General features: G+C 37.3%; 3 protein-coding genes and 1 non-coding gene across 4 annotated transcripts; 2 read left to right on the top strand and 2 right to left on the bottom strand.

Moving 5' to 3' along the window:
* The first annotated feature begins 15,862 nt into the window (after positions 1-15,862).
* LOC120264213 lies at positions 15,863-15,969 on the top strand. Its single transcript, XR_005537382.1, has one exon. It is a non-coding gene; the product is annotated as a small nucleolar RNA R71 (small nucleolar RNA).
* A 19,074-nt stretch (positions 15,970-35,043) lies between these two features.
* LOC120263139 lies at positions 35,044-35,985 on the top strand. Its single transcript, XM_039271038.1, has one exon. The coding sequence runs from the start codon at positions 35,044-35,046 to the stop codon at positions 35,983-35,985; it is 942 nt and encodes a 313-aa protein (XP_039126972.1).
* A 2,970-nt stretch (positions 35,986-38,955) lies between these two features.
* On the bottom strand, positions 38,956-43,508 carry LOC120263140 (protein MAIN-LIKE 2-like). Its single transcript, XM_039271039.1, has 4 exons — positions 43,419-43,508; positions 39,433-39,805; positions 39,162-39,342; positions 38,956-39,019 (listed from the first exon to the last, which is right to left on the bottom strand). The coding sequence occupies exons 1-4, from the start codon at positions 43,506-43,508 to the stop codon at positions 38,956-38,958; spliced, it is 708 nt and encodes a 235-aa protein (XP_039126973.1).
* An 8,833-nt stretch (positions 43,509-52,341) lies between these two features.
* On the bottom strand, positions 52,342-55,147 carry LOC120263945 (junctophilin-1-like). Its single transcript, XM_039271927.1, has 3 exons — positions 54,166-55,147; positions 52,817-53,045; positions 52,342-52,730 (listed from the first exon to the last, which is right to left on the bottom strand). Exons 1-3 carry the CDS (start codon positions 54,945-54,947, stop codon positions 52,566-52,568), a joined length of 1,176 nt encoding a protein of 391 aa, XP_039127861.1. The 5' UTR covers positions 54,948-55,147; the 3' UTR covers positions 52,342-52,565.
* Between the last annotated feature and the right edge of the window lie 13,026 nt (positions 55,148-68,173).

Raw genomic sequence — 68,173 nt, forward strand, 5'->3', positions numbered from 1 at the left:
AGAGATTGGGGAGCTCGACTCCAGCTCTAAGGGATTGCATGAATTGAGGGATTACCCATCTCTGCTAGTTGCTCAGGCACATCTTGAAGGTGACAATTAAATCTCCAATCTTCAAACTCAGAACCTCTCTAAATGACTTAAACAAGCTCTTTGGGGGTTAACAGGATGGTCTTGACCTTGATGTTTGGACTCCAATTTAGCATGACCTACGAAGCAAACCTGAAAGCTTTGGCAGCTGCGTCCAGAGAAGATACAACCGGGCAACCATAGCTTCCTGAACAAAAAATACTTGAGGTTGAATTTGTAAGAATAAAACTAAGGCCAGCTTTGGATAAATCTGCATTGAATATAGATGCAACTGTTAAGATAGGATAATCAGCCATGTTAAAATTACTCATAATGAAATTATTCTTCAAATGACACGAGGAAGAGAAGCAAAACTCCCTGACATGCCCAATGGCTCTGTGCACTACATTATAACAATTTAACTCTTCAAGTTTGAAAATTTTGTTGCACCTGGCTTTCCAAAGAAACCATGTTGTAGCAGCTATCACAGATTGTATAAAATTATCATTACCTGACGATTCATGATCCAACCAACTTCCAGAATACAGCCCATCAGACAAATTAATAGCCTTACCAACAGTCAAGCAAGTGATGTTCCATACCTGTTGAGCCTTAAGACAGTTGAGAAACAAATGTTCCACATTTTCAAGAAATAGATTGCAGAAAGTACATAGAGTATTAGGCCCCAAATTTAACCGATATAAATACTCATTAGTTTTCACACCATTGTGAAACAACAACCACATAAAATGCTTGACTCTAGGAGCTACTTTGAGACGCCATATTTTACCCCAACCCTTCCCAATTATCACTTGAGCAATCTCTTTGATTAAAGAAAGAATAGATCATAGTGGAAATTTTAGTGCATGAGGACTTCGGATACCAGATCCAGTGGTTAGAATGCTCATAATCTATTTTGATCTGCCCAAGTATGTTATCATTAACATGATTACCAAAAATATCATGAAGTCTAGACATATCCCAGTGAATATCAACAAGAAGATCTGCAATCTGTAAATTTTCATAATCAATATTCATGTTTAGATAGGTAGGTTTAAGAGCAATTGGAATTTCAGAGTACCAAGGGTCATTCATAAAAGAAGTTATACCAGGATTGAATGAATGGACCCAAAGGAAAGGTCTAATAATATAAGCATTGCGGTTCAAACCTCTATAGAACCAAGAACATTTCCCAGGAATAGAACATTTCCAAACATTAAAAACACCATATTTGTCTTCCAAAATTGAAGTCCAGAAGACATTATCCTTGTTAAGCATTCTAAAAACATTTTTGGCCATATGAGAGATTTTCGATATACCCAAGTTTCGAATTGATAAACCCCCCTCAGATCGGTTAAGAGTAATTTCATCCCAGCCAACTGAGTTGATGTCCTTTCGATTGCTATCCTTAGCCAAAAATAGGGCCCTAGCAGCTTTAGAGATAGTATCAAGAATGGACTTAGGAACTGGGTAAACAGATAAATAATATAGTGGGACAGTCATAACAGAGGAATTAATAAGAATGGTTTTCCCTGCATGGGATATTCTAGATTTCTTCCAAAAGGCTATTGACTTCTCAATCTTGTCAATCATAGATGAAAAATAAGAGAGTGCCAAACACTTAGGAGAACTCAGAATACCCAAATACTTGATAGGAAAAGAACCAACTCTAAACTCTAAAATTTTAGAGATTCTGCTAGAGAGGTGTATATTAAATCAGTTAGGGAAAATGATTTCAGATTTAGAATTATTAACCCTTTGTCCAGTGAAAAGAACCAACTCTTGCCTCTTTCTATACTCTGCTCCAATGTGAAAGAGAAACATTTGTTCTTTTTTTTATTAATTTAATAAATCACAGGTCACTGCCATCCTGACATAGGGTTTGTCCCTCATTAGTTCATCTTCTTCCCCATTCCTCCATGCCGGTCACCTTTCTTAGAACTATGGAAGAAATCATTTCCTTAGACCCCACCTTCTAAATTTACTAATGGAGACGTATCTCAAGATGTAAATATATATATATATATAGAACTCAACTCTCCTCCCATTTACTATTCCTCTAGTTTAGTAATGAAGAGATATTTTGAGATGCATGGAACTCTAGAACTCATTCATCCCACTGAACAATGGGACTGCACACCGACGAGCTTTAAGGCGAGGCAAAACGCCGAAGTCAACATTTCAGACTCAAACAAACAACAAAATTATTATTACTATCATATCTGAATGTTGATGTAAGTTTCTTGGCACACAGAAAGCTAGAAGGAAAAGGACTGCTTCATGGTTAAGAGAACAAGTGTTACAACTTGGACCATGTCTTATTAAATTTGGGCAGTTTTTGGGCAGTTATCTTCAACAAGATCTGATTTATTCTGAAGAGAATTTGTGGATAAGCTTGCCAAGTTGCAGGTACTTGTCTTATGGTTCTGTTTAATCAAACTTGGGTGTCTATCTTCTATGGTGATATCTCCCCACAAAGCATAACTTTTTATGAGAAGAAACCAATCTTTTCTTTTCTTAATTCAAGGTGTGAACACTTCAATTTTCCCACATGCTTAACTAGGCAAGTGGACCAAATGAGATGGACAGTAGATAGTTTTTTTTTTTAATGCATGCGATATATGATTGTTACAACTTATGATTATGTGGAATTGCCTAATATATTTTCATTAATTAGAATGTGTTTGTCAATTTGATTCTATTCAAAGAATTTTAATCTCTCCTTGACGTTCTTTACTATACCAAAGATTTTTTGTGCTTCATTCAATTTTCATTATTGATGCTTTCCAAAGATTCAATTTCATAGGATTAATTTTCTCAAAACTTGTTGGGCTCATTGAGTTTTGGTTATTTTATGCAGGATAAGGTGCATGCCTTTTCATCTAATAGGCTAAGCATTCATACAATGTGAGCTGGGTTCACTTGTTAATATATTGTTCAAAGAATTAGAAGAACGACCATAGCTGCTGCTAGTCTTGGTCAAGTGTTTGTTATATTAATGTACTGATTATTCATCCTAGCCTCTACATGCATTTCCTTTTTATTATTAATCTTCCATGCTACTTCTGAAGAATTGACTCCACTTTTTTCATACTTAAGAGTTAAGTTGCTTACTTTCTTTTATTCTTGCCGAAGCTAATCTCTTGAAAATGTTGCATTTGTAAGTTTATCTCTTGTCACATGTTGTAACTAAGTCTTGTTTCCTGTCAATTCAAAGTTGTTTCTTTTTTTTGTGGATATGTGTACTCATGGCTGATTTACTATTATGGAAGTATGCTATGAAAAACAAAGAAGGGTTATATAGTTTACATAAAATTTTTTTTCTTTAAATTATTTTGGTCGAGTATAAAACTACCACGTAACACCTTGAACAAAGATGGAGTGTATTGTGCTGCCCTATTGGTATCACATATTCTCATTGAAGAGTATAAGCCTGTGTATATGAGTTTGTTGGTTGTATTTGTGAGCTAGTATCATAGTATTTGGGATTTTGGATCTCCGGATACTTAACTTGTAAATTTTTTTAGTAATAATATCAAATATGATAAAGCTAAGAGGCCGTTTGGTTCGCGGTAATGTAGAAAGATTATCATGTGTTACGTGGTAATCTGAAAATATTACCACGTTTGGCATTGCACCGGTGGTAATCTGGATGGTAATATCACATTACCAACTTATAAATATTACCAAGACAATGGTAATCCTATTACCACCAAATTTGGTGTCTATCTTGGATTACCGTGGTAATCTTATAACTTTTTATATTTTAATAAATTGATTACCATAATAACCAAACACGATAATGAACTATTTTTGGTAATAAGAGTTCTCAACCAAACATTGTTATATTAAATTACCGCAATATTCCCAACCATATAACATTCCTACTCATATTACCATGGTAATCTCATTGCATGGTAATATGGCATTACCATGAACCAAACAACCCTTAGAGATCCTTTTGTTATCTTATTCTCATTAGTTTAGTTTAAATTAATGTTTATCCTTAAAAGTTTGTTTCTAGTTATGAAGTCCAGCATATAAAAAGACCTAATCACTCAATGTAATTCTTGACGATTTTTTAATAAAGAGATGCACTTTTGTTTTAAATCCATCAGATATGGTATCAGAGCTATGGCGAGTAACAATAGAGGTACAATTTATCCCAGTCTTCCTACTTTAGATGGGAAAAACTACAATTGCTGGAGTGTGCAGATGAAGGTGCTGTTTAATTTTCAAGAAGTTTTTGCTGTTATTGAAAATGGAGTTCCTCCTTTGCAAAACAACCCAACTGAAGCTCAAAGATAGTCCTACTGAGAAGCCAGAAAGAAAGATCAGAAGGCTCTCTATTACATCCATCAAAGAGTTAATGATGAGATTTTTGAGAAGATAGCTATTGCGGATACCAGGAAAGGAAAGAGTCGTGAGATATTCTTTCAAAATCCTACAAAGGTATCAAAAAAGTTTAGAAGATGAGACTTCAAACTCTTAGAAGGCAGTTTGAGTTGCTACAAATGGAGAACACAAACACTCTTGTAGAATACACATCTCGAGTGCAGGCCTTGGAAAATAAGTTATGACTCAATGGAGACAAAGTCGAAGAGCAAACATTGGTGGAGAATTGGGGACAGTCACAACCAGATTTGATCCCATTGTTTTTGTTATTGAGGAGTTAAAAGACATTTTTGACATGACTGTTGATGAGCTGGGGGTCTTTAGAAGCATATGGACAATGCATCAATGCAAAGTTCTCAGAAAAACCTCTTGAAAAAGCTTTTCAAGCTCAACTTTCTATCAAATCTGAACAGGAAAATGAAGCCAAAGGAAACAACAGATATCAAGCTGTGCATAAGAAATATGAACATGGAACAAGAAGTAATTTTGGTGCAAGAGGAAGAGGTAGATATTCCCAATGAAGGCATGGACGAGGAAGAGGAAGGTATGATAGAAAAAACATTAAGTGTTTTGTATGTAATCGTTATGGACATTATGCAAATAAGTGCAGATATAACAAAGAGAAAAGCTTTGTTGAAGTATCTCAAGACAAGAGATCTATAGAAGTAGTTTAGTTTGCACAAGAAGTGGACTTTGAAGACCATTCACTACTAATGGTTTCAATTGACAAAGAAGATTATAACTTTCAACACTTGGTATCTTCACACAGGATGCACCAATCATATGAGTGATAAAAAAGAGCTTTTTGTGGATTTAGATGAATCAATACAAAAGATTGTTAAACTTGCAGATAATAGTATCATTCCAGATATGGGTAAAGGCAGAATCTTGATATAACTGAAGAATGGAGATCATCAATTTATCTCTTATGTGTTTTATGTGTAAGGGATGAAAAGCAACCTGCTGAGTATGGGACAACTCCTTAAAAAGGGATATCGCATGGAGATGAAGAATGGTCATTTAACCATTCTTGACAAAAGCGGCAATGTCATCCTTTATTTAGTTATGTCAAAAACAGAATGTTTCGTATTGACATAAGAACTGATATATATATATATATATATATCACTGCTTTAGTGCCACTATTAAGGATGCATCATGGTTATGGCATCTCAGGTTTGGGCATCTGAATTGTAGAAGTTTGAAATTACTTGCTCAAAAGAGCATGGTGAATGAATTGCCTTTACTGGATCATCCTGAACAATTCTGTGAAGGATGTATTCTTGGAAAGCGGCATAGAAGTTTCTTTTCAACTAAGAATAACTGGCATGCTTCTCACCCTATTGAAGTTGTGCATTCAAATGTGTGCAGACCCATGAGTACACCATCCATTGGTGGGAATTGATATTTTCTTACTTTTGTTGATGATTACAACAGAAAAATCTGGGTGTATTTTGTGCAGGAAAATTTTGAAGTGTTTGGAGTTTTTAAGAAATTTCAAGCACTGGTTGAAAAGCAAAGTGGCACTCAATTCAGATTTTAAGAGCTGATGGTGGTGGTGAATATATATCTAATGATTTTGCTGAGTATTGTATAGGACATGGAATTGAACGTGAAGTCACTACCCATTATACTCCTCAACACAATGGAATTGCTGCAAGGAGAAATAGGACAATCATGGACATGGCTAGGAGCATGCTTAAGGCTAAAGATATGCCTAATTACCTTTGGGTTGATGCTGTTTCATGCTCTGTTTATTTATTGAACAAATCACCAACCAAAAAATTAGATGATGTTACCCCTGAAGAAGCTTGGAGTGGATTCAAACCAACTATCAAACATCTCAAGGTGTTTGGTTCAATTGCATATGCCCATTGACACGTCCAAATATTTGTGTAAACCACAAGTGCACGGGTGTCGAAGTAATAATTACCCCGGTGAGTGGGTAGTCGAATCCACAGGGAACAGGGCTACTAGTACTAACTTCTTCTCTGCTTTCTAGCCTAATGATAAATGGAAAGGTGTGGTGATCTAATGTGCGAGGAAATGAATACCGGAGACGAATATGCAAGGGTGAAATGGAGGGAGATCTCAATCAGTAAAAGTGGGGTATTCGGGCAATGCTCCCCCTAGGATTCAGGTATTAGGTACCGGATAAGCAAAGTGTTTCTATGATGAGTAAGTTAAGTCGTGGAAATCCAAATATAATCGGATACGGCCTCCCGATCACCGATAATAGTCCTCTACGAGGTCCCGGTGGAGAAATCACTCAATCTCAACACCTCACACCACATATGACCGCAAAGCACTCTAGGGAATCCAAGAGGTGTGTCCGATTCCTAAAGATTTGATCCAACCCTAATTCCCGGCGAAAGATCCTAACCCCCTACAAGTCCCTGCGGGGAAATCTCTCAATCTCACGCTTCACACCAAATATGGTTGCATAGAGCTTAGGGAACAGAGATAGAACAAACCAATCGGAGGGGAAAGGGGATGCTCTCTATCTCATGATTCACCCTCTCAACCCTCTTCAATCTTTAGGTTCTAACCCTAATGGAGACCTCTCTCTCACCAAGGTAACAAATCATGCAAACCAAATAACCAAAAGATCAATAAGGCAAGCAAGCATTAGACAATCAAGATTAAAACTTAATCAAACTCGGATTAAATAGAAACACTAAGCAAATCCACAAAAGATGAGAATCCTAGGGTTCACAAGCCCAAATACCCTCTAGGGTTTTAGCTCTTCATGGAGCAATATACAAAACACACCATCAATCAATGAAAGTACATTAAAACCATAGAAATAAACCCCTTATATATGAACCGATGGCCTTGATGGAGAGCTTCGACGTCTTGAAGGACCCACTCAAGCTAGGTTCACCGGTGGCTTCCTTGATGCTACGATGAGGAGGAATCGATCAAAAGTTGGTGACGAAGCGCCTCCAAAGCCGCAAAGACCTCCTCTCCAAACCCCTAGCCGTCTCACCCCTCAAGAGCCGCACAAAAGATCAGAAAGAATAGGGCAAAACGGCTATTTATAGGCCTTAGATCGCGTCTGTCATGTGCCCCCACGCGCACATGTGGATTTTCCACGCGCCCACGTGGGCTGTAGGAATTTCCACGCGGGCGCGTGAACAGTTCTGCTACAGTACTTTTTACAAACCGTGGTCCAAACACTCTTCTCTTGAGGCCACATATCCGGGTACACGTCCATATGGTAGGCTACAAAACTTTTCTTCATCGACGTATCTTTGAGAGGTCTTGCAATCTTCACAAAGAGAAGGAACATGAAGATGTGGCTGCCTTTGTGCCCTTCCAACTAGTGAATTGACTTGAATTTTCTTGGAAGTTGGCACACATCTGCACGTTTATGAACTCCTCTCGTGTCTTGGTCCTTGAATTGAACAAGAACTCCCAACATTGTGTCTTTATAGCCTATCTTTGTTTCCTTTTTACTCTTCAAGACATTCACAACCTATATGCATAAAAGAACACCAAATACACAATATGAGACATAAACCATGGTAAAAATGATGCTCAATGCATGTAAAACATATATAAAAATATGTCTACTCAAGCACTTATCACCCATGTACCAGCAGAAACAAGAACAAAGCTAGATGACATAGGAGAGAAGGCTATTTTTGTTAGATACAAGCCTGACCATCTTGGTGGATATAGATTATTTAACCAATCACAGAAATTTCTTATTAGTAGAGATGTGATCTTTGATGAAGCTGGATCATGGAATTAAAGTGATCATACTAAAGCTAATTCACAAAATGATTTCTATTCTTGAAGAAGAAACTACCTCAGTTGAAGATGTAGAAGTTGTTACAAATGAAGATCAAATTGGATTTGTAGCTCAAAGATCAAGGAGGGATGTACAACCATCTTCTTGGCTAAGGAACTTTGAAGTAATTCCTGATAATGCCATTGACAATGATGGAGAATTAGTTCACTATACATTGTTTGCAAATTGTGATTGACACACTCCTTGCGTGTGTCTGCAAGTGAGGTTGCTCGAGTAATAAAGTGTACCCACTGAGTAAGTTAGTCAAATTCACAGAGAATGGAAGTATTACTTATGACTACTTCTAAGTTATCTAGTCAGAATCAAGAATATGATAAAACAAATTAAGTTACAGAAAGATGAATGTCACAAGCAAGTAAAAGTAAAGATGAAAGAAAGTCGCAATAATTGAAAATGAGGTATCCGGGCGATGATCCCCTTAGGATTTAATGTTTAGCACAAGATTCACAAAGTGTTCTTAACTTAAGCTAGTTAAGTCGAAGAAATCCAAAACTAATCGGATCCTACTTCCAGATCTCCGATATTAGTCTCCTACGAGGTCCCAGTGGAGAAATTTTTCAGTCTCAACACCTCATACCACATATGACCATTAAGTACTCTAGGGATTCCAAAAGGTATACCCGATTCCTAAAATTAGACCTACCCCTACCTCTAGGTCAAAGGTCCCTAACCCCCTATGAGGTCCCGACGGAGAATTCTTTCAACACCTCACACCACATATGGTTGCATAAAACTTAGGGAATACGGAGATAGAGTACACCAATTGGAGGGGGATGGGGACACTCCACTATCTCATGACTCACCCTCTCAACCCTCTTTAATCTTAAGATTCTAACCATAATGGAGATCTCTCTCTCACCAAGGTGAACAAATTATTTAAACCAAGCAATCATAAGATTATTAAGGCAAACAAGCATTAAGAACACAAGATTAACTCAACTTAACTCTGATTAAGATGAAAACACAATGTAAATCAATATAAAGAATGAAATCCTAGGGTTCACATACCCAAATACCTACTAGGATTTAGCCCTCCATAGGGTAAATTACAAAACAAATAATAAGAGAAATAAAATCTGTGAATGCCATGGAAATAAACCCCTTTGAATTCAAGATGATGGCCTTGATAGGTAGCTTCAACATCTTGATGGATTTCTGGCAACGCCCCTTGCGTATGTCCCGCAATGGCACGGGTTTGTCGAGTAATAAAATCCCAGGTGAGTGGGTATCGTATCCACAGGAAACAGGGAGTAAAAATACTTACGTTGTTTCTTAACTAAAAGAAATATAAATAGTAATTTGTGTCGTAAGATGTAATGAAAACAGAAGTAAAAGAGACAAGAGAGAGCACAAGTAAAAGGGAGGTAATGCAATCGATATAAATGGAGTACTCGGATATTGATCCATCTAGGACAATCGTTTCAAGTACAAAAACCCTTTATTATGATTCCTAACTAATACATTAATGAGTCATGGAGATCTTTTAATACATGGTCCCAAATCTAAGGTCAACCATGCCTAACCCTATACATGTTCCGGAGGAGAAATTGAACAATCTCTCAACCTCGCACTTGTATAGAATTGCAATGAATTCTAGGGATTCCAAGTGATAAATCCTCTTCCTATATGTAGACCTAACCCTTTGGTCTAGGCGGAAGGTCCTTAGCCATAATTAAGCCCTAGATGCTAAAATCACTTCAACGCTTCACTTCATTGCACTCGCAACTAAGCCTTAGAGGAAGGTCATCCCTTAGCCCATTCACTCTATTATGACCGCAAAGAACTCGAGGAATTGGAGGTAAAATAAATCACACCGGAGGGGAAAGGGGACGCTTCGCTACCTCTAGACTCACCATCTCAATCCTCTCCAATCTAGCTTTGTCTAACTCTCGTGGTGTGTCACTCACTCACAAGGGTTACCAATAAGAACTCTCAACCCTAGTGTCACTCTAAGGAGTATTCATACAATCAATGCATTCAAGATTGGAACTCAATAAAAACATCAATTAATGAAAGCATAATAACAAGGTTCAATGAAACGAATACTTCCTAGGGTTCACAATCCAAGTACCCACTAGAGGGTTTAGCTCTCCATGGAGCTAAGTACAATCAATGAAATCGAATGTAAAAGTAATGAATCTATAGAAAACCCACTTGATAGTCATGACGATGGTCTTGTGGAGAGTCCTCTACTCATCCAAAGTTCCCTTTGTCCGGCCTAGGATACACCTCACCGGATTGGTGCCGACGAAAGCTCTCCCACTAACCTTCTTCCAAACGAAGCGCGATGTCAGAGCCGTAGAACCTCTCCCAATCCCTAGCCAATATCTCTCAAAACACTCCTGAAACCATTCTTTCATCAAGTTAACATAAACGGGCACACGTTTACGTTGTAGATCGCTTTGCTTCAATGAACGGCCGCATTGGTGGAGATCTTGTTACACATGCACAAGCCAGAATACTTAGAATGTGACTGCCTCTGTGCCTCTCCAAATAATTGTGCTAGCATCAATACAAGGAGTTTGGCACACATTCCAGCATCTTGAACCCGACTTATGTCTTCGCGTTTGAACCTTCTCAAGGTTTCCTCCAAATGGTGCACTCACGATCTACATTGGCTTCTTTCTCTAAGATTCAGCTTCACAACCCTATATGCATGAAAGTAACATAAACACACACATATTAGTGTTAAAATCCGATAAAAGTAATGCTCATCATAAGGAAAAAACACTTCGTATTCTTATCACATAAGCACTTATCAAACTCCCCCACACTTAAGCTTTTATTTGTCCTCAAGCAAAAATTAAAACATTATATGCATAGTTGAAGGAAATATTGGAAGTGCTTGGCCTTAGCTTCACCAAAGCATGCAAAGAGAGCATTCTACAAGTAAGGGAGATTTCAACACTAAATACGAAAAATCAATGCTCTAGCTAAAAACTTGAATAAAAAATGACAAAAAACCCGAAATCTTGTAAGTGTGTGAACTCACTCAATTCAACCCAAAGTATACTCCTCAAAGTTCTATATATAAGGGACTTATTTATCTACAAAAATTAACAACACAATTTCAAAAAGGGTAGTAGCTTCACACATCCTCTAAGGTAGCCCTTTCCAAAAGCGGCCGCTAAGGTGGCTTTCACACTTTCGAGGTGGTAGCTCTTTCTACAGGGGTGGTAGCTTTCACACATCCCATTAGATAGCTCTTTCTCTCATTAGGGGGGCATAACTAGTATCTGACTTATGAGAGTAGCTTCATACATCATAGGTGGTAGCTCTTTCCACCCTATAAGCACAACTAAACAACAAAACTATTTTGTTCTTTCTTTTCATTTTTCCAATTTTTTTTTCACAAATAACAAAAGGAACAACAATAATTAGTCCCTTTAACATCGAACATAAGTTTCCAAAAGAGTTTAAAGAGTGAGTAGTGCAACAAGTATCAATCGGGCAAAAAATCCTACAAATTCAAGCAGAAACTAGAGCATGAAGACATTCAATGTTAAAAATTCTCCTAACTCCAGAATACAATCAGTGCAACTAAGGTGAATCGTCATTGGCTATGTGAGCATGTATGACAATCAAGACTAATATAAAAGAGATGTGTGCACTATGAAACTCCTCAAGCTCCCCCCTCCACACACACACTTAAGTTGTACATTGTCCCCAATGTACACATGCAAGCTCACTCATGATTTATATAAATCAAGAATAAATGCGGGAGAAGCAATCAAAACAATATTCCCTTGACTCCTAGTGTTGCATTTGATGGAGCTAATTCGTTGGGAATGGTGTTCCAACGGGTTGTGAAGCACACACGTCCAAGTACCGAAACACCTTGGCCGTGTCTATGACAAGTTCTCAATTCCCACGATGATAAGACCATCTGCATGCATACATGAAGGGGTTCAGTCAAGCTCAATAAAACAAAAACAGCTCTAGTATATAAAAGATAGAGAAATGAATACAACTCGAGACAACAAAACGAACATAAACTCAGAAGAAAAGTCATTTCTGAGTATACAAGTCCAAAATGAAATGTAAAAAGTGATAAAAATGGAAGAAAATAAATCAAGTGTCGGTGCCGCGCTCTAGCTCCTCTGCTGTTGATGCTGGTGCTAGGTCAAAGGGTGCCGGTGGAGGTTGTGATGGTGATGTCGAAGGGGCCAGAGATTTGCTAATCAATAACTGATATAACACGTCAAAACGGGCCACCATCTCAGTATGTTCTGCGGTCTGTATAGCCCGAAGCTCTGCGATCTCGGTCAGAAGCTCACCCATAGCACTCTCGAGCCTCCCAATACGATCATGATCTCGAGGAGGAGTAAAAATGGGTACTGATCGCCAACATGTCTCCTGTGCTGCAAGGGGTGCTCCGGTCCCCATCCGTGCCAACTAAGGCCCGGGAATCTATTGGGGACACTCCGTTGCATCCCTCCCACTCCCAGTGGTCTCTGGGGTGGATGCAACTATAATATATGTCCCGGGCCCACATCTGTGTACCAACCCCATCAGCCCGATCGTCTCAAATCCCAGAGGAGCAGGCACGACTATCTTCTCAGCACCAAGTAAAGCGTCCATCAAGCCCAACCCCAAGATGAGTCTGGTGATGTAAAGGCCAGCAAATAATAATCCTACTCTCGCAAACTTGCCCTGGTGCCTCAAAACATCTACCACTATGTGCCCCAAACGAATTGACACATTGCGAACCATGGAGTATAGATAAAGTAAGTCCTACCTGCTTAACACTGTTGTATTGTTGCCTCGACCTGACACAGACATACTGAGGACCAAATGCAAATACCTATAGCTCGACCGGGATAGGCTGGTGGCCTTAGACACTCCCGGCTCATACTGTCGATGCCCACACAAAACCCTGTACGCTTGATGCAGAGTCACTGTACCTGGGAAATCCGTCGACAGACTTCTATACTCCTCTGTACTTGTATACGTGCCATCATACAGGCCCGTATGGACCAAGAACTCGGTGACACTCATGTAGAAAGGATGTCCGAATGCTCAGAACTATATAGAATACATGGTGTCAACTCTCCCATGTGGATGATCAAACTCGAAAGACGTCAATACCTCTAGTGTCACTGTACAGAAAACTAGTTCACAGATCGTCAATAACCTCCTCAAGCTCCCCACTGCTAGCATCTCATCAATCTCATCGGCTAGCTCGTCACCTCGCTGAATATCTCTAAGCACCTGTAAATCTACAAAGCGAGTCTGACCAAAACTGAGCGCTTATAATCTCTCAAATCGAGCCTGATGCTCGGGACTCAAGAATTCCATGTGTATTGGCTCAGGTGGGGTATCTCAGAGACGCTTAACTGTATACATCCTCGCTCGAGGTGCCATATCTGCAATAAATGAAGAAGAAATTATCAAATAAGTTCGAAAACAAGATACTGCAGAATTCCACACGGGCCTGTGGAAATTGCCCACGCCCGTGTGGATCTGCGGGGTGTGAAAACCGCACAGCTCTACGTCAGTTCTCCAAAAATATAACATCTAACCATGTTTAAACACTTTCTAAACATGCACAAACCATTATAAAGTGAAAATTAGTGCAACTTAGGACTTTGAATCCACTAAAAACAAGAAATGGCAAATGGAAGAGAAATTAAGAGGTTTAGCGATGAAATAGGTATGGACACTTTGAATTTGGCGTGAAAATTTTCTGAAAACCCCTCTAAAACAGCGGTGAGAACAAAGTCTCTTGAAGGTAGAGGGAGAGTTATTGGGCTTGGGACCACCTAGTATTGGTTCATCCAACTTGTTCGGTTCACGCACATCTCCAACAGCCTTGGAGCGTTTCCGGTGGTGTCTCCTCGCCCTCTTTATCTTCCAAAGCACCTTCTTCAGGATCCCCGTAGTAGACAGTACTTCTTCCGTCGAGCCAAGCATCATTACTTCTTCATTTTTCTCCTCTTGGTCGAACAAACCTTTGTACGGGTCCGGATTGAACATTTCCTGTATATATTCATCAACAATCTCATCAGTAGTGTCTATAAAATACAAAGTATCATCGAAATCAAAAGAATGCCACATGGCTTCCGCAAGGCGGTATGTGAGCTTGTCATCTCCAACTCTCAAAGTTAGCTCCCCGCCATCCATGTCAATCAATGCCCTGGAAGTCGGCAAGAACGGCCTCCCAAGTATCAAGGGTACATCCACATCCTCATCGATGTCTAACACCATAAAATCAACAGGAAATATGTACTTGTCTACCTTGACAAGCACATCTTCCATGGCACCCCTCGGATGTCTCACCGTTCGGTCCGCCAATTACAAAGTCATCCGAGTGAGCCTAGGCTCGCCTAAGCCTAGCTTCTGAAAGAAGGTGTATAGCATGATGTTGATACTGGCCCCTGAGTCCGCCAATGACATTTCTTCACCTAAATTGCCAATGTTACATGGAATGATGAAGCTTCCCATGTCTTTCCTCTTGTTCGGCATGTTCTTTTGCAAAACCACCGAGCAAGAAGCATCTAAGATCACTGAAGCACTCTCCTCTAACTTTCTCTTGTTAGTCAACAAGTCCTTCAAGAATTTTGCATACTTAGGCATTTGAGACAATGCCTCAAGAAAAGGAATATTAATGTGGAGTTCCTTGAACAAGCTCAGGAACTTCTTGTACTGTTCATCTGCTTGGTCATTCTTCAACCTAGAGGGATAAGGGATTCTTGGCTTAAAAGGTGAGGGTGCCACCTCCTTCTCTTTGCTTGTTCTCTCTTCAACCTCTATGACCTCGGATGCATGTTCATTGGGCTTCTCACTTGGAAACCTGCCTTCAACCTCACGACCACTTCTCAAAGTGATCGCCTTCACATGCTCTCTAGGATTGGTCTCGGTATTACTTGGTAAGCTTCCTTGTGATCTCTCCGATAGAGACTTCACAATCTGCCCCACTTGATTCTCAAGGTTGTGCAAAGAAGTGTGTGGTTGTAAAGTGTAGCCTCAACTGATTGAAACCTTGTATCTAATGATTGTACAAATCTAGTCAAGGCCTTCTCCAAATCGGTCATTCGGGTTTCTAAACCGTATACTCGGTTCTCCATGTTTGGGGCTTGTTGTTGTTGGAAACCCGGTGGCCCCATGGCCTTTTAAGGACCTTGGTTACTCCATGAGAAATTGGGATGATTCTTCCAATCCGGATTGTAGGTGTTGCTATATGGATTCCCTTGATTTCTCATCGCATTACCAACAAAATCAACATTCTCAACCGCAGATGCATCACCAATGGAGATCGGGCAATCAGAGGGAGCATGTCCCTCCACCACACCTGGTGAAAGTAGTCACAGCCGCCACTCTATTCGAAGTTAGAACATCTAACTTCTTACTCAATTATTCCACTTGAGCCGCCAATGAAGTTGCTGCATCTATCTCATGAAGCCCGGCCACCTTTTTCTTCTCCCTAGCATTCCATTACTAGCTATTTAACCCCATTTCTTCAATTAGTTGACGGGCCTCACCGGGTTCTTGCTACCTAAGGTACCTCCTACTGCCGCATCTAAGAGTTGCCCTGTGCCCGGATTTAACCCGTTGTAAAAGATCTGAACAATCATCCACTCTAGGAATCCGTGTTACGGGCATTTTTTCAGGAGCTCCTTGAACCTTTCCCACGTCTCAAATAGAGACTCCAATTCCGACTATACAAAGGACGAGATCTCATTCCTAAGTTTTACAGATTTTTCGGGAGGGAAATAACGGGCTAGAAAAGCTTCTACCATCTCCTCCCATGTGGTAATTGATGCTCTAGGTAATGAGTGTGGCCACTGCTTCACTCTCCCCTTTAGGGAAAATGGGAAGGCTCTCAACTTGATGGCATCATCTGTCACATCGTTTATCTTGAGCATATCACACACCTCAAGAAAGTTCTCTATATGACTGTTTGGATCCTTATCGGCCAAACCACTGAATTGTGCCGATTGCTGCAACATGTGCATGAATGTCGGCTTTAACTCGAAGTTCTGATCTATAATCAGGGGATGCACAATACTCGATTGTGTCCCCAATAATGACGGTCTGGCAAAATCTGACAATATCCTCTGTTACTCATTTTGTTTTGCCATATTATCCGATCCTTCAACTTCCAAATCAGCTAGATTAGACTGTTCTTACACAGGTTCTTTCCTTTTTCTTCTAAGTGTACATTTAAACTCGGGATCTCCTTCAATCAATGTTGAGGGGTTCTCTCGGCTCATGAACCAGGAGCTGCAGAAAAAGAAAGAAAACAAGGGGACGCTTTGGAATGAATTCTAGGGATTCCAAGTGATAAATCCTCTTCCTATATGTAGACCTAACCCTTTGGTCTAGGCGGAAGGTCCTTAGCCATAATTAAGCCCTAGATGCTAAAATCACTTCAACGCTTCACTTCATTGCACTCGCAACTAAGCCCCAGTGGAAGGTCATCCCTTAGCCCATTCACTCTATTATGACCGCAAAGAACTCGAGGAATTGGAGGTAGAATAAATCACACCGGAGTGGAAAGGGGACGCTTCGCTACCTCTAGACTCACCCTCTCAACCCTCTCCAATCTAGCTTTGTCTAACTCTCGTGGTGTGTCACTCACTCACAAGGGTTACCAATAAGAACTCTCAACCCTAGTGTCACTCTAAGGAGTATTCATACAATCAATGCATTCAAGATTGGAACTCAATAAAAACATCAATTAATGAAAGCATAATAACAAGGTTCAATGAAACGAATACTTCCTAGGGTTCATAATCCAAGTACCCACTAGAGGGTTTAGCTCTCCATGGAGCTAAGTACAATCAATGAAATCCAATGTAAAAGCAATGAATCTATAGAAAACCCCCTTGATAGTCGTGACGATGATCTTGTGGAGAGTCCTTTACTCGTCCAAAGTTCCCTTTGTCCGGCCTAGAATACACCTCACCAGATCGGTGCCGACGAAAGCTCTCCTACTAACCTTCTTCCAAACGGAGCACGATGTCAGAGCCGTAGAACCTCTCCCAATCCCTAGCCAATACCTCTCAAAACCCTAGCTACAACCCTCTCTCAAGTTGGGGAAAAGATAGATAAAAAGATCCTGAAATCGGGGCTGAAATCGGCCCTTAAATAGGGCTGGAATCGGGAATCCACATGCCCATGTGAATATTTCACATGGCCCGCGTGGAATTAACGCACGGGCGTGTGGCTTCTCTGGATAACTCCTTCTTCAGCCGGCCATGACTAGTATCTACTACAGTATTTTGCTATAGTGTTCTGTTACAGTACCGGTCCGAAACGCTCCCGAAACCATGCTTTCATCAAGATAACGTAAACGGGCACACGTTTATATCATAGATCGCTTTGCTTTTTCAATGAACGGCCGCGTTGGTGGAGATCTTGTTACACATGCACAAGCCGGAATACTTAGAATGTGACTGCCTCTGTGCCTATCCAAATCATTGTGCTAGCTTCAATACAAGGAGGTTGGAACACATTCTAGCATCTTGAACCCGACTTATGTCTTCGCGTTTGAACCTTCTCAAGGTTTCCTCTAAATGGTGCACTCACGATCTACATTGGCTTCTTTCTCTAAGATTCAGCTTCACAACCCTATATGCATGAAAGTAACATAAACACACACATATTAGCGTTAAAATCCTATAAAAGTAATGCTTATAATAAGGAAAGAACACTTCATATTCTTATCACACAAGCACTTATCAATTCTGATGTGAACACCTGCAAGTGTACGGGGTCGGTAAGTAATACCTTGTGAGGGACAAAGGGGTCATATTCCATGGGATCAACGAGCTACCCTTACTTCCCCTTTACTTATTTAGCCTACAAATCAAAGTGCGAGTGTCCTAAACTATCAAAAGAGAATAAAAACTAAAGGAGGATGCAAGTATGGCAGGATGAAAGAGTGGGAAATCTAGAGGAAAGGATGGTCACAGATGCGGATTCCCTCGGTGCTACTAATGCTCGAAGAATGCTAAGGTTACAAAGCAGTGGTGACTTTGGATCAAGAGATTCCTAAAGTAGGTGATGAACTCTCCACAAGTGTACGGATTATTATCAATAATAAAGTCTTACCCCATAAGAGATAGGGTTGTTGAAGCTCAAGAACTAGACTTCTACTACTAGTTGATCATCTAATGTTTAGTCAACCAAAAGGGTTATGAAGGTATTAACCACTACAAGACTAAAAACAAAAGGGTGAAAGAACTAAGTAGACTAGTGTTGAGTTTTGATAACAGGAGAGGAATGCTCGGGGATGATTCCTAAGTGCCTGAGATATTGACTTAAGCCTAATGCCTACCAGGGTACATTTTAAGATCCTTGTGAGTGCTCACAAGTAATTTTGCATCTATGGCTATCAAATACACCAACTTCTACAAGTATAACTACGGGCTTCATACACGCCATGTTTTGCAACTACACTAGGTAATCGGAACTATGGTAATCCATACACGCTAAGTTTTACACAAGAATCTACGTAAATCAAGCATGCTAAGTTATGCAAACTCATGAATAAATACAAGAAAACAATAGAACTCTATAGGCATTAAAATTCAAGTAGCAAATATCAAAAACAACATAGTTCATAATCCCAGGGCATCGTGGAACTGTTAGCCCCTCATGAATTCATACAAACGAGAGAGAATGATAAACATAAGAAAGAGAGACATCTAGACTTCCCCTTTCTTTTACAAAATCTCCTCAAATGTACTTCAAGAGCTCTATGGAATGGGTAACTCCACTTCTCTGGTGGTTTTAACTCACCCTTGGCCTCCTTAGCTCGAGTGGTGGCATTTGATTATTGTTTCCTTAAAGGTTCCTCCGCTGGAGAAGAAAGCTGCCGAACAAAGATGTTAAAAAAACCCTAAATCTGGGCATTAAAAAGAACTTTTCAGGCTCGACATAATCTAGTACAGTCGTGCTCAGACCGTGCCCTTCTTGAAGCTTCTAAGTGAAAAGGGCTAAGTGTCATCCAGAGAGAACCACGGGGAGACCACGATCATGCTCCACCTGTGCTTAGCTTGAGCACGCCCATGAAAGGGGCACACAGACTGTACTTCCCCTGAAAGTATAGGACATTCTTTTCTCGAAGTAATTACGGGGAGAAAGCACCCCCATTCTTTGCCCATGCTCTCGTTAACAATCAGGGGGTCCCAGACAGAGAAACCATGGGGAAGATAGCATGCCCGTGCTCTGCTTGTGCTTACATTGGACACTTAGAGGAATTATCTTCTTTAGTTGGTTTGCCCTTGATTTCACTCCATATGTGTTATGAGCTCTAAAAACCTGCAACAGAGATAAACATACCCAGAATAACATCATTTATAGACAAAATGTGCTAAAAGACAAGTGAAATAGTGCATTGAAGGTATTAAAAATATGATATAAAATGCACTCATCAATAGGTAATCCCGAATCCCTTGGTGATTACGCCTAATCTAGTACGAGTATTGGTCCAGAATTTCTTCCAACTAAATCCTCCTACGATTTCAATGTGGATAGGTAATTCTCAAATTAGGGTCAAACATACATCTAGGTCCATTCCTAATGGTTGGAGGGGTACAAAATGCCCGAATCCCTCTATGTATTTGTACATGGATCACTTTCAAGCTAAGTGAGTCTAGTACGAGGGCACATCACGCGCATCCAAGTACAACATAGGAGTTAAAACACAAGTTCTTTTGCAATTTCAACACATCGAGGAGCACAAAGATTAAATCACAAAATAAAATCACATGAATTCAAAGCAAACTAAGCATTTATACAAACAAGTTCACCCCAAGGTTCACCGGCATCCGGTGACCATGGGGTTTAGCTGTCCATACAAGAAAATACAAAAGTTCATCATGATGAAAACAACTAAAAAAATCATGAGCAAAACTCCCTCAAAGATTAGAAGTCGAATGACGCTTTAGATTGCATGAAAAGCTTCCACACAAGCCGCAATGGGGGTGGCTTCCCTCGTCGTCTTCAAGCTTCTATAAGTAGGATCAAGGGTGGATCTTGGTAGATTATGCTTCTCCTATTGATTTCCTCTTCAAAAATGTCTTCAATCACTTTCTTTTACCTCAGATTTGAATTGTGGGGTTGAGAGCTTCAAGGAGAGGGATGATGAATAACTCAAAAAGCCTTAAAACTTCTTTTAAAACCTCTCAATTTTGCTTCATGGTCTGGTTCATGGGCATGAAGGACCCGTAAGAGCCTTGGATCTGAATTGTGAGGTTGAGAGCTTCAAGGAGAGGGATAATGAATAACTCAAAAAGCCCTAAAACTTCTTTTAAAACCTCTCTCAAGTTAGATTCTTGGTCTAGTTCACGGGCATGAAGGAACTCGTAAGAGCCTCAAGATTTCTGCCAAAATTTCTGTGAAGTGCTACAGTGAAATGCTACTATAAATTGCACATTTTTCAGCTGATTTGCGGGTATCTTCATGGCCATCAGAAAGCCCATCAACAAAACCCAATAATCCATCGTTTCTTAACTCCTTCGTGCTATAGTGCTTGCTATAGTATCCCAGGCTTTAAAACGTCATTTTCAGTGTTGATTTCTTCCTCAATTGCATTGTTAAGCTCACCTAGGCATTCTTGAGGATTGTAATATGAATAAGACTAATTAAACAACAAAATCAGGATTTATTCATTAATTAATACATAAATAATACAACAAATATATGTCTAGAATACATACACTTAAGCGTTTATTGGATTCCTCTCCAAAACAAGGTAGCCGATGGCTTCCTTAATGCTATGATGAAGGGTAATTAATCAAAGTTGGTGAAGAAGTATTCCCCAAGCTGCAAAGACCTCCTCTCAAAATCTTAGCCACTTTGTCTTTCAAAAGATGTCAAAAGTTATCAAAAGAATAGGTTAAAACGGCTATTTATAATATGAAATCGGGGTCGTCATGTGCTTTCAGCGACCGTACGAACTGTCACCCGCTTGGGTGGGATGCAGATTTTTCCACGCAACCGGGCGGAATTTTCACCCGATCACATAAACAGTAACTGATACATTGTTTTGCTACAGTGATTGTTTGCAGTGCCACTACATCATTCCTTGAATAGTGCTCACAAAATTCTCCATTTCTTGAGGTCACACAGACGGGCACACTCTCTTATTGTAGGTCAGAAGGCTTCTTGTCGATTAAACATCATTGGGAATGCTGTTGAAGTTTTCACATAAGTCGGGACATGGGAATGTGATTGCCTTTATGCCCTTCCAACTTACAATCTAACTTGAATTCTTCTGGAAATTGGCACACATCCCTATATGTAAGAACTCCGCTTGTGTCATGATCCTTGTGGTGCACAAAAGACTCCCAAAATGTGCCTTCATAACCTATCTTTGCTTCCTTTTCTTCTTTAAAATTTGCATAAAGGAATACCAAATACAACTTATGAGACATAAAATATGATAAAAATGATGCTCAATGCATGTAAAACATATAAAGAACTATGTTCACTCAAGCATTTATTAGTGATCCTATCAAATTGGAAGAAGCTATTAGAAATGAGAAATGAATTAGTGCCATGAAAGAAGAAATAAAAGCAATAGAAAATAATAAAACCTTGGGAGCTAACCGATCTACTATATGGAAAGAAAGCAATTGATGTGAAATGCATGTTCAAGACAAAAATCAAGCCAACTGGTTAGATAGAAAAGATATAATGCAAGATTTGTGTGCAAAAGGCTATGAACAACGTGCTGAAGTTCATTATGAAAAGGTATTTCCCCTGTTGTTAGAATTGAAATAGTTAAATTAATTATTGCTCTACTGCTCAAAATAGGTGGAATGTCCACCAAATGGATGTCAAGTCAGCTTTTCTTAATGGCCCTCTTGAGGAAGAAGTTTATATCAAGCAACTAGCAGGGTTTATAAAAGAAGGAAATGCAGAAAAAGTATATAAACTTGAGAAGGCATTATATGGGCTTAAACAAGCTCCGAGAGCATGGAATAAATGGATTGATGATTTCTTTCAAGCTAACAGCCTTCAAAGGTGTCCAAGTGAGCATGCTTTATATATGAAAATCACTAATTCAAGTAACATATCACTTGTTTGTCTTTATGTTGATGATATTATCTTCATGGGGAACAATCAAAATATGATTAAAGAATTCAAGAAGGCTATGATTTCAGAATTTGAGATGACTGATCTTGGTCATATGTTATATTTTTTTTGGGCTTGGAAGTAATCCAAAGTAAAAATGGAATTTTCATTCATCAACAAAAATATTCAATAGACATCGTAAATAAATTTCAGATGCTTGATTGTAATCCTGCACGTACTCCTATAGAGTTTGGCACCAAATTATTCAAGGAAGGAGAAGACTTAGCAATTGATCCAACATACTTTAAGAGTATTGTTGGTAGTCTTCATTTTTTATCATATACTAAACCTGATATTTCTTATGGTGTTGGATTAATTAGCAAGTACATGGAGAGACCTAGACAATGTCATTTTCATGTGGCTAAAATAATTTTATGCTATATCAAAGGCACATTGGATCATGGCTTATTCTATAGATCTTCTAACAAGAATGAGCTTGTGGGATACTCTGATAGCGATTGTGCAGGTGATCAGGATGATAGGAAAAACACTACTAGGTATGTGTTCAACTTTGGTTCTATACCAATATCTTGGTCATCTACAAAACAATCCATTGCAGTTTTATCTACTTGTGAAGCAAAATATGTTAGAGCAGCTTTTTGTGCATGTAAAGCAATTTGGTTGAGGAATGTGATGAATCAAATTCAGTTTCCAATTAATAGTTCTACAAAAATCTTTGTGGACAACATTTCTGTAATAAATTTAGCCAAACATCCAGGTATAATGGGAAAAACAAGCACATTGACATAAGATTTCATTTTCTTAGAGATCAAGTCAACAAGAAAGAGATTGAAGTTCTTTATTGCAAATTAGAGGACTAGGTTGCTTGTCACGCCGCGACCCGATAGGCTGCCATGTGATAACTGCCACGACAACCCGAGGAGGGATACCCACCACTCAACCCTCAAGTCCTCGCAAGGCTCACAAACTCTTGCTAAATAACAAGACCATAATGAAGATACAAGGAAGTAAAACTTTCACTCAGAAAATCAACCGAGTTGCAAAAGGCATACATGTCACAAGCACAGAGTTAAGGACACTAGTGGATCCTCTGTAATTACTGATAAGTACTTGTGTGATAAGAATACGAAGTGTTCTTTCCTTGTGTTGAGCATTACTTTTCTCGGGTTTTAACGCTAATATGTGTGTATTTATGTTACTTTCATGCAAGTAGGGCTGTGAGACCGATTATGAGAGGAAAAAGCCAATGTGGGTCATAATGCATCAATTTGGAGGAAATCTTGCTAAGGTTCAAACAAGAAGACATAGGTTGGGTTCGAGATGCATGAATGTGTGCTAACCTCCTCGTATTTGAGTTAGCACAACTATTTAGAGGGACACAAGGGCAGTCACATTCAAGCATTTCAACTTGTGCATATAGAACAAGATCTCCACCAACATGTCCGTTATTGAAGAAGCAAAGTGATCCACGACGTAAACATGTGTCCGTTTCCGTTACCTCGATGAAAGCATGGATTCGGGAGTATTTCGGCCCGGTTCTGTAGTAAAAACCGTAGCAAAAATATTGTAGCAGCACTGTTCATAGCTGGCCGAGAAAACACAAAAAATAGAGAATCCACAAGGGCGTATGGAAAGTCTACACGCCCATGTGAAAAATCCACAGGAGCACTCACACGGGCATGTGGATTCCCGATTCCAGCCCTTTAAAAGCCGATTTTAGCCCCGATTTCATTATTCTTTTCTCCATCTTTTCCCTAACTTGAGAGAGAGCGGCGGCTAGGGTTTTAAGAGGTATTGGCTAGGGCTTTGGAGAGGTTCTACGGCTCCAATATCGCTCACCATTTGGAAAAAGGTTAGTGGGAGAGCTTTCGTCGGCACCAATCCTACGAGGTGTATCCTAGGCCGGACAAAGGGATCCTTGCAACGAGTAGAGGACTCTCCACAAGACCATCGCCACGACTAACGAGGGGGTTTTCTATGGATGCTTTGTTTTTACATTCAATTTCATTGATTGTGTCTAGCTCCATGGAGAGCTAAACCCCTAGTGGGTACTTGGGTATTTGTGAACCCTAGGATGTATTCGTTTCATTGAATCTCTTTATTATGCTTTCAATTAATTGATGTTTATTGTGAGTTCCAATCTTGGAGACTTGATTGTATGAATACTCCCCTAGAGTGACACGAGGGTTGAGAGTTCTTGTTGGTAACTCTTGTGAGTGAGTGACACACCATGAGAGTTAGACAAAGCTAGATTGGAGAGGGTTGAGAGGGTGAGTCGAGAGGTAGCTGAGCGTCCCCTTTCTCCTCCGGTGTGATCTATCCTACCTCCACATTCCAAGAGTTCTTTTGTGGCCATAGTAGAGTAAATGGGCTAAGGGATGACCTTCCGCTGGGGCTTAGTTGCGAGTGCAATGGGGTGAACCGTTGAGGTGATTTTAGCACCTAGGGCTTAATTGTGGCTAGGGATCTTCCACCTGGACCAAAGGGTTAGATCTATACATAGGAATAGGGTTTATCGCTTGGAAATCCCTAGAGCTCATTGTAATTCTATGCGACTGCGAGGTTGAGAGGTTATTTAATCTCTCCTCCGGGACATGTATAGAGTTAGGCATGGTTGACCTTAGATATGGGATCATGTAATTAAGGATTTCCACTACTCATAGTTGCATCAATTAGAAAGTATAATAGAGGGTTCTTGCACTTGAAACTATTGTCCTAGGCTAATCAATATTCGGGTACCCCATCTTTATCGATTGCCTTATCTTCTCCTTTACTTGTGCTCTCTATCTTGTTGCTTTTATTTTCGTTATTTCATATTTTGTCACACATATCACTATTCATCTTCTACATTAGTTACAAAACAACTTAAGTGTCTTTATTTTCTACTCTCTGTGGATATGATACCCACTCATCTAGGATTATTACTTCGACACCCGTGCACTTACGGTTTATAAGCATATTCGGACGTGTCAATTACACCATGCAATAAATAAAAACTTAACTTGAGATGCAAATTGCCAAGCACTTCACCTTGCCACGACGCCCCAAAACCACTAAAACTTGGAAGGGAAGGGAGGGGGTGAGTAACCAAGGTCTGAGTGAATGGTTACCACAAATCTAAAAGAATGTCAAACCAAATCTATGCATTCCAATAAATACGTTTTACAAAAACATAAATGAAATGGAACCGTTTCACATTTGCAACACAATATAAGTGCAAGATATGAAACCTTGGTATTTAAAAATCGAAGCATAGGTTTTCCGCGAGTATAGACAAAGCATCAACATGCATTAAACAAATGCATGGACATAAGTTCTCAAAATGAGTAGAAACACCAACTTAAAGAAATAAAATTTTCAACATTTACAAATCCTCAATTTTGCATGATACATGATCGAAAAAACATTAAAATATAAAACATGATATGTAGAGATCACACTTCGAATATGCCAATTGCAAGAAAATATGATTTTTTCTTAAATACTGAAATTATGTCTCGATCAAATAAGCAATGGCCTAAAAACACTCTCCAACATTAGCCGCTGTCGCGACTAAGTTGAGAGCTATCAAGGCCTTCACACCCTTGACGTTGGCCCACCGGTCCGGTATGGTGACCCCGGGATCCCGATGTATCATCCAATCAAGGATCTACACTCCCACCTTATCTGGACAAATCAACACTCAAGTCCACCACGCCACCTCTAAAGGCTGACCCATAAGGAACCCACTGCTGTAGTAGTTGGGCCTGCCATCACCATCCAAATTATCATGTAGATGTAGCAATAATACAATCTGTATGAATCATAACACAAGGTCCTTATTTAGGACAAGCATTCACATATCGGAAATAAACATTATGCCCACAAAGCCAATGTCAAAGGCATAACAATGCATATAAACTTTCAAAAAGTATTCCGAGCCCGATATACCAATATGTTCAAAAACATTTTCTGTCCATATGCTAAGAATAGCTCAATAACACATGAAGCTTTTCAAGTTGATTGAAACATTGTTTTAGACAATAAAACCAGCTAATATTAAATACACTGTAATATCCACAATTCATATGAACATGGCATTCAGAAATAAAACCCCTTTTCTTTCATAGCCATAAATATCAAAAGTATGCTTATAAAAGTGAAAGGTTTTACAAATCATAATCTAGAAGCAGTTGCCAATAGTGTAAAAAGGCATCAGAACAAACATGACTTTCGGTCTAGTTAAACCTCAAGTTACTTAGGATTATTCTAGCTTTCTCTTTTCGCAGCTCACTAAGTTTTCCTCCAAGTACAAGATTAATTCCCAAAGTCTAATCAACCACAACATCCAAGTCCTTTAAAAGTCATGAAAATGTGTTCATCTCGTCACATATATTTACACATGCCAATATATATAGATCAAATCCTATTTTACACATCATCAGGTATTTACTTTCACAAGTCTTTCCTATTCAACCCTTTCTTATACTCAATCATATCTTAGATCCTTATCATGGTGACATTATCTCAACATCAATATTTACTTCATTTATAATAATCCCATTGTCAAAATACTCAAAAGTTGACTATCTCCTCTTAGGAGCATTAAATCAAACTATGATTAGAAATTCACAAGAATATTCAGTTTTGTAATCCAACACTTGTCGCATATAACTCAAGCTATTCATCATCAACCTTCTAAAGAAATTTCATTTAAAATAATAATCATAATCATTGACATCCACCCAATAGATACCGCAATATGATCAAATACAATTAAGCACCCTACACTATGCTCACAAGAACAAACCTCATCAACTTTGGTGATCCTACAGCATAAATGTAATTATATCATCCAAGGTTCTCAAATATTTCAAAGAAAATATTAGCATCAATCTCACTAACTACCCAAAATCATGCATAAGGTTCCACAAGTCATTCCAATTCCAATGTACTAGTGTAGTTATATAGCTTAGCATTCGAAGCTCCATCAAGTTCCATGTACCATATTTATCACATCATGCCTCAAAACTTTAGAAATTATACATCCCTAGGGAGATTAAATCGTCCATTGAACATACATAATCAATTTCACTTATAACACTCAAGCTCAAAGAACTCGTTATAATAATCAACAATTTCCATTCACCCACCAAGCATGTATTTCCTCAAGTTCAATCTCAACTAACACAACTACATCCTCAGTAAGCTTTCTCATGATTTCCAGAGAATAAATCACAAGTCATCCAAATAAACCATAGTCTCTAGTGATCATATTCACTTTATTTTAACCCATGAAACAGTCATTTAAAATATAATAAAGCCATGGAAATCATTCCAGAAAGCAAATAAAATATTTTTGATACTCAATTAGAATTGTGCACTCAACATAACCCACTCACCGAACATGTCATCTCGCATGGAGATGTGCACACTGGTTGGCGATTTCCTTCCTCTTAGAAGATGTTTCGACACCTAGTAGGGTTGTAAACGAGCCAACACATTCGTTAAAAGCTAGAAGGCTTGGCTCGTTAAGGGCTCGGCTCAGCTCGTTTGTTAAGTTAAATGAGCGATTCTCAAGCCCGATTATTAAGCTCGTAAAATAAACGAGCCGAGCCTGAACACCATCAAGCTTGGCTCGTTAAGGCTCGTGAGCAGACTCATTTATATGAATCATTAAACGCTCGTTTATATGAATTGTTAAAATCTTGTTTATATGCTCGTTTATATGAATCGTTAAAAGCCCGTTTATATGAATCATTAAAAACACGTTTATATGAATTGTTAAAGAACTTGTATAATGTATCAATTAAAGCTTGTTTATAAGAATCGTTAAAGGACTTGTTTATCATCTCGTTAATAGTACATTTATAAAAATTATTAAGGGATTTATTTATAGTATCAATGTATCATATACATTTACATGTTTATTTACAAAAATTTATGAATAGAATTATTTATAGCATTATTATCGAGCATATATACGACAATAATATTATAAAAACTATAAACTAGTTTTATTATCCACTAGACTTTTTGAAATGATGCAAGATAGCAAAAATAAAAAAAAATTTAATTAATTTTATAATTTATGAATAATTTTTTAAACTCTACTTAAACGAGATCACTGATCTAGTGAAACCATGAATTAATGAATTTTTTCCAAAATTATTGAAAATTTTAAATTTCTACTTTTTAAATATAATTTATTCATTGAGCAAGGGCTTCTAAGTAAGTTTGGATTAAAAAAAAGTAGAAGCAATTTTTAATTTTTTGAGGGTTTAAAAGGTGAAACCCTAAAAATTAATAAAATGAACCGCGTTCTTCTTTTCCCATTTTCCCCCATTCTCTCTTCGAACTCCGCCGAGGCCACTGAAGAGTGCTTCGGTTCTCCTACGCCGGCGAGGTCGAGTATGGTGATCATCGCCCTAGAAAGGTGATCTCGCTTCTACATTAATGCTCTTTTTTTCTTTTCTTGATTTGTGCTCTTTTTTCAAGATTATATTTTTTAATAGTTAAATTATTTTGGTTGAAAGATCAAATTGTAGTGGCAGTAGTGCTGATTGTGTGAATGGAGTTCACTCCTTTCAAGCAATGTTTTAGAGAATCTCATTGCTTTAGAAGTTCTCTTGTTTGAGTTTGAGTTTGTTCTCTAGAGATTGAACAAATTGATAGTTTTAACACACATTTAATGTGTAATTTCAGATATGTCAGAGCCACATCATGCTTCATCAAATCATGAATCATGTACAAGTCCAACTATTGAAACAAACAAAATACTTGAAGAACATGTGGAAGAAGAAGAGAATCTTTTTGAGAAGAAAAAAAGAAAGAAAACATCTAAAGTGTGGGAAGAATTCAATGAAGTAATTACTAAAGAAGGGGTGAAAAAAGCAGAATGTATACATTGTAAAGCAAGCTTTCCCTCAACCAAGGTAGTGATATGTCAACATTTTTAAGACACTTGAAAGGTTGTCCACGGCGTCAGCATATTCTATCACGTCAGCAAAGTATTGCCTTTATTTCCTCTCATTCCGAAAGTTTGAGCTATGTGCAAAATTTCAAGTATGATCATGCAAGAGTCAGAGAAATATTGGCTCATATGGTTATGGTTCATGAGTTACCATTTAATTTTGCGGAGTATGAGCTTTTTACATTGTTGATGAAAGCCGCTACACCTCATTTCCAAAAAATTTGTAGAGCCACACTTAAAAATGATTGCATGAGTGCTTATGAACTAGGAAAAAAGAAAATAAAAGCATTATTGGCAAGTGTTCATAAAGTTTGCTTGACAACCAATTTATGGAAATCCGGGCAAAATATTCAATACATGGTGTTGACATGCCACTTTATTGATTCAAATTGGAAATTACAAAAACGAATCATAAACTTTTGTGATTGTCCACCTCCACACACGGGTGTAGCAATTTCCAATAAAATTTATAAATGTTTGCTAGAATGGGGAATTGACAAAAAAGTTTCGAATATTACAATGGATAATGCATCTTATAATGATCTTGCCGCATGTTGTTGAAAGAAAGCCTTAATTACCAAGATAGGCTTCCACTTGGAGGAATATTGTTTCATGTAAGATGTTGTGCACACATAATAAATTTATTGGTGAAAGATGGACTTTTCGCCATTGAAGATATAATTTTTAAAGTACGGGAAAGTGTTAAGTATTTTGGAGGATCTCAAACACGTCTTATGATGTTTAGTGACATTGCTAAACAATTGCATTTGCCTTCAAAGAAGTTGATCTTGGATTGTTGCACTCGATGGAATGCTATACATGATATGTTGTCTATTGCTTTGGAGTTCAAAGATGTTTTTCATTGATACCAAAAAAGACATGAAAGCTACAAATATTTGCCTAATGCGGAAGAGTGGGCCAAAGTAGAAGAAGTCTGTTCACTTCTTAAAGTGTTCAAGGTGGCAACAAATATTGTGTCGGGATTCTAATATCCAACATCAAATTTATTTCTTCCGGAACTTTGGAGGATAAAAATAATTTTGGATGAAAAACTTGCTTTTGGGAATGAGAAAATGAGGGGAATAGTGAGAGAAATGAGAACTAAGTATTTGAAATATTGGGGAAGCGGCAATTTATTGATATCCATTGCGGCAATTTTAGACCCAAGAAACAAGTTGCAGATGATTGAATTTTATTTTCCTACTTTGTATGCCGAAGAAGATGTTGATTTCCATATCAATTATGTAAGAGACTTTCTTTATAAGATTTATGAGAATTATGTTACAACTCATAAATCAGCAATTGCTAATGAAAACCAAGAAAATCTTCAAGCAAGTGGTGGTGGTAGTTTGGCTAGTGGAATTGACAAAGGCAAAAATATTGTTAGTGGCCGCGAAGCTTTTGATAATTATATTAGGATGGTTGACACCGTTCATCATGTTAAATGTAAATTGGATGTGTATTTGGAAGAGGGAGTATACATTTGTTCTCCAAATGAAGCATCACAATTTAATGCAATAGAGTGGTGGAATTCAAATACTTTGAAGTTTCAAACTTTATCAAAAATGGCACGTGATTTCATGTCTATTCCTATTTCCACGGTGGCTTCCGAGTCCGCTTTTAGTGCCGGTGCTAGAGTAATTGAGCCGCATCGTGCATCTTTAGCTACCAATACCGTGGAAGCACTACTTTGTGGGAAGATTGGCTTCGAAGCTTTTTTGTATTAAAAGTTAAGCAAAGGTAATTTTTATCTATTTCTATCTTTATTAAATTTATCTATGGATGTATTCATTGTTTGATATTTTATACTTAAATTAAAACTATAATATTTTTTTCTTTTTGTTTAGGTGATGGATGAGGTCAAAGAAATCTTGTTACCATGAATGATGTTTTTACTTGCAAATGCTTTAATGGAGGTATTGAGTTGAATTTGGTAATTAAATTTGTAGTTCTATTTTGTACATATGCTATGTTAAGTATTAACAAAAGTAAATATGTGTTATGTTTATTGTTTTGTAGGAATTTTCAAGCTATGGAAGCAACGAATTTATCACTAAAATGAAGCTTTTCTTATATGAACAATTGTAGGCTTAATTATGTTGATTTTGAATTATGCCAAGACCTCATTGATGTTTGATTTTGAACTGGTTTATTTTGATGTCTAATTATGCTATGTATGACTTGAATCTTTATGTGATGGTTTTTTATTTTTCTAATTTTAGACTTGATTGTTTTAGTGTTTCACAACAAGATTTGAAAGATGAGCAATTGAACATAGATAGCTTGATGATTATAACCCTTATTCATTTTGTTATTATTGTTTAATGAGGCTTTTGATAAGTTTGAACTCGAGTTGAGCTTTAAATGATTCCCTAGCTCAAATCGAGCCAAACTTTATATGATTCCCAAGCTCAAATCGAGCCTAGCCTTTAATGATTCCTGAGCTCGAGCCGAGCCGAGCCTGCATTAAACAAGCCTCAATGATATTTTATTTAATATAAAAATTAAAATAAAAAAATTATCGAGCTTAAACGATCTAACAAGGTGAGCCCGAGCCTCATTAATGAAACTCGAAATAAGTTCGGCTTGAGCTCTAGCTCAATCAAAATAGTAATGAGCCGAGCTTAAACATAGCCAATCTCAGCTCGGCTAGGCTCGTTTATAGCCTTACCACCTAGACACAAGTAAGGAACCCAAGAAGTAATCAAGACCAAAACTCAGAATCAATATGCATGCATATGCGATGTTACATGTCAGACATGTAACACTAAGGGTTCTAGGATAAAACTACATCATTTTGGATCCAACCAAACTCAAACTAGAGGAAACCTAGTTATAATAAGTCCAATGAATGAAGGGCTTCAATTTAAATAAAAGAAATACAAGAAAAGGCCAAAGTGTTTAGGTGCTACAGTACCACTGACAGTAAGCTAGCTCGCTACAGTATCAAGAACTTGCTACAATAATCAAGAACGCGCTACAGTAAATCCGGCTCTACAAAAATAGTTCCTTGCCGATTTACAACATCAAATCATGAAATTTCTTGACAAACAAACATACAAACTAATCACGAGATCAAGGGCTTCGATTTAACCCTAAAAATAACCCAATCCACTGAGTATTTCTAGAGTTTCCAAGGTTTTCAAAAACAAGGCAAATACGAGAAAAATACAAAAGAAAAGCCTTGGATCGAAGCTTTACCGCATTCAAGAGCTTGAGAGGAAGAAGTTTGAGGCTTTGATTCGAAGAAAAGCTCGGCGGAGAAATTCTTTCCAAAATTGGGAAACTCGGTCGAACTGTAGGAAATGAGAAGAAGAAGAAGAAGAAAAGAAAAAGAAGGGAAGAAGAGTATAGAAGGTTCGGGATGCTACAGTATCGGAGCTATAATACCTAGTGCTAAGTAATAGGCTACTATAGTTCTGGGCTGCTATAGTGCTGGGTTGCTATAGTGTTTTTTTTTTCTTAAATTACTCTTTTTCCCCTCTAACAAAGGAATGGAAACAAGGATCCAAATGACCTAATTGCCCCTGGTTTTTGGCATGATTTCTCACATAACCCACTGTGCAATCAAGTAAAAATGCTACCAATGCAAAACATCCATTTTACCACTAATGCATGCACAGAAATCGGAAAAGGCCCGAGGTCAAAAATCAGGATAGGATATCACATTGCTGATATCCTTACTAAACCTCTGAAATTTGATTCCTTTGTTAAGCTAAAGAAGAGTTTAGGCATGGCTAGTCTTGCAGATTTGGTTTAAGGGGGGATGTTAGTAATAATACCAAATCTAATAAAGCTTATCATTTAGAGATCCTTTTGTTATTTTATTTTCTTTAGGTTAGTTTAAATTAATTTTTATCCTTAAAAGTTTGTTTCTAGTTATGGAGTCCAGCCTATAAAAAGGTCTAGTCACTCAATGTAATTCTTGACGGAATTTTAATAAAGAGAAGCACTTTTGTTTTAAATCCATCAAAATTAACCCTCCTATGTGTTTTAATGTTTTTACCAATTCAATATATTTGCAATGCATTTAAAGTTTTTGCCTTTTTTTCCTCATTGTAATATGACTTTTGATCATAATATGTTGGTGCATCAAGCTATTCTACGTAATGGGAAGAAAGTGGTGTAAAGATCCAGAGACCTGCTCTAAAGAAACTTTTTGAAATGAACCTACTATGTGTAAGTTTGTGGGTTTTTTAAAATATTACAAAAAAAAATATTTACTAAATTACGCATGTTTGGGATTATATACCAAAATACGCATGTTGGTGGAAAACGGTAAAACTATCCCCGTTTTCATCATTTTTTAATTTTTTTTATTTTAAAATATAGAAAACGGGAGAGTTTCTCCAGTTTTCATTTTTTTAATTAAAAATTTTGAAAACGGGAGAAATTCTCCCGTTTTCAAAATTTTGTAATTTTTTAATAAAAAAATGAAAATGGGAAATTAACTCCAGTTTTCCCAATTTTTTTTAATTTAAAAAAAACTCAAATAGTTGCATACATCAACTGTTAAGTTTTAAAAATATTCTTTCTATATAATTAATTTTTTTAATTAAAAATAATTGTTGATATATATATATTAACGTTTTATTTAAAAAAGTACGAATCCGGAAAAATATTAGAAATAAAACTGTGAAAGTTGCACCAGTAATTAATTAGTACAAAATAGGATGGTTAAATCTACAATGATATGTACTTGTACAAAGTAGAACGGCCAAACCTACACTATTAGTAATTAACATAAAGTAGGACTGTCAAAGCTGCACCGGTTAATAATTACCACAAAGTAGGACAATAAAAAGTGCACCGGTCAATAATTAGTACAAAGTAGGTCGGTTAAACCTGCACCGGTCAGCAATTGGTACAAAGTAGTTTGGTCAAACTTACATCGGTAATTAATTAGGACAAAGTAGGACGGTCAAACCAGCACTAGTCAGTGATTAGCACAAAGTACGTCGGTCAAACCTACACCGGTCAGTAATTAGTTCAAAGTAAGTTGGTCAAAGCTGCACCAATTAGTAATTAGCACAAAGTAGGACAGTCAAACTTGCACCTATCAGTAATTAGTACAAAGTATGTCTGTCAAACCTGCACCGGTCAGTAATTAACACAAAGTATGTCTGTCAAACCTGCATGGTCAGTAATTAACACAAAGTAAGACGGTTAAACCTGCACCGGTCAGTAATTAGTACAAAGTAGGTCAGTCAAACCTCCACTAGTCAGTAATTAGGACAAGTCAAACTTGCATCGGTAATTAATTAGGACAAAGTAGGACCATCAAACCTGCACCGTCAGTAATTAGTATAAAGTAGATCGGTTAAAGCTGCACCGGTCAGTGATTAGCACAAAGTACGCCGGTTAAACCTGCACCACTCAGTGATTAGCACAAAATAGGACAATCAAACTTGCACCAGTCAGCATAAAGTATGCTGGTCAAACCTGCACCACTCAGTGATTGGGATAATGTAGGACAGTCAAATCTGCACCAGTCAGCACAAAGTACGCCGGTCAAACCTGCACCGCTTAGTGATTAGGACAAAGTAGGACAGTCAAACTTGCACTAGTCGGTACTTAGCATAAAGTAGGTTGGTCAAATCTGCAAAATAGTAATTAGGACAGTCTAACCTGTAATGTTCATAAATGAAATTTTCAAAATTCGAGCTCTTTATATAAACTAACATTAGTAGCCCATTTTCACTCTTCTACACTATTTACTCACTTTCAACTCACTGACCCATACTTCTTCTTCTTGTCTTCAACAATGGCAGAGACTTCACTTAAATTGGTTTACTACAATGGTTCAATCACTGCTAGTGAAAACACAATTATATTTTCGTCGGAGGATCAATCATATTTTTATGTCGAAGATGAAATCTCTTACGAAAATTTAGAAAGATCCATTGAAGAAAGCATTGAGCCTGCTGACAACCAAGGAGTTTCATGTATCAAATACAAGCTCCCAATTTCTTCAGGATCCGGTAAGATTCGCTATCGGTCATTCAAATTGTGTAATGATCGAGATGTTCAGATGATGTTCGACTGCCACAAAAGAAATCCAGATATTGGCATTATTGAATTGTACGTGGAGTTTAGCGCTACAACTTTTGAGGGTGCTCCTTCCCAACAACAAACCGCCCTAGATGACAAAGTTCAACGCAATATGAGACGGGAGAGGATTTTATCACCATGCCAAGTTAATGAACCTGAACGGCTCTCTACAGAGTGGAGGGCACAAGATGATCCACCACCCAATATTTATTTTACTAATTCAAAACATCTACAAGGCAGAACAAGTTCTTTTCATGATACTCATGAAATTGAATTCGGTCAGTATGGGCGATCCAGTGGAGACGATGAGGACGACGATGGTGACAGCTTTGGGGATGACACTAAAGCAAATGTTGATGACATTCAGATAGAAGAATGCAATCTTGAAGACGTTTCAATGACCGGCCATAATTTCACGATGGCACCAATGGAGCCTCCAACATATATGCGGACCCTTGATTTGGAAGCAATGTCCACACAAGAATTTTTGAAGTACCCTTTATTGTATGCCGACACATTAAGCGGAGCAACGACAAATGGAGATCTTCATGTAGGCATGAGGTTTCAAAGCAAAGATGATGCTATGACCGCAATTAAGCATTATTGCTTACGTAAATCTGTCGAATACAAAGTTATCAAGTCCGATCCGACTTGATACTCCGGTAAATGTAAGTCTAATGGCGATGGGTGCAATTGGAGGGTTCACGCATCCTACAGCAAGCGGAGATAGCTTTGGAAAATTACAAAGTACACTAGGCCTCACACGTGTTCATCAACAATGATCTCGCAGGATCATTCAAAGCTGGATTCAAACATGATTTGTCGCCAAATACAAGCACTAGTGCAACAACAACCAAGCATCAATGTAGCAGTTTTAATAGCAGAGATCAAGAATCGATATCGATACACACCGACATATAGGAAAGTATGGACAGCTAAGCAAAAAGCGGTTGAAGTAGCATTTGGCAATTGGGAGGAGTCCTACAATGAATTACCAAGATGGCTATCAGCGTTGCAACAGTTTATTCTTGGGACAATAGTTGATCTTGAGATCCAGCCAGCATACGGTGGACCTTACCTGGTACGTGATACTCGAATCTTTCATAGAGTTTTCTGGAGCTTCCCCGCATGCGTGGAGGCTTTCAAATATTGCAAACCAGTCATCCAGATAGATGATACCCATATTTATGGCAAATACAAAGGCACTTTGTTGTTGGCAATCGCACAAGACGGTAATAAAAATATCCTGCCGATTGGTTTTGCCATCGTGGAAGGAGAGACGTTGGGTGGATGGACTTTCTTCTTGCGCAACTTACGTTCTAGTGTAACACCACAACAAGGAATATGCTTCATATCTGATCGCCATGAATCTATCAAATCAGCTTTAGATCACTTGGCCGTCAGATGAGTGCTCCTCGTGCGTACCATGTTTACTGTATCAGACATATCTCGGCCAATTTCATGCATCATTTCAGAAACAAAGAAATGCAACGGATAGTTGTCAATATTGGCAAGTTACAAGATTAACTTTTTTTTAATCTAACTCTTACATTGTTGTTAATTATTGAAGTTATCTTAACTTTTTAAGTTCACTGTTACAGGTTATTCGAAAACCATTCAAGATTTTAAAAACTGGTATGGTTTACTGCGGGACAACAATGCAGAGGTGACGAGATGGTTCGATAACATACCGCGGGAGATGTGAGCTCAAGCATTCGATAAAGAAGGTATGGTCACATGACAACCAACCTCATAGAAACCTTCCTATAACAGCTATGGTTAAATCAACGTACTTCCGACTTGCCGAGTTGTTTGTGAGGAAAGGTGTACAGGCGCAAGCTCAAATCACATCAGGCCTTATATTCTCAGAATCACTAATGAAGACAATCCAAGAAAATCAACAAGCAGCATCCAGCATTTACGTTCTTCAATTAGACTGTGAAGAGAAGTCATTCATGGTAGATGAGATGCCACCCCTGCAATTTGGGCAACAAGCTAGCAGTTTTCGCATCAACCTAAGATCACATTGGTGTGACTGTGGTGCTTTTCAGGTGCTACATTTTCTAAGTCGGCATGTCCTTGCAGCATGCTCGCATATTCGATCTACATTGGGAGGGGTATGTTGACACTGTGTATAGGCTTCAAACAGTTTTTAATGTATATCGTAAAGAGTTTGAGCCAGTATCAAATGAGGGATATTGGAACCCTTATAATGGTCTACGTCTACATCCTGATATTACGATGAGAAGACCGACGAAAGTAAGACCTAGAAAATGTAGCAATGAATGAGATGGATATTAGGGAAGGTGTTCAGCGAAAACATTGTGGTTTATATCGCAATGAAGGACAAAGTCGCCGAAATTGTCCCAACATTGCCGGTTTAAGTAGTCAGTCGTAATGTACTCTAAATGTCTTCTTTGTTGTAATGTTTTAATGATATAAGCCTTCCATATAATTATAACATGCAATGACTTATTATTAAAGCCTTTTGTTAAAGCATATGAAGAAAAAACAAATGCAAAGAAAAATAACATTTCAAAAAATACACAACATAGAACACCAAGAAAAAAAAATACTACAGATGGTTTTGCGCACACAATAAAGAAAAAAACAACAACTAATACAAGAGTCTACTCTACCGTCTACGCTGCCACCTGTTAGTAAAACATCAGATGATTTATCCGAATCGTGCATTACTAAGGCTAGAGTGTTCAGGTTCGCAGCAAAGTACGAAGGATTTGGGGTGATTCCCAGTCTTATTGCCGAAATGAAGTTGAACGACTAGATTGTCCATGTTCCATAGGTGGATGAGGTTGATACTCAAATAAATTCTGCACAAAGTCCATCTCGAAATCAACCGAGTATCTGCTAGGTTCAACTGGAGGAAATCCATGGAGATGAGATGATCGAGTAACGTTGATATCATCTGATGAGTAAAATGACTGGTACCCTTCGTGATGTGGGTGTCGAGGAATATGTGCCTCATCGTGTTTGGCCCGATAACTATGCCAACGATGTCTTCGTACAGGAAGACTCAGTGGTGCCACATTTACAACTATTGTTGGAAACGCTCTGAGAGGCGCTGGAAGAGTGTTCCCTCTCGTACGAGGATCCAACATGTCCTGATCTATCGATAAAAATAGTATGGTGTTAGTAGTATACCAGTCATAATATTCCACCGACATTGCATTATTCCCGGATGGAACATGGAGGCTGAGGCAACATGACGCTCTATCTCTCCAGTATCCAATTCATCTTCTGTGCATCAATGCCCAATCTGTCTTAATTCTACCACGAAGATCATGATCATGGGTTGGTCCAATGCAAACTGGATCGAGAGGAACACCTTGGGCGAAGCCAAATTGTCTTGTCACTCGATCTGTTTGGTGCCACTCAACAACTTCGAAGCAAATCAATGATGTAAACCCAGTCCATAAAGGTCTATTCGTGAAAATGTCTTGTGGCACTTGTGCGATTATCTCGTTCGAATCTTAAGGCCGCCATATAAACTGTTCAAAATTGTTTACCAAATAATCAACGATTATAAATACCTAAAATATGTGCATGAATTATCAGTTTTTTTAACAACATTACCTATTGAATCTCCAACCGATCTAGTAACTACCTATATATCTTCACATTGTGCTTTGTTGTTGCGGCTATCATCATCCACTTCAATGTGAGCCCACCTAAAAAATGAGAATGAATTATAATTTCAATGTATTATAATTAAGTGTAAAATAAATCATCAATTTAATTTGCTCTCAACTACGAGCCAAAGGAAAGGATACGATAACACGGGTTTGAGGGGATATACTTGAAATCCTGTACCATGCCCATGATTGAAGTAATATCATAGATCCACTGATATTTTTTATATCCTTGTTGGATGCACAGCATAAAGACATGTACAAGTTTGCTAGACATACTGAACCCCAACTGTATCTTCCTGCTTCTATAAAATCCCTCAGAAGTGGTAACCACTTCAGATGAACCCTGTTCTGAGACATGTCTGGCATGAGGATACAAACAATAAGCCTTAGGATATAGGCACGTGCATAACATTCTATCTGTCATTGACTTGCATCGTATGGCAACATACCAAATGTTTCCTCAAGCCAGGTTAGAGTTATACTCTGACCTTTCCTTTGCTCTGCCAGTGGGACCACTCCGAGCAACTCCACACAGACAGCACTTCCTAAGCTGAAAGTTTGCCTGATGACTTCGTGGCCGTTAATGGGTAAGCCGAGTAATAGCGCCACATCTTCCAACGTGATTGTTGTCTCATCGCATGTAAGGTGGAACGTGTGTGTTTCAGTCCGCCATCTCTCCACTAATGCGCTCACAAGAGCGGCATCAATTCGTAAATTAAGAATTTGAGCCACATGATAGAGCCTAGCTTCTCTTAAAAGGCCTATGATCTCTGGAGGAGGCTCTACAATAGACACATGTCTACACCTAAGAACCCAATCAAGCTGTAGAAAGTTATAAATTAATCAATTTCATATTAAATGGAAAAATAAAATAGGTCGACTTGAAAAAATATAAGACACGAAAAAATCATAAATCCGAACATATGCCATCGAAAAATTAAATATGATTGAAGAGTAAACCATAAACATTGGTGTGTTATTTTTGTAATACATCATCTATCTAACCTAATAATATAATTATTAATACGATTAATAATTATGAAATAATACAATTATTAATATAAACTAATTATTCAATATCATTTTTAATAAAAAATTAACCTTATAATATACTAGGTTATCTAAATAAACATGCTTCGCCCATAATATAACAATTATTAATACAATAAAAAATTAACCTAATAATATACTAGGTTATTAAAAACAATAACTTAATACAATTATTAATAAAAAAATAACAGAATAATATACTAGGTTATCTAAATAAACATGCTTCAAGGTTAATATAACAATTATTAATACAATAATTAATTATGACATAATAAAATTATTCATAAAACCTAATGACATATTACAATTATTAATAATAAACAAAATTACCTAAAAATATAGTGAGTTATCTAATTAAACATGATTGGGGTGTTAATAAGATAATTATTATACGATTAATAATTATGAAATACTACAATTATCAATATAAAATAATGAGTTAATACAATTATTGATAAAAAATAACCGAATAATATACTACGTTATCTAAATAAACATTCTTCGAGGTTAATATAACAATTATTAATACAATAATTAATTATGACATAATAAAATTAATCATAAAACCTAATGACATAATACGATTATTAATAATAAAAAAATTACCCTAAAAATATAGTGGGTTATCTAATTAAACATGATTGGGGCTCTAATAAGATAATTATTAATACAATTAATAATTATGATATAATACAATCATTAATATAAAATAATGACTTAATACAATTATTAATAAAAAAACAAAAAATATACTAGGTTATCTAAGTAAACATGCTTCGAGGTTAATATAATAATTATTAATACAATAATTAATTATGATATAATACAATTATTAATAAAAAATTATCCTAAAAATATACTGCGTTATCTAATTAAACATGCTTCGGCCACTAATAAGATAATTATTAATACGATTAATAATTATGACATAAAAAATTATTATGTGAAACTAAAGTCTTAATATAATTATTAATAAATAATTAATTTCAACGTTATCTAAGTATACAAAAATATTACCTTTTCCGACAAAATGGATTAAATATGATCACTCTGTAATCTTAAGAATGCCATCGAAAATTATCAACAGAAATCTCATACACGTGTAAGTATAAAACACCCGAACAATTAGAACTTGAAATAAGATTAAAATGGGAGAAAATGAGAATGGAGGGGGATATAGTATGAAGTAGGAAGTGGGTATTATATAAAAAATAATAATAATAAAATAATTCAACGGATAAATTTATATCCGTTAGTAAAGTGGCTACGCACAGTTTTTTTTTTGTTTTTTTATAAAGCCGTTAGAGCCTTAGGGTGAAAGCCATTAGTGAAGAAGCCAAAGATAATGGAAAGGGTATTATCTAAACTATACTCATAAAAAGAATATTTTTAAAACTTAACAGCAGCTGCATGCTGTTAAGTTCCATTGGCTCTGAAGAATATTTTTAAAGCTCTTTGGCTTTGAAGAAGCCAATGAGTTTTTTTTTCAAATTAAAAAAAATGGGAAAACGGGAGTTAATCTCCAGTTTTCATTTTTTTTTATTAAAAAAATTACAAAATTTTGAAAACCGGAGAATTTCTCCCGTTTTCTAAATTTTTTTAATTAAAAAAAATGAAAACGGGTGAAACTCTCCCGTTTTCTATATTTTAAAATAAAAAATAAAAAAAGCTGAAAACTGGGAAAGTTTTCCCCTTTTTCATCAACGTGCGTATTTTGGTAAATAATCCCAAACATGCGTAATTTAGTAAATATTTTTTTTTTGGTAATATTTTATAAAAAAAGCCTAAGTTTGTGTGTTTTTTTATAATATGTACATTGATTATAAAAAAAGAAAGTTGTTCTTTAGTTTATCATTTTTGTAATTTTTATGGTGAAAGATTAATAAATTAAAATATTAATGTTGTCTTTGATGTTGCCTCATATATATATATATATATCTTTATTTGTCTATATTAGAAATACATTTGATTAGTTATTAAAGCATCTACTCAATTAATAGGATTTAATACTTTTGGTGAGTTCTGAGACCTATAGCAGTAGATTTTTCTACCGCTATAGGATACTAAACAAATCTATAGATACAAAAATGTTTAACCGCTATAGGACTTATAGCGACAGTTTTTTTTTTCATTGCTATAGGATACTAAACAAATTTGTAGTTACAAAAATGTTGCTCTGCTGTGGGACTTATAGCTGAAGAAATGTTCAGCCGCTCTAGAATTTATAGCGAAAAAATTTTCCACCGCTACAGATCATTGTACAGCTCTAACCCTAATTGATAAGATAGTGACAAAAGTGTACATTTGTTACAAAAAAGATATAGCAACCAAGGATTTAGTAGCTAATTAGCTATCAATCGCTATAGAGGTATTGAGGCTAAAACAGGCCTATAGCAGCAAATTTTCCCACCGTTATAAGTTCTATTTCTTGTAGTGTATGAGGGTTAGTCATATGCGAATGTTGGTAGATTCGTTATCTACGAGTATTCGTAGATCTCCATTCGATTTGTCATCTACCAACGGATTACATTTGTGTTCTACAATAATTCTTGTGAACTGGCAAATGGGATGAACTGTCACAATTTGACTCGCAGGCTCTAAGACACGACAACCGCCACGGTAACCTGAGGAGGGATACTTTATCACTCAATGCTCAAGTCACCGCAAGGCTGACAAAAATACCTGAAATAAGCAATACTGAATAAAACATACAAAATAAGATAAAGAATAGTTAGATACACAGGGGAAGCAACAATATAATAACCTAGTAGAAGAGTTCAGAGAAATATGCTCGTCACAAGTGGAACAAAGTTTCTAAGAACTAGATAAGCAAGCATACCAAGCATATATAGTTCAAACACACTAGTGGATATATGTCCTTACACAACATGTTTATGCTAAAAAACAAACAGAGAAGATACAGGAAATAAATGTAGAAGGAAAGCTAGCGAATGCCTAGCACATTGCTTCACTGGCGCATTATTGCTTGCTAAAGTCTTGAAAGAAGTAAGATAGGTGAGTAACTTAAGTCACTCAATGAGTGGGTTAGCACAATTCTAAATGAGTATACCAAAATAATCAATATAAACTATCAAAATAATCTTTTTTATCATAAAACAAAAGGATTAAAACATAATAACATATACCTAAAAAACAGGTGCAATAAAACCAAAGATAGCATAAAAGAAGCCTTTTTTTCTCAAATAGGGTTTCAACAACAAATTCCCGAAATATAATACACGGGGTTTAAACCATAAAACAAGTTGAACAACCTCAAATCAATTTAGTTTCAAATAATTTACAAGAGATCACATCTCCAAAGTTCACTTTGCATATAACATAAACTTTTTTTTAAAAAAATGGCAAGTTTGCATCACCAGCAAACCCATAATGGTCTAGAAATCCCCAGACCCTTTGCCATGGCCGTGGCTAGTTCAGAGCCATTAACGTACTCATGTCCATGACGATGACCCATCCATTTACTGTATGGTACCTTCAGCTTCCCGATGACACCCCAATCAGGTCCTATAACCCCCCTCCCCCCCCCTAAATTAAACGAAAAGAAATCAGCCGATCTACCATGCCACACTTCAAAACGCTGGTGGTATTCACCACCTACTATATATTCTACCACAATCTAAGTAAAGCAATTAAGTATATCTCAACAAGAAGTCTATAGCCAAGACAACATTCAATAACAAGAATAAATATTATCTCCACATATAGAAACACTAAAAGAATAGCATAACCAAAGCTTCATAAAACAATACAACTCAAACTCACAACACAAAAATCATCATAAATATCTTCTCTCGAACATCAATATTTTTCAATTATGATTCATTAATAAAGAAGTATACTCTAAGATGATCAAAGCATCAATTCAAAGTATTTAAAACCATGGAAAACTTCAACTCAAACAATATAATGTATAGGTAATGTTTCTAATAAAATTATGAATCTCAAACCTAGTCAGAACTTGGACGATTAAATTTCCCAGACGTGCTAATCCTCCGTTGGCTCCTTACCTCGAGCCAAGATCTCACCACCTAGCCAAAGCACAAACATAAACAATAACAGGAATTAAACAAATGAAACCCTAGCTCGAAAAGGTATGCAACCCTGATAAGTGCTTGTGTATGAGTAATATGAAGTATTCTTTTCTTATATTGAGTATTATTTCTCTCAGATTTTATCGCTTATTCGTGTGTATATGTGTTATTTTATGCATGTAAGGTTGTGGAGGCAATTGTGGAAGAAAGGAACCAAAATAGATTGTGGATGCATTTATTGATGATGTTCTTGGATTGAACAAATGTGAAGACAGAAGTTGTGCTCAAAGACATGTGGGTGTGTGCCAACCTTCATTGTGCTTAAGCGAATACGCAAAGTGGAGGAGCACAAAGGCAGTAATACTCATGTGTTCTGACTTGTGTAATACTAGCAAGATCTGCGTATGGGATTTCATTGAAGACGCAGTTAATACAGCAAATCATTGTAGCATAAGTACTGTAGTAGTTACTATTCACAGCACGCAGGAAATCAATTTCTGGAAATTCCACACGCCAGTGTGGATGCCCAATTCTAGCCCCTATAAGTACAGCAACTTGAGACATTTTGAAAGATCTTTTTCCCATTTTTTGCCCACCTTTGGAAATGCTCGTGGCTAGGGGGTTTTATCTATGGATAGCATGTTTTTACTTTCGATTTCCTTATTGATTGTGTATTGCTCCATGGAGAGCTAAACCCCTAGTGGGTGCTTGGACTTGTAAACCCTAGGATGATTTTGTTTCATGACCTTTATTATGTTTCTTTAATTGATGTTTTAATTGAGTTCCAACCTTGAAATCTTGTTGAATTGATTTTTCCTTAGAGTGACACTAGGGTTGAGAATCTACATTGGTAATCCTTGTGAATGAGTGATACTTCATTAGTATTAGACAAAGCTAGGTTGGAGAGGCTCGAGAGGGTGAGTCGAGAGATAGCGGAATGCCCCCTTTCCCTTACGATGTGATTTATCCTACCTCCACGTTCCAAGAGTTCTTTGCGGTCACAATAAAGTGAAGTGCTAAGAGATAAACTCCATTGGGGCTTAGTTGCGTGAGCAGCAAAGTGAAGTGTTGAAGTAATCCTTAGTGTTGGGGCTTAATTGTGACTATGGGTATTTTGCCTATACCATAGGGTTAGATCTATATTAGAAAATAGGGTTTATCACTTGGGGTCCCTAAAGCTTTAAGCAACCTTACACAGTGTGAGGCGTCCAAAGTATTCCTTTCCATCGGGGCATGGTGTAGGGTTAGCCACGGTTGACCTTAGGTTTGGGACCATGTGTATTTGGATTTCCACAACTTATTAAATATCAGTTAGGAGACATAATGATTAGTCTTGCACTTGAAACAATAGTCCTAGGGTGAGTAATATCTGGGTACCCCATTTTCTATCGATTGCCTCTTCTTATCTCTATTGCATCTCTTTCTTCTTTTCTTTATTTTTACTTGCATTGATATTTATTCACACATCCCTTCAATCATTTTCACTATAGTTAAATAGCAATACTTGTGTTTTCGAGCACTATTTTCTATGGATACGACTACCCACTCACCAGGGTACTTTATTACTTCGACATCCGTGCACTTGCGGTACACACACACAAGAGGTGTGTCAAACCCTTAATTCTAATGAAACAACTAAAGTTCACCAGTGCTATAGTACCACTAAACCAAAGAATTTCTAAGGGTCTGAGCTTTACTCTAAACCAAAGAAGCTAAAAAAACAACTAAAGTTCACCGGTACTATATTACTACTAAACAAAAGAATTTATAAGGGTATGAGCTTCACTCTAAACCAAAGAAGCTAAAGAAACAACTAAAGTTCACCGGTGCTATAATATTACTACTGTAACTAAGTACTACTACAGTGAACTCTACCCTAACAAAAGTATTTCCTCTCTAATTTATAGCATTAAACATGGAAATTTCTTTACAAACATCAACTGCAATGAAACCACAAAATTAATGAATTCAATTTAAGGCTATAATCACCCACAAATCAAGAAAAATCTAGGATTTATATGTACGTTTTCAAAAAACTCAAATACAAGAAAATATGAATAAAAAATGAAAATAAAGTCGGATCGAAACTCTTACTGAATTGAAGAGTAAGAAAGGGAGAGGTTTCAAGCTTTAATTCGCCATAATCGATTGGCAGAGAAATTTGGAAACTAAAGAGATGCTCTGTTGAAGAAGGAAGATAAACAAAGAAGAAAGCAAGGCAACTCTCGGGCTTCTACAGTGCCATCTGCTATAGTACCAAAAAAAATATATACAGTGTTCGGCTAAAAAGAAACTACAGTAATACATTGGTTATAACTACAGTATCATGTTGGTTATAACATAAATGGTATTACTGTGCTTATGAACAGTTGCACAGTGAAACCGTCCAACCGTATTTCTACTAGCATCTATAAAAAAAATTTATAAAAATCAAACAGACACTGAATGAACCCATTGTCATTCCCCAACCCTAGTCGAGCATGTCGCAATCGCCACGATAACAAGAAGTGGACCCTATAGTGTCCCACCTCCTAGTCACCGTAAGGTTCAAACCACACCTGCTATCACAGTTACTAAACTAGGAGACAAAATCTACAACATAACCAACCAGGGTTTCAAATACAACCAGAAAGTACAAATATAAAATACAAGAACAACACATAAAAGATCAAGTCTAGAGGATCCATAGAGTTTACATACACACTGCAACTAACCTAGACAAGGGAAATAGATAAGTCAGTCTACTGCATGCCCAGCACAACCTAGTCTAACCTCGCAGTCTGAGAAAGAATAAAAAGAGTGATGAGTAACAGATGTTACCCGGGTGAGTGGTGACAACATAGATATAATAGAGTAGTAAAACACTTCAAACATTAATTACCACAATAATAATAACATATAAAAGGAGTTCCAAGTATTTAACAGATTAACAGATAACAAAATGATTCATAAATAGTACAAAAGCAACATTTTTCAATACATTGAGCACCACTCAAAATACAGGCTGGTCTCAAACAATTCCCAAACTAATTGTGGCCATGACTAGTTACGGGACCACCAAGGTGTTTTAAGATTTTTAAAATTCAATATGTTGCCTTCCTTAGTGTTGACCACTGAGATCCCCGTGTCATGACCCCAAGTTTATCACATAAAAGTCCCCCTTGTCAATGGCTCCGTACACCTCCTAACTAGGGTAAACTCAGGGTTGACCAAGCCGCATCCCATCAGGCTGGATTGTGGAACCCCACATTGTAGTGTCGGATTAAAGTCCGTAGTCACCATCAAAACTAAATGTCATTGTGCAATTCTTTCCAATTCCAACTCAAGGAATCCACCATACAATGCTTAAATACAGAAATGTACATCAAACCATATTCCATTTATATGTAAATACATATACATGTAAACATACTTCTTTCAAGATACATACGTATAAGTATACTAGAACCATTTTTGCCAAATAACTCCATGCTCAAAATATCCATATATATATATATATATCAAATGAAATCTTATTCATCATCAAATTTACATTATGAAACACAAAAAGAAATACTATAATACTCTTATTAAATCTATGCAATTACGAATTGAACCACTTACTGAACTAGCCGTCTCGCCTCGAGACGCACTCACTGGTTGGCAATTTTCTTCCCCTTGAAAGATGCTTCGCCACCTAAAATCAATCAGGGAATCCAAGAACCAATGAACACAAGAATGGAAACTGAAATGCATGCAATGCAATGTTACATATCGAACATGTAACTCTAGGGTTTTTCAGGGAAAACAATGCCATTTTGGACCCAAACGACCTCAAACTGGAGTAAACCTAGTTCCAATAAATTCCAAGTAAGAAGGGCTTTAATTTGGACCAAAGAAATACAAGAAAAGCCCAAAAATTTCCGTACTACAATAATCTCGGGATTGCTACAGTACCAAGAAATTACTATAGTACCTAGACCTTATTCAATGGTTTCTTGCCGATTTACAAAACTAAATCACAAAATTTCTTTACAAACATACACACAAACGAATAACCACAACACTGATTTCAATTTTGAGCCTAAAAACAACCCAATCCATGTTGTATTTTTAGGGTTTCAAAGATTTACGAGAACGATTAAATACGAGAAAAATACAAAGGAAAAACCTTGAATTGAAGCCTTACCAAGTTCAAGAGAATGAGATGAAAAGAGATGGAGCGTTGATTCATCAGAAAAGCTTGCTGAAGAAATTTTTTTTCAAAATAGAGTGATCGGCCAAAGAAGGAAGAAGAATGAAAACAAAAGAAGAAACAAAGGAAATGAAAGAAAGAGGTGCAATAACGTTGCTCTCTTATCCTTTCTTTTTTATTTTTAAATAATTGAAAATGATCAAAATGTCCTTCTAATAGAAAATAGAAAGAAAAGAATCCAAAAGACTGTTTTACCATTGGTTTTCGGCTGATTTTCGCACACAACCTACTGTGCAATCATGCAATGATGCCACTAGTGCTACATGACCAGTTTACCCCTAATGCATACAGAAAAATCTAAAAAGAGGCCCGAGGTCAAAAATTAAGACAGGGTACCACACCCATTCCTTTCTATCCCTTTTCTATCACCTATATTGTTTCCAACTGCGGACGTTCTACGACGTACCCACTATATATATATATAGAAGTTGATGCAACTATTCAATCAAATGATAATCGAGCCCGGTCCCTCATCTTTTCTCAAAAACAAGTATCCAATTTAGGATTTAATAGTTAAAAATAATTGAAAATTCTAAAACTTGCTTTAAAGATATTTAAGCTTCAACAGTTAATCTGCAAATAATTATAAATGAATGCTTAAGAAGAAATTTAAACTCTGACAAAACAAATAACTTGCAATTTTTTATTTTTTATTATAAATGTTCATGTCATGCGAATCTGAAAATCTAGTTTTGCTCAGAATTTTAGAAGTATTCTAGGTTAATTTAAATTAGAAGTTAATTCAGTTATTTTGATTTAGATTGAACTCTTATTATAAGCCACAGTAAACCAACCACCAAGCCATGAACATGTACAAATACTTTATGATTAAATTTAGTGTTGACTGTTGACAAAGAAATTAAAAAGGACCACAAGAGAAAAGGCAGGTTCATTAATTTCAAAATAGACAGCTTTGTAAAATCCCTAGTATTCTAGGTTAATTTAAATTAGGAAAAAAAAAGTTAATTCAGTTATTTTGATTTAGATTGAACTCTTATTATAAAGCACAGTAAACCAACCACCAAGCCATGAACATGTACAAATACTTTATGATTAGATTTAGTGTTGACTGTTGACAAAGAAATTAAAAAGGATCACAAGAGAAAAGGCAGGTTCATTAATTTCAAAAATAGACAGCTTTCTAAAATCCCCAAATGCTATTCAAATCTTTTGAAATTTATATCGATTGAGGTCCCCACAATATTTGAGGATATATTTAATACACTATTTAAGAATTCTCTTATGGTTCAAGCAATGGGCAAAGAAATCCTCCTTCAGTGACTTATGGTTCAAGCAACCATCATGTTCAAGTGTTTATTCTATAGCGTTGATTACCCTAGCAAACATCATGTCTGGACCACCACCTGTTTTTGTTTAAAACTTATCTTTTTCCTGCAAATTCTCCTTTTCTTCCCTTGCGATAAGCGACGCAACTCATAGAAAAAAATTGTATGTATAATATATATTGATATATATATATAATAAAGCAAAGTCAAGATACTAAAAATATTTATTTTCAAATACATATAAATCACCACCTTATTTTATTTAAATTAAAAGATAGTTAACTGCAATTTATTATTTGTGTCTTTAAATATAATAAAATAATTGGCACAAACTATGGTCTTTTAGACAATTCTTCATTGTAGCATAATATTTGCAAATATAAAATATTATTTTAAAATTTGTCGTAGTTAAAGATGGATGTAAATCTAAATTTCAAGTGGTCCATGTTTTAACGTGACCAGGATAGGATTGCATTTGTTTTTTTTTTCTAGGTATTCTTCATCACTTTATATTTTATATTTTTTTTAAAAAAACTAAAAATTTTTAAATTCGGATTTTCTATTCTGGTCAATTTGAAATCTATATAAATGAAACATCACCTCCATCTTAATCAGATGGTTAGAGATTCAAAGGCTGGCTAAATTATTAAAAACAAAAACATGAGGTATTCAATGAGCTAAGCCAAGAGTTATTTGAAAACCAGTAATGGTGGTCCCAAGGGAAAAGCATATTAATAATGTTATGACATATATTTGATCGTATATTCTTCTTAAGGCTGTGTTTGATTAGCAACATGGAAAATGGCTAGAAAAAAAATTTCATGAAAAAATTTTATATGGAAAATGAAAAAATAATCGTCTGATTGGCATTATTTTCTAGCTAGAAAATCAAAAAATTTCTATGGAAAATTCAAATTTTGTTGTTTGATTGAGCTCTTATTTTTCCACGGAAAATGAAACATTTTCCCTGGAAAAAAACGTTGTTTGATTGCATCAATTTTCCCCGGAAAAAATCACATTTTTCATGGAAATTTTTTTAAAAATTATTAAAATTATAAACAGCGCTAGTGGATTGAATCTTAGCGCTATGTGGAATTGAATCTTACAATCAAAACGTCGCGGGTTCTGTTCACTGATCTGCATAAATTTATTTAAAATATTATCAAGTTATATAATTTATCTATTTTTAAAAAAAATTAAAATAAAAGGAAAAACTTTTCTTTTAAATTTTTAAAAGAAAAGTTATTTTATAATTATAAACAACGCTACGTGGAATTGAATCTTACCATCAAAATGCCGCGGGATCTGTTCACTGATCTAGATAAATTTATTTAAAATATTATCAAGCTATATAATTTATTTTTTTAAAAAAATTTAAAAGAAAAGGAAAAACTTTTCTTTTAAATTTTTAAAAGAAAAGTTATTTTAAATATTTCAATCGCACGTTATCTTTTCATATAGCCCCTTACGTTTTCCCTGAAAAACTTTTCCCATGGTGGAGGCAGAAAAAAAAAAATTTCACTGCTTTGAGGGAAAATAGGGTCACGTGACAGAGTCTGTGAAAAAATTTTCTACGGAAAATTTTGGCAAACAAACATCCTATTTAGCTGGAAAATGACTTGTAGAAAATTTTACCAGGGAAAAAAAGGCAATCAAACACAGTCTAATATTTTTAGTTTATTTTATAGTTTTTATTTATTTATTTTTTAAATTTTTAATTTTAATAAAATATTAAAGATACCGATCTCACAAGAGATTGATTGTACAGATGAATTATAATATATATATATATATTTTTTTTCTGTTTATGTGGGTTGAGATGCCAAATTAGAGAGGCTTGGTAATGCGGGGCATGAGCATGCGCAAGAAAGAGGCGATGCTGCTAAATAATAATAATAATAATAATAATCAGAGGGAGGATAGGGATGTGTCATAAACATTAATAAATCTACCATACAAGTTCAAAACAGCGCCTAGTCATCAACAAAGATTGCCAGAGGATAAGTTCAATGCACTTCTTTGGGATCTTCAAAAATAAAAAGTTTTCAACACCAAAACAACCAAGAGAAGAAAAACAAACCCACTCGGGTCAAGCAAAAAAGAACACATCTATGTTATGCTACATAACAAATACTTAAGACAAATGTAGTAGTTGGATCAGATAGGGCCACTGGTTTTATTCTATTCACCTTTTCATCATTAAAACCAGAAAGCTGAAAAAAGTGGGGAAAAAGTTAGAGACATGAAAATATAATAGAAAGATAAAAATATATAATTTGATTCTTAAAATTTCCAAATGCTGATTTCATTTTCCATGAATGATCACTTCTGTGTTCACAGTTATTTAATATTTAATTTTTTATTCATTGGCCTACAGTTATAATCGTTTTGATATCTTTTGAAACATATTTATTGACAGTTTTGAACATTGATTTGAGTGGTTAGACGAGCAAAAACATTTTCCGCTGAAATCTTTAAAACGCAGGACAAAAGTACTAAAATGATCAAAAAGTGATCAAGACGATACATTTTGGAATTCAAGAAGCGAAATGAACATTTGCATACAGTTGAAGGACAAATTATAAGCGTTCACCAAATCAAAATTAATCAAATGAACAACCAAAGCTAGGAAAACCAATTGAATTCCAACAAAATCACCAGTAACCAGTTTGCCACTGGAGAAGCACCACTCCAAGCTTATCATAAAATAACCGGAAGAACAACACTCCAAGCATATCGCGAAACAAGAGAAGCTTACATTGTAATCATTTACATAAGAGTTTATGTACAAGTTACAGAAGTGAGAAGGCTGTGGGATCATGTATATCAGGATTGCAAAACACCTACGCTTGTCAGTCAGCTTCTTTCCTTCAAATCTCTATTGAAGACCCAGGCATTTATTTTGGCACACAGGTCTCTGACTCTCATTGATTATTATCTAGTAGCTAAAAATTTACAAATCAGACGTCCAAGTCGCAAAACTTTCCATCGATCCGATTCTGGACAGCTTTGATGGCAGCAACTCTGGCGGCGGTAGCTGCTCTATTTGCAGCAGCTACTGCCTTGTTCACTTGTTCTTCAACACGAGGAACAAGAACTGCATTCTCAGAAGCCTTTCTGGCAGCCTAGAAAAACATACAGAAATTAATTGTCTTTTATTAGATGCTTGTACACAAGGTGAAGCTGCATGCAATTGACAAACATGAACTACCTGAACAGCCCTCTGGATAACCAGATCTGTTGCTGGGTGGGGGCCTTTTAAAACACCACAATCCCACTCCCCAGATCTAGAGTCACCATTGCGGAATGCATACATTCCAAAACCTTGTTTTCGACCTTCATGCCATGAACCCTCATAATGATGACCGTTTGCAAAGTGATACACACCAAAACCATGGATTTTGTCTCCAAAGTATTCTCCCGCATATCTATCCCCATTCCTAGAAGAGAAACAACCATTGCGCCATCAACAAAAGGCAGCATGCATTGGACACAGATAAGTAGTCACATAGCATAATTTCAGGGTCACTGTCAAAACTTGGAATAACAAAATAATGCTGCTTGTGCAAACTATTTTCAGGGAGAAAAGTCAGGCAGCATTAAAAAGATAGATTTTTTTGGGTGATTTGGTATTAACTTGCTACAGAAGAAAAAGGTCTGAAAACTACAAGTTATCTGATTCTTGTACAGCAAATCACTAATTGGACAACAGAACCTTTAGAAATGAATATGCAGATGTTTCTTGCGAAAACCTATCCCAAACCACTATGTAAGAAACTAAACACAATCAAGAATAAAGAACCAGAATTCTTCCAAAGAATGAATATAATGTCAAGAGTTGGTGATCTATCTTAATTTTATAACTTTCAACAATATGAGAACGAAACAAATAGCAAAAGAAGACCCGTCTACAACTCATATACCCGCTGATTTTTTTTTGATAATTATGGTCAGGTTGATCAATTGAAGATACTGAGTATGTCAGCACAACTGTGTGAAGAATATCTCACAATTAGAACCTTAAAAAAATATCAAACTCAAACAATCATACTGAAGGCACTGCATCTCTGCCCGAACCATCAGTTTCCCAATTCAATGAATGCAAAAAACCATCAAATTCAATCCAAAAATGATCAATCAAATTAGAGCATATATGTTCATCAGTGTTCCATTTAGAAAAAAGAAAAAGAAAAAGATTTAGAACCTCATCAATACACACTGTAAACCAATTCAGAATCTTCAATCAAAACAAATTAAAAGCTCATAAAGACCCAATGTCAAGGCTATCTTACAACTAGAAACATAAATAAACTTAAATTCAAAGAGCCATACTAAGGCACTGTATCTCTGCTCCGACTATCAGTTTCCCAATTCAATTAAATACAGAAAATCAACAAATCGAAACCCTAAAAAGAACAAACAAATTAGCGCTGCAGCGCATAGATGTTCATCAGTGTTCCAACAAATCAACATATTAAGAAACTCATCAACAAATAAACCATACACCTAATAAAAACGAATTAAATGCTCATAGAAACACAAAAGTTGTAAAATTTGTACCTAAAATGGTAGCATCCAAGGCCATGCTTGACCCCTCCCTTGAACTCCCCAACATAGCAGCTCCCATCAGAGCAAGTCTGCACTCCGATCCCATGACTCTGACCACTGAGCCACTCGCCAGCGTAGCAATCTCCATTATAGAACTTGTAAACCCCAAAGCCATGCCTTAATCCCTGCCTATACTGGCCCCGATACCGGCTCCCTCTCGCCCAGCTCTCGATCCCATACCCATCATATTTCCCATCGATCCAATCCCCTTCATACCTCCCTTTGGCGAAGAAATTATAAACCCCACTCCCATTGCTCCTCCCCTTGTGGAATTCCCCTTCATAGAAATCACCATTGCTGTAGAACTCCACACCTTCACGCACGATCTTCCCACTGTTCTTCCTCTCTTTTCCGTTTCTCCTATCCTCCCCGATGAACCACTGGACTGAGTCCCCCCGGCGAACGCCACCACGGCAGCCGGTTCTCAAGAGGCCGGATCTCCGCGCGATCACGGAGGCAAAGGCGATGATGAAAGAGACGAGGAAGAGGGTTCCCAGAGAGGGGTACTCCTCTTTGAGGTAGAGATAGAGAAGCAAGAGGAAGGGGGAGGTAAAGAATATCGGCAGGAGAGGGGGCCGGGGATGAGATTGTTGGCTCTTGTAGCGGTGGTCCTTCTTCTCGTCGGCGTTTTCTTCTTCGTCTAGGGTGGCGAGGCTTTGCACGGAGGAGCGAACCGTCGGCGATCGGAGAAGCGAGGACGGCGTCCTTGTGAGCTTAGTCTTCTGAAGCTCCATTGCTAGGGTTTCAAGCAGGTTGGGAATCGAAGAAGGGGATGGGAGAGATGGGACTCATGGCGAGAAGAAGAAGAAGAAGAAGAAGAAGAAGAGGATTTGAAGCTCTTTGTTCATGGCTTCCCTGCCGGTTTTGGAGCTTTGGAGTGCCCGCCCAAGCTCCTTTAGACGGTTGGATGTGGAAAATGCTTGCTGGCCGTTCGATTTTTCACCCATTTTTTTGGGGTCGGGTTTGGGATCCTTTCACAATGCCCGATCCGTTATTGTATTTCTCACTTTTAAAATGCTTAAATTATTTAAATAATTATTTTTGGGTCTTTACTCTAATAAATATTAACAAATCAAAGTTAAAACAAAGGTCTTTTAACTTATTAGTATCAAGTTATTTAATTAAGATGCTGATTTTATGAAAAACTTGAACTTGAATATGAAAACCAACATAAGGTGAGGACTTTTGAGTTTTTAGTTGGGTATTGTTAAGTCTAATGACGTAGGATTGGCATTATATGACAAGCCAAGTGGTGACATGGCAAGAAGATGATGACGTGGCATGTGGTGACTCATCAAAGGAAAAGATGACTAAGATGATGATGTGGCAAAAGATGTTATCATGACATTTAATAGAGATCAAGGTGGAGATTTGATTAAGATCTATATTGAAGATTTTATAGATATTTCTCTCAATACAATCATGTGATGATAAACTATTTTTGGAAAGTGCATCAAGACTATAGGATCTTCTCTAGAAAGGCAAGTTTTATTTTTGATATGATTATCTTTCCTTGGTAAGATTCGGGATGATTATTCATATCTTTGATAGAGCTCCTTTTTAGAAAGATCTATTTGAAGAGAGAGGAATATTTTATTATTGGCAAGAGTTCAAGATCATAAAGATTATGTGAAGCTATTAGAAGACACAAGTTAAACTTCGTATGAAGCTATTTGAAGACACAAAGATTTAGTTTGGTGTGAAGCTATTTGAAGACACAAACTAAATAAGGTAAAGACATACCAAGGAGATCATCAAGACCATATTTAGCATTACTATATTGAAGGAAGATTCAAGAGCTATCTATAGGCAGAACTATTTATGGAGACTAGTCATATGAGGAGATTGATTGAAGATTGCATGTGATATGATTAGAGATTTGGAGATCCAAGCATGGATGATTGAAGATCATGCTTGAAGATATTGAAGACTAAACTTGGATGAAGACAAGATCAAGTTTAGTAACAATATTTCCATGAGTCAAACGAAGATCATTTGGAAGACCAAACTTGGGCCAAGTTTGGAAAGGAAGATCGGGAGATCTTCGGTGGCTATCTTCGGTAGGATGGTCACGTGTGCCTTGGTGGGCACGCCCCTCGGAAGAAGGAGACCTTCTGAAGTGATGTGAGGAAGGAAGCAACTGCAAGCAGGAGGAGCTCGGGTCGAGTCAACTGCTACGAAACGGACTGAAGGAACCGGGAGGTTAAAGGTCGCAGATTCGGGTGCATCTGGCTAGAACTCAGTCATGTTCAGTAAGGTGGGCAATGTTGCAACTGGGTGTTGCAACATCTAACTTTGGAAGGTGTCCAAGTTAGGAAGCCGCCGAGAATTCTAAAAGAGCTAACTTTGTAGACGTCGGTGCGTCTATATAAAACATCCTGCTCTAAGATTTAGGATGGCGCCAACAAGTGAGAGACTCTTCTGTGAGAGTTGAGTGTGTGGCCGTCGGGCAATCTTGAGAGGATTTTCTTTGTATTGAGAGAGTGAGTGAGTGTTGTACTCCTTGTTCCTATACCTCTTTTAGTGGATTGTTTCTCCGGGCCTGGCCCCCCAGATGTAGGCAAGGTTGTGCCGAACTGGGTTACCAATTTGCTTGTCTCCTTTATCTTGCTTTGATTGTGTGTGAGTGTTTAATCTTTGAGTGAGTTTTTTGAGTGAACTTAACACATCACACCCCTTCCGGAACCATCAGGTATAATACCCTAGATAGTCTCTGTATTATACCCAAAGTGCATTTTTAGTCATTTTAATATTTTTTGTCTATATAAAATCTCTGTATTTTTCATTTCGTGTCAAACGAGTCCCTCCCCCTAATGTCTATTTAATTTCTGATTGAGAGGATGACATGGTATTTTTTCATGAGTAAAAAAATTAATATAATACCCAGTTTAGTCCCTCTATTATTGGGAAATAATCATTTAATCTCTTTTATTATTTTTTCACCCTTAGGAAGTCCCTCTAATAAGGGACTATAGGACAGTTTTGAAATAATAAAGGGACTAAACTGAGTAATATATTTAAAAAATTAATAAAAAATGAGGAACTTTCTAAGATAAAAAATAATAGGACTAAAAGGTCATTTCAAATTAATATAGGGACTAAACTGGGTATTATATTTTAATTTTTTAATCATAAAAAATGCCACGTCAGCTTCACAGAAGGAAAATTAGACGGCTGTAGGGAGAGACTTGTTTGATACGAAATGAAAAATATAAGGATCATACATGGACAAAAAAAATATTAGAGACAAAAATGATAATTTAGAATATAGGAACTACCCAGGTTATTATACCCTTTAGTTATGTTACACAGTCGTATCCTTTTAATTATTTGGAAAAAAATAATTTTAAAAACCAATAACTGGTGTATTTTTAAAATACGCAATAAATAATAATTAATCATGATATTTAAATGCAGGAACATAATCAAAGTTCAAATATTAATTGACAAAGTATGACTTTTTTCTTTACACCAATTCAAAAAGTATGACTTGGTAAATAAAATGAAATAGGTCGGGAATGATCCATAAAACATGCGGGACTTTAGCGGGTCAAGATGTGGATCTTTACCGAATCTAAACCAGACCCGTTCACAATGGAGAAATTATGAACGGTTTTAGTGTGCATGACACGTGAAAGCGTGATGTGGCCGTTAACCCGGAGGAACATCGCAATTATTGGGGTACAAAAGGATACAGTTATTAGTTTTAAATTAATAAAATTTATATTTACTTTTAACAGGTACATTTTGACCCTAATATATAATGATAAAAATTATATGGTGGCAAAGCGTGTAAGTCCATGTTACTGGATTTTTTGATTCACAATAATGATATAATAGCATGTTACTATAGTCATGTTATCGGAAATGTTATGATAATTTATAATAATTATATTTAATTAAAAATTAATATTATATAATAATTAATTTAGTAATGTTTTAAATTTTTTAAAATATCCTTGTATGTATAATTTGTACAGGTTTACATTTAAAATAATAAAATTTGAGATTAAAATAATTAAAATATAACATCAAAAATTGAGTTTTGCACATTTTCCCAAAATATTTTTATAATTAAAATTTTGAGAAAATGAGAAGTTAGGATAAAATAATGTTTTTACATGAAAAAAAATAATTGTAATAATTTTTTTTTAATTTTTGTAATTAAAAATATTTTCAAAATACCATTATCCAAAATTAATTTTAAAGAATAGCCACAAGAGAGCAATGATCATCATGAAATGAACATACAAACACAAACACATAAATCATAAAAACACAAGAACATACAACCATACTTGACACGTCCGAATATGCGTGTGTGTATCGCAAATGCACGGGTGTCGAAATAATAAAATACCCAGTGAGTTGGGTAGTCGAATCCACAGGGAACAGGGTTACTAGTACTAACTTCTTCTCTGCTATCTAGCTTAATGATAAATGGAATGATGTGGTGATCTAATGTGTGAAAAAATGAATACCGGAGACGAATATGCAAGGGTAAAATAGAGGGAGATCTCAATCAGTAAAAGTGGGGAATTCGGGCAATGCTCCCCTAAGATCTAACATGAAGTTCAAAAATTGCTAAATATTTCTAAACCGAGCTTAATGAGTCAAGGTAATCCAAGAACAACCGGCCCCTTGCCTCCAAGCCATCAGTACTAGTCCCCTACAAGGTCCCAGTGAAGAAATCGCTCAATCTCAACACCTCACACCCCATATGACTGCAATAAGCTCTAGGGATACCTAAAGATAGATCTAACCCTAATTCCCGGCGAAGAACCCCTTAACCCCCTACAAGGTCTCGGCGGAGAAATCTCTCAATCTCACGCCTCACACCAAATATGGTTGTATAGAGTCTAGGGAATACGAAGATAGGAAACACTTAATCAGAAGAGAAAGAGGACGCTCCACTATCTCATGACTCACCCTCTCAACCCTCTTTAACCTTGAAGTTCTAAATCTAATGGAGACCTCTCACATCAAAGTAACACATCATGCAATGTAGATCAATCACAAAGATCAATAACACATGCAAGCAATGAAATCACAAGGTTAAAACTCCAATCAACTCGGATTAACTAGAAACATAAAGCAAATCAATACAATAGAATAGATCCTAGGGTTCACATGCCCAAATACCTACCAGGGTTTAGCCCTTTATGGGGCAAGTTACAAAACAATGATTAATACAATGAAAAGCAACAAAAACCATAGAGAAACCCCCCCTTTGAATTCGTGATGTTTGGCCTTGATGGGTAGTTCAACGTCTTGAAGGATTCCTCTTCGAAGCTAAGTCGCTGGTGGCTTCCCAAGTGCTATGACGGCGAAGGAAACTATCAAGGTTAGTGAAGAACACCCTCCAAATCAGCAAAGACCTCCTCTCCAAACCCTAGCCGTCTCACCCCTCAAGAGCCGCACAAAAGATGTCAAAGAATAGGGCAAAATGACTATTTATAAGCCTAAACCCGCGCCTGTCATGTGCCCCTACGAGCCCATGTGGATTTTCCACATGCCCGCATGGGCTGCAGGAATTTTCACGCGGGTGCGTGAACAGTAATTTGCTACAGTGTTGCTACATTATAAAAATACTATATTGTTTTATTACAGTACTTTTCACAAACGCGGTCCAAACATTCTCCTCTTGAGGCTACATAGTCGGGCACACGATCATGTGGTAGGCTATAAGACTTTTCTTCATCGACGCGTCTTCGAGAGATCTTGTAATCTTCACAAAGAGAAAGAACATGAAGATGTGACTACCTTTGTGCCCTTTCAACTAGTGAATTGACTTGAATCTCCTTGGAAGTTGACACACATCTTCACATTCATAAACTCCTCTCATATCCTGGTCTTTGAATTGCACAAGAACACTCTACATTGTGCCTTTATAGCCTATCTTTGCTCCTTTTTAATTCTCCAAGGCATTCACAACCTAATTGCACGAAAGAACACCAAATGCACAATATGAGACATAAACCATGGTAAAAATGATGCTCAATGCATATAAAGCATATATAAAAATATGTCTACTTAAGCACTTATCAAACTCCCCCACACTTAAGCCTTTGCTTGTCCTCAAGCAAAATTAAATATTAAACTCATTGAAAGAAAAGAGAAGTGCTTGGCCTTAGGTTCACCAAGAGGGTAAAAGAATAAAATTCTAAAGTTATGGAGAAAATAAAACACTAGACAAAACAATCAATGCTCTAGCAAACAATCCAATCAAAAATGAATGTGATGAAGTCCGAAAGCATGTGTGTGAAAAACTCAACTCATATCAACACTATGTCCACTAGTAAGTTCCTTTTAACACGGGACTTATTTATAAACAAAAAGAATAGGTAGTAGCTTCACACATTCCTTTAAAGTAGCCCTTTCCCAAGATGCCTCCTGAGTGGCTTTCACACTTTCGAGGTGGTAGCTCTTTCTACCAAGGGTGGTAGCCTTCACACATCCCATAAGATAGCTGACAACAACCCTTTTGCATGTTGTACTGCAAGTGCACGGGTTTGTCGAAGTAATAATACCCATGTGAGTAGGTTATCATATCCATAGGGAATAGTGATTAGAAAAACAAAGATTGCTATCTAACTAAGTGAAGATAAATCGATGGTGATGTGAATAAGAATCAATGCAAATAGAATTAAGAAAAGGAAAAGAAAATGCAAGTAAATGATAGGAGAGGCAATTGATAGAAAGTGGGGTAGCCGGATATTACTCACCCTAGGGCTAACGTTTCAAGTGCAAGACCAATCATTATGTCTCCTAATTGATGTTTAATGAGTCTTGGAAATCCTAAAACACACGGCCCCAAACCTAAGGTTAACTGTGACTAACCCTACACTATGCCCCGGCGGAGAAATCTCTCAGTCTTGATGCCTCACACTGTGTAGGGTTGCTTAAAGCTCTAGGGACTCCAAGTGATAAACCCTATTCCTGAATGTAGATCTAACCCTTTGGTTCAGGTGAAAGACCTTAGTCACATTTAAGCCCTAGATACTAAGGATTACTTCAACGCTTCACTCTGTTGCTCGAGCAACTAAGCTCCAGCGGAGTTCATCTCTTAACACTTCACTCTATTGTGACCGCAAAGAACTCTTAGAACGTGCAAGTAGGATAAATCACTCTCGACTCATGATTGCTTCCCCGCAAGTGTACGGGATCGCCAAGTAATACCCTGTGAGTGACGCAAGGGTCGTATTCCACGGGGCCAAGGAAGTATTATTACTCACTCCTCATGTATTATCTAGCCTACAATTCTTAGTAAGAAGAACAAATGAATTAAAATAAACTAAGCTAAGAAAATTCTATGGCCGGGTAACTAGCACACAGATGTATACAAACAAGGGAGTATCAAGTATGAGAAGGGAGTGTTTGGACAAGGAATCCACCAAGGGTTGTTGTTAAGGCCCAAACTAGGATGGTTTAAAGATGCATTGATGATAGTTGAGACCTAGAGACCTCGTGAGTAGATTAGCCCCAATTTCTCGGCGACTAACCCCTGATCCCATATGAATGTCAATTAGAATCTCTTCCGGATCAACACACTTACGATCGCATTAAGTTCTAGGAGTTCTCTAATAGGAGTGAACCTACTCTTCTTCTGCTTAAACCTAGCAATGGAGGGCTACCAACACCCGATCTCTCGGCGTGTAGGCACAAGTATCCCCTTTCAATCTTTCCTAGATCTAGTATGCGTGAGTAGGTCACATCTATGCATACAACTCATAATAGAATCATGGATTTCTCCATACATGTAATTCTAAGCATCAAGGCATGAAAGATTGAATCTCAAACAACCATCAAATTAAATGACGAATAACATCCCAAGTTCTTACACAAGATGAACCCTAGGATTCATCCAAATCCAAACACAACAATAAGTTATCCACTCATGATAAGGGGCACTTATACAACATACAAGGAAGACAAAAACATAAAAGAAGTAATGAAAACCCCCTCTAGGTTGTGATCCCCTTGAATGGATGAAGCTTCACAAGTTTGTCGATGATGGCTTAGATCTTCACTCCAACACCTTCTCCTTTGCTCTTCTCCCTCTTGGTGATGATGTATGCTCGTTTCCCGCCAGAGTCTCGGTCGAAAGATGGCCGAAAGGCCCCAAAGAAGTGTGGTGGCAGCGGCCCAAATGGCCAAGGAAAAAGTCCCTTGTTCTGCCCTAAAAGTCGGTATTTATACCACCCATGACATACGGGCCATATAAGGGTCGTATGGGGGTCATATAGCACTCAAAAACCCTAGATTCGTGTTTCATACGGGGTGCATACAGCCTTCATACGGTCCTGTATACTGGGTAGTATGGAAATCTGGGCAGACAACTCCAAATCATTCCGCTGCTACAGTGCATGTGGCCCCCATACTGGGTAGTATGGGGGTGGTATGAAATTCCTGTTTTCTTCTCTTTTCGCCTAAATGATATCTTCTTGTTCTCCATGGCTTCCTTATGCCCTACAAAGCAAATAATAGACGATTAAGCGCAAAACGGGCATCAAACCTCACAAAATACATGCAAAGTGAATACGATATATATAAGAAAACACCTACATTTAGACACTTATCAAATATCCCCACAATTAAGCGTTGCTTGTCCTCAAGCAATCAACTCATGAAAACAAAGATACTAAAAAGTGGCTAAATGCATTACCTCTGGCATCAAGCAAATATAAGACTCCAAAAGCAATGGACAATGATACATAGATGTTGAGTTATAGTCAATAAGCATAATAAGAAATATCCTGTCTCACCCCTTATATGTATGTGCCGTGTAAGTGAATTTTATATCTCATTTTCCCTGATCTGGTCTAGCCTAAGGACTTCAATCAGTATAGCTCTAGATGCTAATCATTCCACATACAAAGAATACTATGTCTTAAACTACTAAGTGCTACTTCAATGGCCAAATAAGATCCTTCTAAATCTTTAGCTTGAAACTAAATCCTCTTTCTTCTCAAAACCTTAGGTAGGTACTAAAAAAGATCACTAGGGTTTTTATTTTCATTTCATTATCCATTTCTTTTTTTTTTTGAGTCCGACTAATGTAGACTGCACCAACATTATTTTGAAATATTTCTAAAGGATGAACATGCTGGTTAGGCACATGAGCCACCCAACTACTCGATTACAGTCTACATAGACGCATTCATGCTTCAGTAGTAGAGGAATACTGACATAGACTCATTTTTTCTTTTTTCTCTTTTTCTTTCTTTTCATTTATTTCATTTTTTTTTCATATTCACCCTAGATCACATCTTCAGAGTACTCTACATGACACAAAACTAGGACTAGCTCAACAAGACTTAGAAGTTCTTAAGAAAACATTGAAGGATAGAACTTAGTGTTTTAAGGCCAAGTATTCAAAGTATTGTGTGAAGCATACAAGAGAGTTAGAGTAGTCACATTGGCTATTCCTAGGGCATTAACAAAGAATTCAGTGCACATGACAATACTAGGGGTAAAATAGGATTCAATAAAGCATAAAAACAAGTAACTCACATCAATCATTAATCCAAGCTAAAAGAAACTTACAAGAATGAACAAAGCCATCATAGGTAACACTAGCATACAACAAATACACCCATCCCCACACTTAGTGTTGTACATTGCCCTCAATGTACATTAATCATGAAAAGCATAGTAGAATAAGCAATGAAAATAATAGAGGAGGGTGAAAACGAACTTCCCCGGTTCATCTTGTGCTCGTCGTGAGGTATGACCCGACAAAAGGTGTGGTGAGCAGTACATGTCGGATCCGACCTCCATTCTAAGCTAGGAAAGCTCACCAAATTCCCTTAATGCCTTGCGAGGCAAAAAGGGGACATCATCACTCCACAAAAATTTACAAAGGAGAGATGGGGAGTAATCATGCAAAAACTAAAACAAAATACAAAGAGAACACAAAAACTAGAAAATAAAGTTGAAACAATAATATAAAATGTCCATGCTCATCCTTGTCCTTAGAATTAGGTCTCTGATCACAACATGACATCTTGTTCCATGTGGTCACCTGTGTGGTGTAAATATCACTCCATGGTTGCTTGTCAATTTCTTCATCCACAACATAACTACGAAACATTAAAACCCCAATCAAGCATAGAGGAATCCAATATAATTCAAAATGTAGTGCATGGGATGAAGAAACAATAAAAAATATGATGTATAGTGTCCATACGGCCGTATGGGGGCCGTATGGGTACTGTTCACTTCGAAAGAACCTCCCCAAAAACATAAAAATTGAAAAAGTTTTACACAAATTCAAGGGAGACTTCATCCACAACAATCACACCACAAAAACCAAGCCAAATACTTGAAAAATCCCACAAATAAGCTCCAAGAATGCAAGAAAAATGAAGAAGATAACACTAGGGCATTAAAGAGCATACCGATGAAATCTTGAGAAAACAAGCATTAAACTTGAGGAAAACTACTAGATCAAAGGCTCTAATGGATGAGGAGAAGATTTAGGAGAAAAAAAAATGAGAGGATTTGGCCAAGAAATAGGTGAGAAAGAAGAGAAAAAGTCGGTTGAAAAAGAGAGAAAAGAAGAGAATGGAAGAAAGAGAAGAGAGGGAAGAGAGAGGAGGGTTAAATGGGCAATAACCGGGCCATACGGCCCCCATACAGCCCGTATGGGGGCCGTATGGCCTGAGAAGGCTTCTCGGGCATTCTAGATGGCGTCCCAGATGGCCCCGTATGGGGGCCATCTGGGATAGAGCCGAGGCTCTATTTAGTGCCCCCAAATGGCACAGACGGCCTCCATACGGGTTGTGGATGGTCATATGACTAAAATTTGCTCTCTCAACCCAGAAATCCTACTCCAAATGATGAGATAGTGATATGGAAAGCTTTAAAACTTCTCCAAAAATGAATGAAATGAATAAAACCACAATCTAGCGCATGAAATAACACCGAAACATGAGTTTCTCAAGAAGTTGCATGATTAAACCACAATAAAATCGATGAGAACAATGTGCCAAGTGTGTGTGAGCATGAACTTATTCAGAAACAAACAAACCTAAGAAATACGAAAATTGAAATGAACTAAGACCTAGAATACGAAAAATGCAAGAAAACACCCCGAATGCTTGGGTTGCCTCCCAAGAAGCTCTTGTTTAACGTCATTAGCTCGACGTACCTTTTTCTTACATAAGGAGGTTTGAAAATGGTGTGTTCATCCCGGCTACATGTATCATATTTACTTCCATGAAAGAAAATAATTACCTTCCGGGATGATGAGCTTGTGAAGACCTTGAACATGGTACCTTTAGGCCTCCAAGGGAAAAGTTTAGGGCGGGAGTTATGCAATCGTGGCTTAGGCGGGTCATTTGATGGCTTAAGCATCTTCTCCACTTCTATTCCATCCCTGGTAAGATCTCCTTCAAGCAGTCTAGAAAATTGTTTGGGCCTCCAAGGAAATAGCTTCGATTGGGAAATGCTTAAGCAAGGCATGGGTGGATTCTTGCATGGCGTTAATGACCTACCCAAATTTTGTTCCCCAACCAATGTTGGATGCTCTCGAATTGCCCATAGAAATTTTTTGGGCTTCCATGGAAAAATTTTTGGTCGAGAATCATCCAACCCCGGCATAGGTGGGTTTTTAAATGGCTTTGACTTCCTACCCACATCTTCAACTATCCCGGATATTTCTCTTTTGTTCTTGGTGTGTTCATTCACTTCTATGCCAAGGGCGTGCTCAAGGGATATTGATGCCACTTTTTCTACACTTCCAACCTCCAAAACAACAAAGATTTCTTCCACCTCATTTTCATTTTTATTCTCTTCATTTTCATTGTTAGTTGCACTTGGACTATCTATTTCTTGCTCATGAATTGGTTGTTTCTTGGTCATTACTTCAGCAAGTTCTTAACCCGTCTCTCTAGCCTACGGAAGGATTCTTGGACATCTCTTAAGATAGTGCTCAATTCATTAAATTGTCCTTCAGGCTGGGTGTTTATATTAACCAAGCAAGTGTTTGTGACCTTGGGATCAGTCCCGAGCTTGATGTCCTTAGGTGAAAACTAGGCCTCAGGACTTCGCATGAATGCGGCATAAACATTGATAAGTGCTTGTGCGATATGAATGCAAAGCGTTCATTCCTTATGTTGAGCATTACTTTTCTCAGTTTTTTACATTAATATGTGTGCTTTTATGTTACTTTTATGCAGGTAGGGTTGTGAGGCCGAGTATGAAGGAAATGGGCCAATGTGGATCATAATGCACCTATTTTGGAGGAGATCTTGCTAAGGTTCAAACGCGAAGACATAGGACAGGTGTGAGATATTAGAGTGTGTGCCAACCTCCTCGCATTCGAGTGAGTACATCCATTTGGAGGGGCACAAAGGCAGGCACACCCGAGCATTCCGTCTTATGCATACAAGAACAAGAACCCCACCAACATATATATCATTAAAGAAGCAAGTGATTCACGACGTGAACGTGTGCCCGTTTGCGTTACCCCGATGAAAGTATGGAATTGGGAAGTTATTTAGGTCGAAGACTGTAGAAGAGAAATGCAGCAATACTGTAGCAGCACTGTTCACAGCCGGCCGAGAAATCAGAGAAACAGAGAATCCACACGGGCGTGTGGAAATTATCCACGCCCATGTGGAAATTCCACACGGGCGCGTGTACCGTCCACGCCCGTGGAGTTGCCCGATTTCAGCCCTATTTAAAGCCGATTCAGCCCCGATTTTGGTATTCTTTTCTCCATCTTTTCCCCAACTTGCGAGAGGGATTCGGCTAGGGTTTCGAGGGGTATTGGCCAAGGTTTTGGAGAGGTTCTATGGCTCTGACATTGTGATTCCATTAGGAAGAAGGTTGGTAGGGGAGCTTCAATCGAGGCGTATCCTATACCGGACGAAGGAATCCTTGGACGACGAGTAGTGGACTTTCCACAAGACCATTGACACGACCATCGAGGGGGTTTCTTTATGGATTCATTGCTTTTACATTCGATTTCTTTGATTGTACTTAGCTCCATGGAAAGCTAAACCCCTAGTGGGTACTTGGGTGATTGTGAACCCTAGGATGTATTCGTTTCATTGAACTTCTTTATTATGCTTTCAATAAATTGATGCTTATTGTGAGTTCCAACCTTGAATGCTTGATTGTATGAACATTTCCCCTAGAGTGACACTAGGGTTGAGAGTTCTTGTTGGTAACCTTCTGAGTGAGTGACACACCACGAGCGTTAGACAAAGCTAGGTTGGAGAGGGTTGAGAGGGTGAGTCGAGAGATACAGGAGCGTCCCCTTTCCCCTCCGACGTGATAGATTCTACCTCCGTTCCTCGAGTTCTTTGCGGCTATAATAGAGTGAATGGTCTAAGGGATGAACCTCCGCTGGGGCCTAGTTGCGCGTGCAATGGAGTGAAGCGTTGAGGTGATCTTAGTATCTAGGGCTTAATTGTGGCTAGGGACCTTCCGCCTGGACCAAAGGGTTAGGTCTAAATCTAGGAAGAGATTTATCACTTGGAATCCCTAGAGCTCATTGCAACTCTATGCGAGTGCGATGTGTTGAGATTATTCGATTTCTCCTCCGGGATATGTATAGAGTTAGGCATAGTTGACCTTAGATTTGGGACTATGTATGTAAGGATTTCCACGACTCACCATTGCATTGATTAGGAAGCATAATAGAGAGTTCTTGCACTTGAAGCGATTATCCTAGGTGAAACATCATCCGAGTACACCCATCTTTATCGATTGCCTTGCCTCCTCCTTACTTTTGCTCTCTTACTTGTTGCTTTTAATTTCTGAGAATTGAATCATTACCACACTTATCATTGTTGATACTTCACATAGCTAAGAATCGAATTAAGTGTCTTTACTCCCTACTCCCTGTGGATTCAATCCCGCTCACCCGGGATTATTACTTCGACAAGCCCGTGCACTTGCGGGATATAAGCAAGGGGATCTTGTCAAACATCCTAGGTACTAAATTTCT

This window comes from Dioscorea cayenensis, chromosome 6, assembly GCF_009730915.1.
Source record: "Dioscorea cayenensis subsp. rotundata cultivar TDr96_F1 chromosome 6, TDr96_F1_v2_PseudoChromosome.rev07_lg8_w22 25.fasta, whole genome shotgun sequence".
NCBI lineage: Eukaryota > Viridiplantae > Streptophyta > Magnoliopsida > Dioscoreales > Dioscoreaceae > Dioscorea > Dioscorea cayenensis.

Bases quoted from the DNA above. Each gene is read 5' to 3' on its own strand.
- LOC120263139 (XM_039271038.1), top strand. From the start codon at position 35,044: ATGGCAGAGACTTCACTTAAATTGGTTTACTACAATGGTTCAATCACT.
- LOC120263140 (XM_039271039.1), bottom strand. From the start codon at position 43,508: ATGGGTCATCGTCATGGACATGAGTACGTTAATGGCTCTGAACTAGCC. The intron at 39,343-39,432 runs GTATGTTGCCAT...TCCTCATGCCAG, and splicing joins CTGGCTTGAGGAAACATTTG to ACATGTCTCAGAACAGGGTT. The intron at 39,020-39,161 runs GTACAGGATTTC...CTCATTTTTTAG, and splicing joins TTACTTCAATCATGGGCATG to GTGGGCTCACATTGAAGTGG.
- LOC120263945 (XM_039271927.1), bottom strand. From the start codon at position 54,947: ATGGAGCTTCAGAAGACTAAGCTCACAAGGACGCCGTCCTCGCTTCTC. The intron at 53,046-54,165 runs GTACAAATTTTA...TTTCTCTTCTAG, and splicing joins CTTGGATGCTACCATTTTAG to GAATGGGGATAGATATGCGG. The intron at 52,731-52,816 runs GTAGTTCATGTT...ATGTTTTTCTAG, and splicing joins TTATCCAGAGGGCTGTTCAG to GCTGCCAGAAAGGCTTCTGA.